This window comes from Akebia trifoliata, chromosome 16 (genome assembly GCF_017979445.1).
Source record: "Akebia trifoliata isolate Shusen 1 chromosome 16, ASM1797944v1, whole genome shotgun sequence".
In the NCBI taxonomy this organism is placed as follows: Eukaryota; Viridiplantae; Streptophyta; class Magnoliopsida; order Ranunculales; family Lardizabalaceae; genus Akebia; species Akebia trifoliata.
This window is the reverse complement of record NC_141390.1, coordinates 1,689,455-1,761,543: the sequence shown is the minus strand read 5'-3', so window position 1 is coordinate 1,761,543 and position 72,089 is coordinate 1,689,455. Positions and strand designations below refer to the sequence as shown.

General features: G+C 33.7%; 5 protein-coding genes and 2 pseudogenes across 19 annotated transcripts in view; 1 reads left to right on the top strand and 6 right to left on the bottom strand.

Moving 5' to 3' along the window:
- The window catches only part of LOC147382196 (salutaridine reductase-like), a 2,365-nt gene extending 2,273 nt beyond the window's left edge, over positions 1-92 (bottom strand). Inside the window, exon 1 of the mRNA XM_086428075.1 lies at positions 1-92. This exon is cut by the window's left edge and continues 478 nt beyond it. The gene's annotated coding sequence lies outside the window, so the exon portion shown is untranslated.
- Positions 93-18,448: 18,356 nt separating this feature from the next.
- On the bottom strand, positions 18,449-22,911 carry LOC147382195 (salutaridine reductase-like). Its single transcript, XM_086427054.1, has 4 exons — positions 22,803-22,911; positions 22,431-22,689; positions 19,703-19,885; positions 18,449-19,611 (listed from the first exon to the last, which is right to left on the bottom strand). The coding sequence occupies exons 1-4, from the start codon at positions 22,841-22,843 to the stop codon at positions 19,216-19,218; spliced, it is 879 nt and encodes a 292-aa protein (XP_086283180.1). The 5' UTR covers positions 22,844-22,911; the 3' UTR covers positions 18,449-19,215.
- Positions 22,912-34,566: 11,655 nt separating this feature from the next.
- LOC147382194 (uncharacterized) lies at positions 34,567-35,472 on the bottom strand. The gene has a single exon (XM_086428435.1). The coding sequence runs from the start codon at positions 35,470-35,472 to the stop codon at positions 34,567-34,569; it is 906 nt and encodes a 301-aa protein (XP_086284561.1).
- Positions 35,473-39,191: 3,719 nt separating this feature from the next.
- On the bottom strand, positions 39,192-39,845 carry LOC147382193 (G-type lectin S-receptor-like serine/threonine-protein kinase SRK pseudogene; annotated as a pseudogene).
- A 1,535-nt stretch (positions 39,846-41,380) lies between these two features.
- On the top strand, positions 41,381-42,364 carry LOC147382192 (eukaryotic translation initiation factor 3 subunit A-like). Of its 2 annotated transcripts, none has more exons than XM_086429003.1 (3): positions 41,381-41,487; positions 41,823-41,959; positions 42,067-42,364. In XM_086429003.1, the coding sequence occupies exons 1-3, from the start codon at positions 41,457-41,459 to the stop codon at positions 42,310-42,312; spliced, it is 414 nt and encodes a 137-aa protein (XP_086285129.1). In that variant the 5' UTR covers positions 41,381-41,456; the 3' UTR covers positions 42,313-42,364. The 2 variants fall into 2 exon arrangements, with proteins under 2 accessions (XP_086285129.1, XP_086285128.1); XM_086429002.1 differs by having other exon boundaries at positions 41,387-41,517.
- An 8,408-nt stretch (positions 42,365-50,772) lies between these two features.
- On the bottom strand, positions 50,773-52,981 carry LOC147382191 (syntaxin-43-like; annotated as a pseudogene).
- An 8,221-nt stretch (positions 52,982-61,202) lies between these two features.
- LOC147382190 (uncharacterized) lies at positions 61,203-67,684 on the bottom strand. Of its 14 annotated transcripts, none has more exons than XR_015173422.1 (8): positions 67,230-67,684; positions 66,774-66,841; positions 66,593-66,686; positions 65,805-66,476; positions 65,583-65,689; positions 62,711-62,869; positions 62,258-62,480; positions 61,203-61,706 (listed from the first exon to the last, which is right to left on the bottom strand). XR_015173422.1 is itself a non-coding variant. In XM_086427838.1 (5 exons), exons 2-5 carry the CDS (start codon positions 65,823-65,825, stop codon positions 61,703-61,705), a joined length of 291 nt encoding a protein of 96 aa, XP_086283964.1. In that variant the 5' UTR covers positions 65,826-66,476; positions 66,593-66,767; the 3' UTR covers positions 61,203-61,702. The 14 variants fall into 14 exon arrangements, 1 of the variants encoding a protein (XP_086283964.1); XR_015173426.1 differs by having other exon boundaries at positions 66,593-66,666; XR_015173420.1 differs by lacking the exon at positions 66,774-66,841.
- Positions 67,685-72,089: the final 4,405 nt, after the last annotated feature.

Sequence of the window (72,089 nt, the reverse complement as noted above, 5' to 3'; positions counted from 1 at the left end):
GATGCTTGGATAAATAGCTTCTAGAGAGAACTACTTTACTTTGAAATCATTTTGGTGCTTTTTCACAAAGTACCGATGATGATAATTTTCTGAACTACTCTTGCGCAGAGCCACAAAACACCGTCAAAATGACGGAATTGAGATAAGTATGCCCCTCATAAATTTTAACAACTATAAACATACCCTTAAAAAAATAATTTGAATAGTATTATATAACTATCCATTGATGTGGGGGCAGCTTTTTGGTGTAGCATTGGGGAAAATATATCTCTTATAAAATTTGAAAATTATATACATACCCTAAAAAATGTAATTGCAATAATATTATATTACTATCCATTGATGTGGCAATAACATTTTGGTGTAGCATTTGAGACAATTATGCCTCTCATAAATTTTGAAAATTACAAACATATCCTAAAAAATGCAATTGAATAATATTATATTACTATCCATTGATGTGGTGGTAGTTTTATAGTATAGCATTTGGATTTGGATTTCTAGTTCCTTTAAGTATTTACTCAATGATTTATCCATGAAGATTCCAACCATTGTTGAAAGTTTCTTCTTGCAAGATTGATGTGAACAATTACATACAACTTTACTATCCATTGATGTGGTGAAAGCTTCTACATACAACTTTATTCACAATATCTTCCATTTGTTTATAATTATTAGGTGTTTATATAAGTTTTTATGGATAAAAACAGTAACTACTTTTATTTCTTTTGGAATATAACTTGTGTTAAAATGTTAAAAATAGTAATTGATACTTATAAAGGTATTCTGATCATTGTAACAGAATCAGAATAGTTCTTAAATACTAAAATCCATCGAAAGTACTTCTAAAAATACTTCTCAAAACTTGCATCTAAACACACAACAATTATCTATCTACTCTAGACAGTACTTTAAAAAGTACTTCTAGGATTACTTATGTTTTAAGTAGTTGTGGCTCTTGTATCCACACAGGCCCTAAGAAGCATACCCATTTATATTTAAGTTTTAAAAAAACTAAGCCAAGTGTTGTGGTAGCTTTCAATGTATTAAAACTACGGAAAAAAAAACAAAAAACTGACTTTATGAGTTAGTTGATGTCTTTTGAGTCAACTCAATGACTCTTGAGTCGATTCAATATGTATGGAAAATGCTTACAGAACTCTTAAATTTAAATTTATTGTTTTGAGAATGACATTTGATTCATATAAACTTTTCATGTGATTAGCAATGCTGTGATAGACTCATTTGCGAAATGTTGATCATCTTGGGACGAAATTCATATCAGTCATATAGACATAGTATGAATATGTACAGTAAATATAAATTTAATTTAATTTTAATTTTTTAAAATATGAATCATATCTATTTGTTTCCCTTTGATTGGCGGATCAAAGTGTGTCAGATTGTCATTGTAACTGGCTAAGCCATATTTTGTTGCCCTCGTTTGCTAGACCAATTTCTCCAACATACAAACATGGTTCAATAGAAGCAACGTTCGTCACTTTCCCATACATGACAGATGACAGAGCTGTTGCGGTTTTGGGACCGATTCAAGAAAACAAAACAGCAAGCATACTACAATTAGGTCGACGGAGTCTATGATACAATTGTTGAATTACCAATCCATGAACTCACTGAGTTTCCAACTTGATTGGGTGAATCAATCCTTTTTGAGTTGTTACTGAGCCACCTCAAAATTTCAGAAAGTTGAGTCAAACATGCTTAGAGGTGAGGGTGAAGTTCAATTCTCATTAAAATACATGAGAAGGTAGTGGTAGGGTTTCCTCATTAAACATATAAACTTAGACCATGTGGTTTTAATACCAATGACCACCTTAATTTATAGCTATAGGAAGGTATAGATCCATTCTCATATAAAACTTGAGCATGGAGAATCACATTGTATTATTGTATACAATAATGCATAGGCCCATTAAGTTATTATTAAAAACTATAATTTGTTTTTTTTTTTTTGCAAGAGTGAAGATATATTAAGAACAAGCAAGATGCAATGTGGGGGTCAGTTTTAGAGTCAACCCATCTAGGGTTGTCAATATATGGGTTGGAGCAGATACAAAATTTGATCCATCATGGTCCAATAAATTTAGATTTAGATCATGGAATCAGATTTCAACAAGGATACAATCCAATGACCTTTTGGATTGGTTTTGAATCAACCATGTGCCGATTTGATAGAGTCTCTATTTAATAAAATGTGAGAAATTATCCCCCAACAAGGAAGAGGTCTTGAGTTCAAATCCCCTCGTAGGGATTTATCGTTGTTTACTTGGTATGTGTAGTATTGTGTGTACTCGGGGATTTGGACGAGATATGATGCTCTAAGAGGTCAGTTGCCTTGTCCCTACTGGTTTGGAACCTTCCTAATGCATATGCCTTCACCATTCTTGGACTTCACTCTCAGTCGAATCCTTTCACACTTGGAATATGAACATGAGACTTATAGTAGGATATGCAATAGATAAACTCTACCCTTTTCATTCAGGTCTTCTAGGACAAACTCCAGTTAATGGATAACCCCTAATTCACGCTTTCCGACAACCTAGGATTAGGAGACCTATACTAGGCTTTAATCTCACCAGCGTAGCTCATCCACTCTCATTGTTCGCACCTCAACCTAGACTTTCAGATATCCACGACACCTCTCATGATGAAGTTCTTTTATTAATCCCTTATTACAAGTCACCTAACCAATCCACATCCCCCACATCCCTTGATTCAAATTCGATTCTAAAACAAAACCCCCCAATGTCTTCTCGTTAAGAAGGAAGAAAGAGAAATTATGTAAATTATATTATGTATTTAAAAAAAAAAATATATATTATTTAAGTAATAATCAAATCGATTTGATTTTATCTAGACCCGATCCGAATACTATCCAATTAGTTTGGATCCTAATATTGAGATCTGATAAAAAAAAAAAAAATTCTCCATCCAAAATTTCAATCCAATTCTTATTGAATTGGTTTCAGGTACAATGTAATCCTTATAATATTGATCTTCGATCAGCCCAATCAAATGACACTGATCCTAACTTTGGATTAGTTGACCATAAATGAAGGGTAAGAATCAAGAGAAAGGTACATTTATTTATCAAATTATTAAAATGGTATGGGCAACCTGAATTGTTGATCAAAAATACTATCTAAATGAGGTCAAAAGTCAAAGTTGATAACAATATTTTCTAACAGAGTTTAGGGAATTGGCATGTTGCTTACAGGTTATGAAAATTTAAAATATTGGTTATAATTGTGCAATGGTGCCCACCAAAGTTTCAAAACTAGAGTCGGATATCCATCAGGTGAGTTATGAGTCGAGTGCGATTTTGTTGACGCACCATTCGGTGACCAAGTACAACCTCTAACTCCTATTGGACGATTTTGTGAACGCACTTTTTACTATTTTTCATTAAAGGATTCTATTTATTAACTAATTACACATACCTCCAAGAGGACTCTATACATGATGATTTTAAATTTAAAATATCAAGATTTCAATTTGATATTGAAAACACTTCCCCTTACAAACATAGTAAGATTTAATTCTTACTAAGAGTCGTTTGACTAAAACGGATCACCACATCAGCAGTCCAACACCATAACCCTCTAAACTTCATCTAAAAACTTATAATAATAATAATGATAATAATTTATTTTGAATTGAAATAATAATATTTGATCGCTTAATTCTATTGGAGAATCTTGTGGGATTCTTTATTGAGCACACCATTTTTTTATTTTTATTTTTAAGTACTTCAAATATTAACTTATTATACAAACTCCAATAAAAAGTATTTTAAATTGAAATAACAATATTTTAATAGGAATTCCAAATGATTCGTTTTCTAACCATAAGATGAGGCAAGGTTTTTCTATGCTTCTAAGCAAGATTTCAATAATAAGATTTTTGTATGCTTCTAAGCACTTCTCTTGCTTTCAAGCCTTAGATATTATCATCTCCTAATGTAAGTAAGTAATTTTATTTTATTTTATTTATATATATTTTTAAAATTTATTTTTAGAAATTTCAATTTATTGAATTTTTTTAAATATTTTCTCATTAATATTTTCTATGCGTTTAAGCACTTCTCTTGCTTTCAAACCTTAAATACTATCATCTCCCTATGTAAGTGTGTGATTTTTTTTTTTTTTCATGTATATGTTTTTTTTTAAATTTATTTTTAGCAATTTCAATTTATTAAATTTTTTAAAATATATTTTCAATTTATTTTGTTGGAGTTTTAGATTCTATATAAGTTTAATCATAAATAGTTACTTCAGACTTGTTCAATAAATTTTATGTTTAGAATATATATTTGTCACTAATAAGCTTTTGATGGTATATTATCTTACAGAAAATAGAAGGAAAAAAGTTTAATAGGATACTCTAGAAGAATTTGTTAAAGGAAAAAGTTTTAATTATGTCTTAGGATTTGATATTGGTGATGATGATTCTTCCAATGATTCTAAGGATATACGTTTCAATTCTCATAATGAAGCTTAGAGGGTTGTGGTGTTGGACTGCTGATGTCGTAATCCCTTTTAGCCTAACGACTCTTAGTAAGCATTGTAAAGGACAAAATTCTATGAATTTTAAAAGAAGAAATTCTAAAATAAAAAATCAATTTTCACCTTTGAATTTCAATTTTAAATTTGGGAGTTATGAGGAATTTTGATATACACAATGATTTTCAAAATCTTAGATAAAGCTCATAATAAATTATTATTATTATTATTATTATTATTATTATAAGTTTTTGGACGAAGTTTAGAGGGTTGTGGTGTTGGACTGTTGATGTGGTGATCCATTTTAGCCAAATGACCCTTAATAAGAATTAAATCTTACTATATTTGTAAGGGAACTGTTTCCAATATCAAATTGAAATCTTGATATTTTAAATTTAAAATCACTGTATATAGAACCCTGTTGGAGGTATGTGTAATTAGTTAATAAATAGAGTCCTTTAATAAAAAATAGTAAAAGGTGCGTTCAATAAAAAATGGCACAAAATCCTCCAATAGTATTTAGAGGTTATACTTGGTCACCGAAGAGTGCGTCAACAAAATCACACTCGTTATGAGTCTATTAAACCAAGTCAAGAATGTAGGGCTGTCGTATTACCTCACCTTTATAATATGAATATTGCCCAAACTTATAATATAATGATCACACATCATCCTATTATAATATATAACCACCAAAACAGAAATTATTACTTTATAAAAGCTATAACCACAAGACTTAATTAGGTAATTTTGAAGAACCCCTCCTAATTTTGGTGAAACTTAGGATACCCGTATTTTTCAAAGACTAGCACTCGTTGGTCCCCACATGTTCTTAAAACGCATCCCAATTAAAAAATACCTAATGGATCCATTTATTTGTTTCTTATTGAACCCAAGTTGTCAAGTGAGTTCATTTTTTCTCCGTAACCTGTTATCAATTGGGGTGTATTTGAGAAGAATAATGATCTTTTGACACCCCTCTCAGACATATGCTGCCTAACGTGGCATGTGCTAGAATCATAGTTTTTTTTTTTCTCAGGATAGACAACGACATGTATTTATGGAGATGTACAATTGTGTATCTTGTCGAAAAATCTATGGTTCTAGCCCATGACACGTCAGAGAGCATGTTAGAGCGGGAATAAAAAATCATGACTCATTTAAGAAATGAGAGGACAACTGAGTGTGGGTCTTTTTCATATTGATGACACACCCTTTGAAGTTGTCTTCTACAAAATACTAATATAAAATGACTAAAATATCCCTATCTTCTACCTTTGCCAAAGACATTGATTTTTTCAATAAATAAATAAATAAATAATCATCTTAAACTTCTAAGTGTGAGAGATAGTCCCACATCGCCTGAGTATTCTGACCTTAGGCTATATATTAACCTGGGGCAATCCACACCTTACAAGCTGCTTTTGTGAGAAAGAGTTAGGCCGATGGGCTTCTACATAGTATCAGAGCGAGAAACCATATGCATATAGGAGATACGTTACACACGAGGGGGAGTGTGGGCGATAGTCCCACATTGCCTGGGTATCATGATCTTGGACTATATATTAACCTGGGGCAATCCTCATCTTACAAATGTATTTGTGAGGATGAGTTAGGCCTATGGGCTTCTACACTAAGGTAATTTTCCCCCTCTCTTTGACCTAAAGATTCTATGGTCTTCAACTTTCAAAGTTCAAACCACTAGAGCAACATACGGTTTTGGGGGAAGTTGAAGATGATAAATTTTTGGGAAGAAAAATTAGGGGTTTTTACCAAGAGGTTGAGATGATGGATTGAAAACAAGCTTGAAGAGGATCAATAAGTTAACATTTATCTTAGAGATTGATGATAATGGTTTTGGGAAAAAAAGTCAAGGGTTTTTGTCGCGAGGAAGAAAAAGAGGGCCTTTTTGGCTATTTTATGTTAATCTCTCATGAAAACTGAACTTAATGGGGGTATGTCACCAGTATGAAAACACAAGAAGGTATATCAAATTTTCATCCTTTGAGGCTTTGGTGGTGGTTGTTCTTAAAATACTTTTTAAAATTTTCAAAAAGTGAAAAAGGGGGTATATAGCCATATTATATTGATGCAGGGGTATAACTATCTCGGAAAATATTAAATTGATATATAAATAATTCTTATGGGAACACACTAAACAATACATTTTGTTTTTTAGCTGAGAATAATTTAATTGTTGTGGGGGATTTCAACACTGTCTTATTTCCAGATGAAAAGAAAGGTGGGAGGTATCCAAACCGTGTTTCAATGAAGGACCTGGGAGATATGATTGGGGCATTGAATTTAATTGGTGTTGGCTTCTCTGGGAATAAATTCACTTCATGTAATAATTAGCAAGGGAGTAATCGAATTTTGGGTAGATTGGACAGAGCTTTAGTGTCATCAGCCTGGGTTTCAGATATGGGCTCGCCAATTGTTTCTCATCTTCCTAGATTGTCGTCTGATCACTTCCTACTTCATGTTCAACTCTTTAAATCTATATTGGGGCCTAGACAATCTTAGATTCTTGGATTTTTGATTGATAGAGATGACTTCTTACAAATTGTGAAGAACTCTTGGTCTCTTAGAGCGGAAGGGTCTCCTTTGTATTGGTTCTTTTCAAAACTCAAAAAACTGAAAATTGTTCTAAAAGTTTGGAATAAGGAGGTCGTGGGTAATGTCCAATTGAAGTTGAAGGAAGTAGAAAAAAAAAGTCCAAGAATATGAAAATTTACTAGCTACTCAAGGTTGGGATCAAAACCTTTATATGGAGTGTCAAAAATCCAAGATATAATATGTTACTTGGGCAAGCAATGAGGAGTCTTTTTGGAAAAGGGGATAGGAATACAAAATTCTTTCATTTGTTTGTCAAGATTCGAACAATGAGAAACTCGATTAGAAGCATCAGAAAATCCGACGGTACAGTTATTGAAGATCTAGAAGAAAATGGTAGCGAGGTGGCCCATGCATTTGAAGCTCTTCTTAATTTTACTCAAAGGTTCCTACAACAATTTGTTGGAGGGGTTAAACTACAAATTACTACTTCTTAGAACAAAAGTCTGTGTGTTTTCCCTACTAAGATTGAGGTGTTGCAGGTCATTCAAGGCATGAATGCCCATGGAGTAGTAGGTTCGGATAAACTCTGGGGGGTTTTCTATATCAAGTGTCAGGACATCATCAAGAAAGATCTGTTAGTGGCAGTTACAAATTTTTTTCAAGAAGGTAATATTCCAAAAGCTGTTAATGTCACTTCCATAGCCTTGATTCCAAAGGTTGAGGTACCCTTTTCCTTTTTAGTTTTTAGACCTTTTAGTTTATGTAATTTTTTGTATAAAATTTTGTCTAAAATATTAGCTTCTAGACTAGGAGAGATTCTTCCTTATCTAATTTCCCTTAAACAAGGTGCTTTTATTAAGGGAAGAAATATTTACGATAACATTGTGTTGGCTCATGAAGTGTTAGATGAACTTAATCTGAAAGTAAGAAGAAGCAACTTGGCGATGAAAATTGACATGAAAAAAGCATATGACAGACTTGAGTGGCTATTCTTGATGGCACTCCTCTTTCAAAGCTAGGGTTCTCGGGCAAATTTTTGAAATTGTTAAAAGGCTGTTTGCAAAGTGTTTTTTACTTAGTGCTAGTTAATGGATGCTCTCATGGTTTTTTCGGAGGTAGTCATGGTCTTAAACAAGGAGACCCCATATCGCCTAGCCTTTTCATCCTTGCAGAGGAGGCCTTAAGTGTGGGGCTGAACAACCTTGCACATCTAGAATATTGGAGAGATTTTCAGTTTCAAAAAGAGGGTAGCTCCGAGCCACCTTTTATTTGCGGATGACTTAATCCTTTTCACCAAAGCCACTTCTAAGTCTTTAAAGCTATCAAAGATTTTTTGGAATCTTACGAAAAGGTTTCGGGTTAGCAAATCAGCTTAGAGAATAATTATTTTTTTTATTGCAGAACACGTGGAAGAAAGGAGAATTGATCTTGTTAAGACAATCCTGGGTTTTCCTAAGGGCTCTCTCCCTACCAATTACTTGGGTGTCCCGTTGTTCTTTGGAAAAGTTACGAGAGAAATGAGTAGAGGCTTGGTCTCCAAGATTCAGAGGAAGATGATGGGTTGGAAATCCAAACTCCTATCCGAGGGAGGCCGTTTAACCCTACTTTCACATGTACTCACCTCTATCCCAGTCTACCTTATATCAATTCTGCCCATTCCAAAGGCAATTTCAGATTCTTTGGAATCATGCTTTGCTTATTTCTTTTGGGGAAGTATTGAGTGTAAGAGGAAAAATCATCTGGTGGCCTGCCACAAAGTATGCAAACCTAAGATAGAAGGCAGTCTGGGTATTAAAACTATTTCTGAGATACGTAAAATGGGCTTAATGAAAATTTGCTTGAGAATAACAAATGAGAAAGGGCTTTGGATAGACTACCTCAAGAAGAAGTATGTAAAAGATGGAAATTGGTGGAATCTTTCAAAATCGAGAGGTTTGAAACTTTGGAGAATTATTTGGAGTTTTCTTAAACCAACAATCCGCCTTTCTAAAAGGTTGATTGGAGATGGAGCAACATCTTCTATTTTTTTACATAACTGGAGAGGGTCTTCCCCATTAATCGACCACTACCCGGATGAAAATAAAAAAATTATGGTGAAGGATGTTTGGGGTCAAGATGGTTGGGATGTCTTTAAGCTTAGAGACCTTGTTCAGGATAGTAATACTATGGCAGAGATTCTTGCATCTAACGTTCAACAATGTAGTTTTGATAAGACAATTTGGATTATTGTGCCTTATAAATTGGTTCAACCCATAAGATTTAATTGTCTAAATAATACTTTCCTACTTGTAGTCTATGTGTCAGAGCAATCATTGTGTGAGTGAATGAACTTAGCTTGATGAAGAAAGCAAGTTCATGCTCAAAAACATAATTAAAAGTGTGTGGGAATAAGATAATAAAAAAATGTAATATAATAATGATTTAATCAAATTGAAGGGATATATATATAAAGAAATATCTAATTGTGATAATAGAACAATAAGGTTTTTACAATCATAGATCAATACTTATGAAATTTCAAACTCCTAACATGAGTATGATAAATATCTAGGGGAATATGTTTACTTAGAGGATCTGCTACCATCTGACCTAGAGAAACATGTGATATGACTACCTCCTTCTGTGCAACCATGTTTCAAATGTAGTGATAGCTAATGTCGATGTGCTTCGATTTTTCATGGTATTTAGAACTTTTTGCTTATGCTAGTGCTGCCATACTATCACAATACAATATGTGTGACACTGTGCACTATACTAAGTCGAATAATGAACCTTTTAAACTACACAACTTCTTGAACTACGGTACTACATGTAATATATTTTGACTCTATTGTGGATAATACAACACAAAATTATTTCTAAATAGACCAAGAAACAATACCACCTCCTAGCAAGAATGTATAACCTGATGTGGATCTACGCTCATCTAGATTACTAGTCCAATCTGCATCACTATATCCTTATAATCACAAATTTACTCCTTGGTAACATAGTGTATAATTTGCAGTCCCATGCAAGTATCAAAAAATTCTCTTTACTACCTTCCAATGAGCAATTCCTTTATTACTTTGAAAATGACTGACTAATCCTACAGAAAAACAAATATTTGGTCGAGTACACATTATAACATACATCAGACTTCTAATTGCATTTTCATAAGGCACTTGTGCCATCTTTTTCTTTTAGGCATTTATCATAGGGCAAAGTATAAGATGTAAAGAATGTCTCTTCTGGACTGGAGTGTCATGGGTTTATAATTTTGTATATGAAAATGTTCGAGTACTTTTTTAATGTAAGTCTCTTAAGACAAACAAATAAGTCTCTTAGAGCAACCATGGATGATCTTAATTTTAAGTACAAAATTTACTTCACCTATATCCTTTATTTCAAAATTTGAGGATAATTACTTTTGAGTGATGATAATCAACTCCATATCATTTTTAACCAACAGAATGTCATCAACATATAAAGACAATATTAAGAAACTTTTTTCACTTCGTTTAACATACACACAATGATCATCTTTCATCATCGTAAACTCATTTGTAGTAATGACTTGATGAAATTGAAAGTACCATTACTTGGATGATTGCTTCAAATCATAGATGAACTTTTTAAGCTTGCAAACTTTGCGCTAATGTCCTTCTACTTTGAAACCTATAGGTTGATCCATATAGATCTCATCATTCAAATCTCCATTGAGAAATATTATCTTAACATCCATATGGAAGAGTTCTAAGTCTAAATGTGCGATAATGGTTAAAATGAGACGAACGGATATGAGTTTCACTACTGATGAGAAAGTTTCATCATAGTCAATACCTTCTATTTGGGTATGTTCTTTTGCAACCAGACATGCTTTATATTTATCAATAGTTTCATCACTTTTGCTTGATTTTTAGAATCCATTTGTTTCCAACAGTCTTGCGTCTAGACAGAATATCAACAAGTTCCCAAACTTGGTTATTCATCATAGAACTAATTTTTCTTACATAGCAGTCATCCATTCTTTAGAAGCAAATGATGATAATGCCTCAAAGTAATTCCTAAGTTCATCATCATCAAGTGGGGTAGACATGAATGATTCTTTTTCAATCTCAAATCGACGACGGGGTATTATTCCACGTTTACTCCTATGTAGTTTAAGATCATAATCAGTAATGTTTAGTGGTACACTATCACTATCTTCGACGATCATTGGATCATCAGAAGGTTTAATTACCCCATCCTCGTCAAGAGTAGGTGTATGTTCCTCTTTTGATTCTGAATTTTGTTACATCAACTCATAAAACTCGTGTGATATCTAAGTTTTCTTTCTGTTTAGAAAATCATTCTCAATGAAATCCACATCCCGTGACTCAATCTCTACCCTTCCACCATTGTCTAGTTCATAAATAAAAACAAAACCCTTAGAATGCTTAGAATATCTTATAAACATGCATTTCTTAGCTCTAATGTCTAACTGCCCAGATGGGAAGGAATATGTACTAAACCAGATGATCCTCATGAACATAAATGACCCAAATCAGGTATTCTACTTATCCACAACTCATAAGGGGTGGATGTAACAGATTTGGAGGGTATCCTATTGAGGATGTAGGCTGTAGTCAAAAGAACATCTCCCTAAAAAGAAATATATGAAAGTTTACTTGTGCCATCATTGATCTCACCATGTTTAAAATGATTCTATTCCTTCTTTTTGCTACGTTATTTTGTTGCGGAGTAGAATGAATTGTTAATTATTTACGGATACCTTTTTCTTCACAGAACCTCTTCATAGTCTTTGATAAATATTCGCATCCTTAGTCAGTTCTGAGAGTCTTAGGGCCCGTGTGGATACAGGAGCCAAAAGTACTTAGAATATAAGTACTTTCATAAGTACTTTTTGAAGTACTGTCTGGAGTAGGTGGATAACTATTGTGTGTTTGGATGCAGGTTCTGAAAAGTACTGTCAGAAGTACTTTTGATAGAGTTTTGTGTTTGGAAACTATTTTGGATTTTGTTAAAATAATCAAAATGCCCTTATAAGTATCAGTTACTATTTTTAACATTATAACTCTACAAATTATTCTTCAAAAGAAATAAAAGTTATGATTTTTATTCATAAAAACTAATATAAACACCCAACAATTATAAACAAATATAAGATATTGTGAGCAAATATATACAACCACTAAAAATATGAAGAAGCTTTCACCAAATCAATGGATAGTAAATTTATGTGTAATTATTCACATCAATCTTGCAATAAGAAAATTTCAACTATGGTTGGAATGCTCATGGATAAATCATTGAGTGAGCAATTGGGAGAGTAAGAAATCAAAATTCAAATGCTACACTATAAGGCTACCACCACATCAATGGATAATAATAAAATATTACTTAATTACATTTTTAAGGGTATACTTGTAATTTTTAAAATTTATGAGGGGCATACTTGTCCCAAATACTACACCAAAAAACTACCACCACATCAATGGATAGTAATATAGTATTACTGCAATTGCATTTTTTAGGGTATGCTTGTAATTTTCAAAATTTATGAGGGATATATTTGTCCCAAATGTTACACTAAAAGGCTACCACCATATCAATGAATAGTAATATAATATTATTCTAATTTCCTTTTTGATGGTAGGTTTATAATTTTCAAAATTTATGAGGGACATACTTATCTTAATCTCGTCATTTTGACAATATTTTGTGGCTCCGCGCAAGAGTAGTTTAGAGAAGTAGCATCATTGGTACTCCGTGAAAAAGTACTAAAATGACTCCACAGTAAAGTAGTTTTTTCCAGGAGTTATTTATCCAAACACCTTTAAAGTGCTTCTGACTCCCCGCAAAAGTCAGAAGTACTTAGAGAAGTCAATCCACACAGGCCCTTAATTTTTCTCTCAAATTGATTTTCAACTTCCAACATAAATTTCTTAAAGCAATTTGATGCTTTAGATTTATTTGAAATCAAATAAATATTTAAATCACAAATAATCATCAATAAATGTGATGAAATAAGTTGTTCCATGACGTGCCCTTACATTAAGTGGTTCACAAATGTCAGAATGGATTAACTCTAAGGGAATTGACTCAACGTACCACTTTTCCAAATGGTTTCCTACTCGATTTTTCGATCAGACAATGTTAACAGATCAGAAAATCGACTTTTGAAAGTAGACCTAATAATCCATCTTTCGCTAATTTTTTCATCATATCTTGCCCAATATGACCTAATCTAGTATGTCATTTCACAGAATCAGAAACAACACTATTGGAAATTGAATAAGCATTAGGGTTTAAATTACTAAGAGTAACATCTAATTTAAACAAACCATTTGAAGTAAAAACGTATCTATAAACAACTGAATCTAAAGAAATGCTAACTGTTTTTAACAAAAAATAAAAATCAAAACTTATATCTAATATCAATGTAACTAAAAATAAATTACGTCGAGCTCTTGGTGCATAAAGAACATTCTGGAGTAACAATGTGCTTCCTATGCGCATCCATAATTGGTATGTTCCCACTCCCATTGTGGAGTAGTAATGTGCTTCACTAGAATTGTTTCCCATTAATATCTTAATACTACCATACGGGACTCGATGAAACTCTACAAACCTATTATATATTCCTTGCTATATATTTGGTTGCTCTAGAATATATAATCATATAAGGATCATAAGAATCAGCAACAAGCACCTTTGTGCAAACAAAACAATGAAAAGGGGTATTAGAGTTGGTTTTTACTTTCCTCGACTTAGTACATTCACGAGCGAAATGACACAGTTTCTTATAGTTGTGGCATGTCATTTTAGATTTGTCTTTCTTTCTACCATATTTTCTTCTACGACATTTGAAATTCTAGATCTTCTTTAATGCAATATCATTAGTCTGAGTTTTTTTCATTGGCTTGTACTTGGATCTTTAGTTTCCACGCTTACTAGATTCAGCAATGAAAGCAACATTGTTAGTCTTTGTAGACTAACGTTCAACTTCTAATTCAAGATGTGAGACGATTGAGAGAAGTTGATAATACTCTCACTGTGCGTCATATTGAGTTTCATTTGCTCCCAATAATCGGATAAAGATCTTAAGACAACAAGGATTTGTTGCTCATCTGCCAGAATATTTCCAATAGCTTTCAGATCGCGTATCATTTCAGACATTTTCTTAAGATGCTCGATTATGGTGTTATTAGGAACCTTCTTATATGAGTCAAACTTCAGCGTCAATGTGCGCAATCTAGTTGTTGAGGTACTCGTAAAAGACAGCTTCAAAGCATCCCACATTTTTTTGACTGTCTAATAATCATTGATTTTGTCAATAAGATTATTATACATGTTACTCAATATTGTAAAAGGAGCGCACTAATCTTATTTTTGCCAATTTAGGTATTTGTTAATGCTACAACGATGTTGTGTAGAAGTCCATTTTTTTGGTCTATCAATAATTATGGTCAAAACATCCAGAACCCCTTGCTCATCTAGGAGATATTAGATCTTACGGTGTCAAATGTCATAATTATTACCATCCATTTTTTTTCTCTTATTTAAATTAACTATTACGTTTTTAGATGCCATTGCAATTTACTGTATAAACGTAAAAAAACGTGCACAAATTAAAAATATATATATTTTTATATTTATTATTTATGCCATACACAAAAAAATTTGCTCAATCCCTCAGATTAGCCAGTCAAGATCAATGTTATGACATTAGATCGAAAAACTAAATATTGACGATTGTCAAAATTAGCAATCATCTCTTTTGATTATAATTTTGATCTAAATTACTAAATCCGTGGCGTGCAAATTTTAAAGTGGAACCCAAAAGGTTACCACTCTTAATAGTAATAAACTAATAAATAGTCAAATTACTTTATTACAAATTGAGATAAACATTATCATTTGATCACATAATTTAATTATTGATATCATGTAATACCAACAACTACTATCAATCAATTAATCATCGCCATAAAGTATGAAACATTTATTAATACAGTAGAGCCACCTAATTATAGACCTTATTATTAGGTTCATCCATTGATATGCTAATAAAAATTGACTATTTAAAAAATGTGATTTATCATAAAGAAAAATGTATTCTAAAAAAAAAAAATGTAACTGTGTTAAATAAATGTATGGTCTACTTCAATATCCATATAAAGTAAGGTAGACTAAAATAATAGATTAACAATAGTGATTATGCCAATATTTATATTTAGGTTTACAAAAGCCATTAACATAAAGACAACAAATAATAACTTTGGTCAATACTTATCCTATTACTTAGGATTGTGTGTTGTTATTTTATTTTATATCAAACAAAAAAGTGCATAAAAAGACTCCACTCACTGTTGCATAACAGTGACAAGTCTTGGGGAAAATAATTCCAGCCACACATAATAGTGACATGTTACATGGTGTCTCAAAATAAAAAAAAATTGGTGCTTGGTTAAATTCCAGCCACACAATTAAATATGCAAATTATGTGTTAACGTGTCAAAAGAATTACATCAAAACATGGTGTATATGAATGTAGTAAACTAAATCCTTTTATTTCAGAAACTTTCAACAAAAACTTTTCATTATTACTGAACTTAAACAGAGAAGGATGTTTGAGATATATTTATGCATTTAAACAGAGAAGAAATATGTTGTTCTTCTTTGTTTTATTTTTGATCCATGAAGTCCAAGAGGAAAGGGGGACCAATGGAGGGAAAAAAATGAGGAGAGATTCACGGCATGGATGAGTGCATCACGGCAATGCAGCAGCCATAGCTGTGCCATGCTCCAATTCTTTGATCTGTTTTGATTCGTCTTTAGTAAATAAGGGTTTTGAGATCTTCAATCTTATCGTCACTTCCTCTCTCCCTAGATGAAGCCACAGTCGTTCAAATCTTGAATGTAGGAGAGCTTGACAGTGAACTAGCAATCATGGCTGCGCCTTAGCTTCGATCGGAGAGACAGATTGGGTGAGTTCCTTTAGATCTCATCTACTATTATTTTTTAGTTTTATATTTTGTTATTTTGATTCTACCTCCTTGATTTTTATTATTATTATGAACTTTAACAAGAAGTAATAGAAATCGAAAAAACTAGGATATTCTAAGTGTCCGACGAGGGTGAGAAGAAAACTCTCAAATTTCTGTCTTAAAAATCGATTTAGAAAAAATCCCAAATTTCTGTTAAAAGAAATTTTAGGTTTTTGATCAATTTAGTAAAAGTCGATTTATGTTTTTATTCGAACAATGGAGCAGGAAACAAATTTGGTTTTGATACCAATGATATGTTTTTGAGGAGCGTACTTTTTAGTCGCAGCAGATATCTAAACCTAAATTCGTGTCACGTTGAGTCGATCGTCAGAGATCGAAAATCCAAATGCCCGTCACGTCGATATTTCTAGAACAGTCACTGTTTCTACTCCTTAAGCCCTAGGGTCTTTGATAGAAACCCATAAAACTGGCTACTTAGAGAGACGACACAATATTGAGTGAATCTGATATTCTATGTTGTGTATTTGTAGACATCCCATTTTTGCAATCACATGACTAATCAACTCGTCAACCTGATCACGACGATTCCCAATGATGAATGATTATTTCAATGCTTTATTTGTTATTAGATATGTTTCAGAAATTTATATAAGGTATCTCAAACTAACAAAACTGTAGAAACCATGCTACGCTATAAAAATATAACCCAAAAAACATATAAATCATCATCTTGCAGACAAAAAGAAGCTTCACGGTAAAAATCATTAAAAAATGACCAAATTACCAAAATACCCATAATCTCAAAACATCCCTAGAGCCTACATTACGCTTAGAAAATCCTTTCAAACACATAAAACAATAAATCGAAATCAAATAAACCATTTTGCCAATTTTCATAAAATTTGACAAAATTACGAAAATGCCCCTCATAAAGTTCACGATCATTTTGCACAAAAAATTTCATAAATAACACAAATCAATATTCCCAATGAATTCCTTACGAAAAATTTAAAACACAAAAAGTCCTCTCTGAGGGTAAAATGGTAATTTTACAATTTTAATAATTAAAAATTTTGAAATTAATATTAAAACATTAATTAATGTAAAGTGAAATAATAATTAAAATTAAAGTTAATCAAGTAAGACTTAAGTCAAAATCTTAGATTAAAGTCAATCAAATGAGACTTAAGTCAAAATCCTAAAATCTAGTCAATTAAGTAAAATTTAAGTCAAAATCCTAAATTCTAGTCAATCAAGTGAGACTTAAGTCAAAACCTTAATCAATTTAATAAGACCAAAGTCAAATCCTAACCCTAATAGAATTCTAATTAAATTCTAAAACTATCTAAAAGAAATATAATCTAACTCTAACTCTATTTAAAAAGTTTTTAAAAAAATCTATAAATAAGGGTTTCTACAACTTATTTTAGTATCCAAGAGAAAATCCTAGAAAAAATAGGTCAAGAAGCTTCCTCAACCTTCCCAAAACCCTAATTTTGAAGCCTTAACCCCTTACCTAATATCCATACCCCAACTTTAACTCAAAAAACACCCAAAATCAAAACACCTAAAAATTCATAAAAAATCAGAAAACTCATAGATCTAAGAAGGAGATACCTCCACTTGGAGATCAGAAATCAGATCCGGTGATGGACGAATAACAAGGAAATACATACGAGAATACTCTCCGTTGGTGCTGAGGGAATCGTTGTAATCGGTAAGGTAACTTTCTTTTATTATTATTTGCTGTTTTTGGTCTATTTTGCAATGTAATCATTTTTGGGAAGTAGTAGAGACCAGCACTTGCCAAGCGGGATTGGTGCCTAACACCTTCCAACCCCGTAACATGATCTTCAGACCTAGTTTCTTTTGTAGATTAATTTTTCTTATCTGTTTAGAGTCGATGTTCGGTTCCTAGACTGTAATAACTAGGTGGCGACTCTCAAACCTCGAAAGTCAAAAGCAGATCCGCGCACCCCGCGGATCGAGGGCGCTTTTAGTATTTCATGTCTCATTTTCTTAACTATTTATAGAGATAAATATAATAAATAAGATTACAGTATCTTATTACAATATGAACTCAATCTTATTAGGACTTTGACTCCAAGTGGAGTCCTAACACGTGACAATCATGGGTTGGATCCACATGGTGTCCAAAACAACCAACAACTTGTGATATAATTACTGTGGAAAGTGTGGAAAGAATGCACATAGTGGCACAATATGTGATATCGAAGAGTATCGTTTGAGGGTTGTACTTATAACTAGATACAAATAAATGACTTCAATCGATCTATCATACTCTCACTCTTTTTATTTTGAAGGTCATCATTTTTAAGTCGATTTCTAATTTCATCAAGGTGAGTCTCCAAATCTTCAATACTCCCTATTACGTACCACATCACCCCGAGCAATAACATCATGCAGAACAAGACAATGACGTGTTTACAAAGAAAGAGAATATCACACTAGTGGATATTTGTATACAAATATTGACAACGACAATTACTACGAATATGCTCAAAGAGATCATATTCGAGATACGTTTTGATTCACCCTGAGCTCCAAGTGAAGGAAAGAAAAAACTCATAGATAGGCATATCAAGATAGTGTTCGTAAGTTTAGACAATTGGTCTTGGGCACAAGGCATTGAAGTGATGAGATGTACTGTAGCAATTGTAAGAAGAGTGAGTGAGTGGTGAGATCCACTCAACGAACCTTATAGCACACGATTGACTGACATTACTCTTAACTAAAACTTTATCGTTGCTGGTTATATTCAAAATTGGACCAATTCTTTTTGTGTTGTGTAGCTAATTAGAGGCGTAAACTATGAAACAAAGACAATATTTGATGACAACTGGAGCATAAAATAGGTGTTCAAATTCACTAAGTAGGAATTCCGAATTAAGGGTTGGGATCCCACATTCAAGAATGTCACATATTCCTAAGATAATTAAACCAAGATTTTTGGATTTTAAGGGTATCAAGGCCTCTTATAGCACCCAACCAATCCCGGGGTGCTTACAATCTCCTGGCTCCTAAGGGGGATTTAAATGGATCGTGTGTGTGTTTCTCCGTTCCATTTAGTCGAAAGCCAAATCTTAATATTATATTAATTGTCAATCTTAAGGATTATAATTCTACAATTTAGAATATAAGAAAGGATTAGAGCCAATGTAGAATCTTCCAGTAGGGAGCTTATCAGGTGGAAGCAGGACTATCATGGCTCCGATATCAGCTGCAGTATCGGCTGTGTGATTGCCTTTGCCACGAGTCATTGAGGTTTGAGTGAATCCAGGGCAAAAACAATTCACACTTAAACCATTTCCCTCGTAACGCTTTGCAAGAAGTCTTGAATACGCATTGAGTGCAAGTTTTGATACTGAGTAATCGGTCCAGACCATCGGCCACCCTTCCTCTTTCCATACACCGATCTTCACATCTTCAAGGAACCGACTCACTACAAACTCAATACGCTCCTCCGATAGCTTTTCTTCATCTTCCAATATCCCTTTTACTATTGGGTTGCTCACCTTCTACATTCAAGAAACCAATGTTTCTACAAGTCAACCAAAATTTATCATCAAAATTACCCATCTATATAGAAGAAAATGTTGTTAAACTTACATTTAATAAGCCCAACCGTGAGCTGATGTTAAGTATTCGACTTATGGAGTTGGATCGACGAAACAATGGTAGAAGGGATTGTGTTAGGAGCTTCGATCCATAGAAGTTAGTTTTGACAACGGTTTCTGCGTGCTCCACCGAATTCTCGTTTATCTCATTAAATGAGACTGCAGCATTGTTCACCTAAGGAAAATTTTCAATTAAAAAGGAAAAATCGTTTAGATTCGACATTGATCTTAAAACTCAACCGGATATGGGAAATGCACCTAGAAGTTACAAAAGTAATACCAAACACAACCTATAATAAATCTAGAGAGCTTCTATTGCCACACCAACTTTTACTAATGGCATCCAAGATATACTTTGGTGATTTACATATGAATTGGGGTGTCATTAGCAAAAGTTGGTGTGGTAAAGAATCACTCTAACTATATTTTATACTGATAAAGCCATGTCCCTCTACGTTTTCTTGAACATTTGAGAGAGTTAGGCTAATGTGACTTACTTAATTGCACTCCCACCCTTCTAAGGGTTGTTGGATTCTTACATAGATTGTCACATTAGCAAAATAACATCTTAGTCTTCTAAATTTCATGGCCTGCATTAGATTTTTTAAATTAAAAATAAAAGAACAAAATTATTTGGATTTGATCCAATGGTTTGAAAATGGATGGCCTCAGAACTCCTCAATTTAAAATTAGAATCCAACGCGAAAAATAGTCTTTTTTTCCTAAGTTGTTCAAGTTTTGTGCTCAGGAAACTTTGGCAAAGTATTTTTCCTTTTTAGATGCTACTGGGTTTTCAAACTCATGTCATATCTCCCTTGACCTAGGTCTACTTTGAATGATGAACAAAAAATAACTTAAATGTCCTCACTTTCAACACTCTTGCCGCAAATCCTTTATTTTTCTCTCAAAAGCTGTCATCTTTGATATCTACAGTAGATCAGATTTTGTTCTTGAGGTTTGAAGGTTGAACGAGAGAAAGGATGTTGAGGACTAAGGTTTTTTTACTAGAGCTGGAGATGACGCCATTTTGGTCATTTTTCATGAGTATTGTGTAGAATACCCCAGTCAAGGGTGGTATGTCATCATTTTGAAACACCAAGGGAGAATCAGAAATATTCATCAAAACGTGGCCTTTATTTTAGGATAAAATAAAGTTGGAGATCCTTTGACTTCAGAAGAATGACTCATGAGAAATCACATGATCCCTACCGTATGTATGTAAAAACAAAGAATCTCCCTTTATCAAGTTTGTTACTCACCAAACCTCTACTTAAAGAGTCATGCTAGTTTGGTAAGATTTCAAATCTTATCAAGGATTGTTGGGCCGACATGGATTATCAAATTAGTAATCCAACAAGAGTTCTTCTACATTTCATGGAAAAAATCATATTAAAAAGAAAAAGAATTCAAAGAAAAACCCTTTTTAAAACATGATCCAAGGTGTTGAAAATGGATGACTACCAAATGCCCAAATTTAAGTCTAAAATTCAATTGTGAAAATTTTCTTTTCGATTTTTTTTTTCAAAGTTCTTAGAATTTTATGCTTTATAACCATGTGACATCGATTTTAATTGTATGATGTGGATCCCCACTTCAAAGTTTGTTGAGTAATAAACTGGATAAAATAAGGTTCCCTTGGAGTTGTTAGAACTCCAAGAGAGTTTTTATAATAAAAATGCAACAATTAAGTCTGTCAGGTAAATATCTCAATAAAAACTTCAATGGTCAAGATTTATACTTATCTCCAAAACGCATATCTCAGAGATACATGTCTTGAGGGAAAATCTTAACTGATGGATTTTGTATTTAAACGATTGAGATCATGTGTTTTTTTGACGAATCATCGAATCCTGACTCATTAGTAAATCCCCTGTGAAATTGTGTAATAAGGTTTACCCCTAACAAAATGCAAGTTTAGGTTTACCACCTTGACCCAAAATCAAGGTCCCTTTTTATGTTTGATTACACATGGAAAATAAAGTGGAAAATCAATTTTCATGGAAAATTGTCCATTGATTGTATATGTCCATGGAAATTCATTTTCACTTCAATAAAAAAATTCACCAAAATATGGATTTCCCTTTTCAACCCATATTTTATTCCTAAAATATCTTCTTCTTCTTTACCATCACACTCAACCTTACCATCGTCATCGTAACTATCACCACCTTTGTCATTGCCACCACCATCGCTATCACCGTCGTCACCATCGCCGTCATTATTGTCGGTTACCTTCTCTCTCTCTCTCTTCTTCCCTCACCTCCGCTGCAGCAACCATATCCTCCCCTCTTCTTCTTCACTTACCTCTGTCGACGTCGCCACCACCATCGTCACATCCTCATCTTCTTCTTCTTTTCTCTCTTATTTCTTCTAAAGAAGCATCAAACAATAGATTTAACATTTTCATCATTTCCATTTTTTCATGGATTTTAAAATTTATGGATTTTGAAATCAATGAATTTTGATTTTCCATGCAATCAAACATAAATGGTGAAAATTTTAATTCTATTCAAATTTTGATTAATAATTCAAGGAAGAGTGTTTATAAATTAAAAAGAAAAATTTCACTTAGAGTTCATAAAATAAATAAAAAAACGGCGTTGACTTTAGGTGAAGGGGGTAAATCTAATCTTGCACTTTCTAAGGGTATCGTCAATTTGGAGAGGGGGTGATTTACTGTCAGTACGAGTTAGTGAGTCACATGGGGTCAAAATCCTTACGAGAACATCCAACGCTCCATATGCTTCGCGGAACCACGACACAAAGGCGTGGATAGAAGATGAGTCCATCAGATCAAGACGAAAAAATTCCACGTGGAGACCTCGAGATCTGAGTGAGTCAACAGCGTTGTGGCCCCTCGACACATCTCTACAAGTAAGGATGACGGTCAACCCTAGCTCTGCCAACCTCTTAACCAAAGCAAACCCAATGCCTTTGTTTCCTCCAGTAACCACGGCAACTGTCTCCTTTGACCACCATCTACACAACACCACCCCACCCATCATGTTAGAGAGGGAGAGAGAGAGAGAGAGAGAGAGAGAGAGAGAGAGAGAGAGAGAGAGAGAGAGAGAGAGAGAGAGATGGCACTTCACCTGGTTGAGGAGGAAGAAAGGTCAAGTTCCTTTGAACCCATTGAAGAAATGCTAAACAAGTTGGTGAGAGAAGCTGAGAAACAGATCCCATTTATATACAAGTTTTGAAAACACCAAGCCAAGTGTTGTGGTAGCTTTCAACGTTTTAAAACTACTCAACAAAAAAAAAAAAACTGACTTTATGAGTTAATTGATTTCTTTTGAGTCAACTCGACGACTCTTGAGTCGACTCAATAGATATGGAAAAAGCTTATATAACTCTTAAATTTAAATTTACTGTTTTGATAATGACAGTTGATTCATATCAACTTTTCATGTGGTTAGCAATGGACTCATTTGAGTAATGTTGATCAACTTGGGACGAAATTCATGTGAGCCAGTAAATATAAATTAAATTAAATTTTAATTTTTTAAAATATAGAATCATATCTATTTGTTGCCCTTTGATTGGTGGATCAATTATTGATGGATCAAAGTGTGTCAGATTGTCATTGTAACTAGCTGAGCCATATTTTGTCGCCCTTGTTCGTTAATCCAATTTCTCCAACGTACAAACACGGTTCAATAGAAGCAATGTTCGTCACTTTCCCATAAACGTTGGATGACAGAGCTGTTGGGGGTTCGACTGATTCAAGAAAACAAAACAGCAAGCATACTACATTTATAGCTGGACGGAGTCTACGATACAATTGTTGAATTACCAATTCATGAACTCACTGAGTTTCCAACTTGATTGGGTGAATCAATCCTTTTTGAGTTGTTACTAAGCCACCTCAAAATTCCATCAAGTTGAGTCGACTTAAACATGTTTAGAGGTGAGGGTGAAGTTCAATTCTCATTAAAATACATGAGAAGGTAGAAGGTTTCCTCATTAAACATATAAACTTAGACCATGTGGTTTTAAGACCATTGACCACCTTAATTTAATAGCTATAGGAAGGTATGGATCCATTCTCATATAAAACTTGAGCATGGAGGATCACATTGTATTATTGTATACAATAATGCACAGGCCCATTTAAGTTATTATTAAAAAATATAACTCTTTTTTGCAAGAGTAAAGATACATTAAGAACAAGCAGGGTGTAATGTGGGGTCCTATTTTAGAGTCAACCCATCTAGGTTTGTCAATATATGGGTCGGAACAGATACTAAATTTGATCCATCTTGATCTAATGAATTTTGATCAAGGAATCAGATTTCAATGAGGATACAATCCAATGATCTTTTGGATTAGTTCTGGATCAATCATGTACCAATCTGATAGAGTCTCTGTTCAATAAAATACGAGAAATTATCCCTCCAACAAGGGAAAGGTCTTGAGTACAAACCCTCTCGTTGGCCACCTATAGGGATTTATCATTGTTTATTTGGTATATGTGGCTTGTGATCTAATGATCTTTTGGATTAGTTTTGGATCAATCATGTACCAATCTGATAGAGTCTCTGTTCAATAAAATGCGAGAAATTATCCCTCCAACAAGGGAAAGGTCTTGAGTACAAACCCCCTCGTTGGCCACTTATAGGGATTTATCATTGCTTATTTGGTATATGTGGCTTGTGGGGTATTACTTGTACTCGAAGATTTTGGCGAGATATGGTGTTTTAAGATGCCAGTTGCCTCGCCCCTACTAGTTGAGCCTACAAGTCTAGAACCTTCCTAATACAGATACATTCACCATTTTTGGGCTTCACTCTTAGTCGACTCCTTTCACACTTGGAATATGAACATGAGACTCATGGTAGGATATGTAATAGATAAACTCTACCTTTTTCATTTAGGTCTTCTGGGACAAACCCCACTCTATGGATAACTCTTAATTCGCGCTTTCCAATAACCTAGGAATAGGAGACCTATGCTAGGCTTTAATCTCACCCGCATAGCTCATTCACTCTCATTGTTTGCACCTCAACCTAGACTTTCAGATATCCACGACACCTCCCATGATCAAGTCCTTTTATTGATTGCTTATTACAAGTCACTTGATCAATCCACATCCCTCACATCCCTTGATTCAAATTCGATTCAAGAACAAAACCCTCCAACGTCTTCTTGTTGGGAAGAAAGAAGGAGAAATTATATAAATTATATTATGTATTTTGTTTAAATATATTATTTAAGTAATAATCAAATCGATTTGATTGATCTAAACCTGACCTGAATACTATCCAATTAGTTTGGATCCTAATATTGAGATCCGATAAAAAAAAAAAAAAAAAACTTCTCCATCCAAGGTTCAATCCAATTCTTATGTACAATCTAATCCTTAACATATTGATCCCGGATCAGCCCAATCAAATGACTGCGATCCTAACTTTGGATTAGATGGCCGTAAATGAAGGGTAAGAATCTAGAGAAAGGTACATTTATTTATCAAATTATTAAAATGGTATGGGCAATCTGAATCGTTGTTCAAAAATACTATCTAAATGAGGTCAAAAGTCAAAGTTGATAACAATATTTTCTAACAGAGTTTTGGGAATGGCCTTGGTGCTTATAGGTTATCAATTTTTAAAATATTGGTTATAATTGTGCACTAATAGTGCCCACCAAAGTTTTAAAACTAGAGTCGAATATCCATCAGGTTAGTCAACTCGGTGAGTTATGAGTCTATTAGACCAAGTCAAGAATATAGGGCTGTCATGTTACCTCACCTTTATAATATGAATGTAGCCCAAACTTATGATATAATGACCACACATCATCCGATTATAATATACAACCATCAAAACAGAAATTATTACTTTATAAAAGCTATAACCACAAGACTTAATTAGGTAATTTTGAAGAACCCCTCCTGATTTTGGTGAAACTTAGGGATACCCGTATTTTTCAAAGAGTTGCTCTCGTTGGCCCCCACATGTTCTTAAAACGCATCCCAATTAAAAAATACCTAATGGATCCATTTATTTGTTTCTCATAGAACCCAAGTTGTCGAGTGGGGTCATTTTTTTCTCTATAACCTGTTACTGATTGGGGTGTATTTGAGAAAAATAATGATCTTTTGCCACCCACCTCAGACATACGCTCCCTGATGTGGCATGTACTAGAACCATAGTTTTTTTTCCTTAGGATAGACAACGATACATATTTATGGGGATGTACAATTGTGTATCCTGAGGAAAAATATATGATTCAAGCCCTTGCCACGTCAGTCAAAGATCTTGTTAGAGGGGGCATTAGAAAATCACGACTCATTTAAGAAATGAGGGGACAACTAAGTGTGGGTCTTTTTCACATTGATGACACACCCTTTGAAGTTGTCTTCTACAAAGTACTAACATAAAATGACTAAAATACCCCTACCTTCTACCTTTGCCAAAGACGTAGATTTTTTCAATAAATAAATAATCATTTTAAACTTCTTAAGTGTGAGAGATAGTCCTACATCGCCTGAGTATTATGATTTTGAGCTATATATTAACTTAGGGCAATCCTCACCTTACAAGTTGATTTTGTGAGAATGAGTTAGGTCGATGGGCTTCTACATATATGGTATCAGAGCGGGTAACCACGTGCATGTAGGAGATACGTTACACACGAGGGGGAGTGTGGGCAATAGTCCCACATCGCTTAGGTATCATGACCTTGGGTTATATATTAACGTGGGTCAATTCTCATCTTACAAATGTTTTTGTGAGGATGAGTTAGGCGTATGGACTTCTACACTAAGGTAATTTTTTTCCCACTCTTCAACCTAAAGATTCTATGATCTTCAACTTTCGAAGTTCAAACCACTAGAATAAGATATGATTTTGGGGAAAGTTGAAGATGATAAATTTTTGGGAAGAAAAATCAAGGGTTTTTACCAAGAGGTTGAAGATGATGGATTGAAAACAAGCTTAAAGAGGATCAATAAGTTAACATTTATCTTAGAGATTGATGTTAATGGTTTTGGGAAAAAAATCAAGGGTTTTTGTCACGAGGATGAAAAAGAGGGCCTTTTTGGCTATTTTATGTTATTCTCTCATGAAAACTGAACTCAATGGGGGTATGTCACCACTATGAAAACACAAGAAGGTATATCCAATTTTCATCCTTCGAGGCTTTGGTGGTGGTTGTTCTTAAAATACTTTCTAAAATGTGAAAAATGTGAAAAAGGGTGTATATAACCATATTATATTGGTGCAGGGCTATAACTGTCCAGGAAAATATTAAATTGATATATACATATATAATTCTTATGGGAACACACTAAACCCCCTTTTTTTTTTCCTTATTTTTTAAAAAGTTAATTAAGTGAATTAATAATTTATGTTTATGCTTGCATGCTTGGCATCCACATGACTAAATAATTCCCAAGGCATGCCCCAAAAGGTGGAAAAGGGCTTCTACCTTAGACTAACCCAATTACTTTACCTTCATCAATTTTGTTTTCAGATAGTTCTTGCTGCTTCTTTTATCTTTTCTTGTCTTGTTTATGTACATGTTTGTTAGGGTTAAGACATAGGGGATTAAGTAGAAAAAACTAGAATAAAACATTGATCGACTTCATTGCTGCTTTTTTTTTTGCAAATCACAACGAATAGTTGATCTCTATCCATCTTGACAATTTCCCTCCCCTTTGATATTCTTTCTAGTCTCGAAATGAGAATCCAGCTAGCATGATTTAATTTTATTAAAGGCTATCAAGTATTAGGTATAAGGAAGCTGTACCTTTGTAGCACATGTTTCACGTAGTATCTTGTATCATTCTCTCCAAGGATGAGAGAGAGACATAATTTGAAAAAATAACATCGCAGCACTCTCATGTTAATGGTTTAGATTTAAATTTTTTTAAAGATTTTTTTGGCCAGATCCACGTCTTTAAAAATGAACGATTACTGAGCTCTCAATTTTTTAAGGGTGGGATTTTACTCTAGTGCTGACGTGGTATTCAAACATTGTTACAAGGTGCTACATGAATCTAGCGTTACATAGGATCCACTTCCCATGAATAACTCCTTTGAATTTTCAAATATGAATTGGCAAATGTTAGTTTCTAAGTTAATATGTTAAATCCTTCTTTTTTTCAAGTTAATTTGAAGATCAATCACCGGGAAATTCCATCTTGTTGATAAGTTCCATTGATCCATCAAACTCTTATTGATATAAAGGAACAAAGCAAAGTATAATATTTATTTTATTGTCTTTATGGGGTAAAATCTATTCACCATGGTCGGTCATGATACCTATAAACTATTTAATGGGAAGACTAAATAAAACATATTTTTGCTTTTATAAAACTTTTTAGTTAATTTAAGTGGATTAATTAGTGTTTATCCTAGCATGCTTAGCATTCACTGGATTAAATAGTTCTAAACTCTACAAGCATGCCTAAAAAGTTCGAAAAAGGGCTTCTAACATAAACTAACCAACTCCCTACTTTAACACTAATTCACCAATTATGTTCATATTGCTCTTACTTCTTCTTCTTTTCTTGTTTTTTTTATAAACAATATGCTTTTTGGGGTTAGGAGAGTAGGGTCGGGATTAGGTGGAAAAATCCGAAAAAAATATGAAACTTCCACGTTGCTACCCTCATAACTATAAATGACAATCATCATGTTAATTAAAGCATCAAATCACAAGCGATTTAACAGTGTTATTTTGATTAATGGTTAGTAATTAGTAGGTGAACGGCGGATTCCAATTCCTCGTAATTTAACCAACTAGCAAGCTTGCAGCTTTAAGTGAAAGAATTTAAGATGCTACAATTATTTGAAATGAGAAATAATAATCCCTACTTAGTCGTTATCTTAAGTACACTAAAAATTATTGAGATCGACAGCTACAATTGTAATTATCGATCTTGAGAATTGAACAAAAAAAAAAAAAAGAACGTACGTTCTACAATTGTAATTAACATGAATCGTCAATATCAACGATTGTAATCATCAGGATTAAAGATTAAAGCATTGACCTTGACAATAAAAACGTTGATCTCAATGATTTGAAATATCAGTCTCGACTATCTTACATATTTACTTTTCTTAATTTTGTAGTATGTGTCTCGTTTTTTTTTTTTTTTTCCAAATATAAGTTAAGCAATTTTTATATAAAAATGAGATGATGCGTATGTTATTGTTTTTAGAGCTCTTCTATTGTCACACCAACTTTTACTAACCCCACCCCAAGATGTGTGTTAACTCTTGGGAAAATATTTTAAAAAATAATAATTATTATGAAATTATCAAAAAAGTAATAAATTGGCGGTTGGACTGTCGATTTTCAGTGATAAATACTTAAATGGACCAAAATAACCTTTTGACCACGAAAACATGCGGTTTGATCAGCGGATTTTCATAAAACTAATAGAACAACATTTTTTGTACCATTGAAAGATGGAAATTGATTTTGGCGTAGATCATTGGGATATCCTCGTTAAGGGATGGTGACCCTTCTCCTTGAAATTACATTTTTTTTTTTAACAAAGAGATAGACTTTTAGATAAGAGGGGATAAATAGAAAGGGGAAATAGATGGGATAAGAAGAGAAAATATTTACATTCCTAATCTAAAATTTTATGAGGGCTTGAGGATTGGATTTAGTAGTGAGTTTGGGATTAGAATTATGGTTGGATTGAGCTTAAGAGTGGGTTTGAGCTTCAGAGTCGGAATTGAGCTTCCTGACTAGGCCCATAGGCCTTGATCTTTAGTGGTGGGCTCTTGAGTCTTGTTTGTTTTCCCTTTTGGCCGAAGCCTTTCTCCATATGTTTCTTTGATCTCTCGGGCTTGATCAAGGCAAAAAATGGGGTGTCTACAATAATGTTTCACATGCCTTGCTATATCTCGATCCATTCAAGACCAATACAAGTTTTCTCAAACAAGAGCAAGTGCCTTATCCCTGTCAAAATGTCCAGTCAATCCTCCTTTATGAGCTTTTTTTATGATTGCGAACCTTCTGAATTGCACAACTTTTTGAGAATTTGATCCGCTTTACCAAACATGAAAAGTAATTAGGAGTATTGGCCAAATATGATTCAACAAAAAAAGGATGCAGACTCCTTAAGATCCACATCCTATCTATATCTCTCATTTTTTAAAACCAAAAAAAATATAATTCTTTCATAAATCCAAAGAATCCATCATAAAGTGGTAAGCAAGGTTTGTTGTCCTGTTAAGATGTGTTTTTTTTTTAAACTTTTTGAGATCTAAAGTGAATGGTAAGAAGGCATTGCTTGTTATCAGACCCAAAGAAAGGCAAACGGTGAACAATTCATGCTTGAATTCAACATCTGATGACACATTGCAAGGAGGAGGAAAAATGGTTACTATGTGAAAAAAGAGGTAAATTTGACACTATGGTCCGTCAAATTTAGTTAAATCCAAGCAAATTCTTAACCATTATCTATACTCATGGTCCTTTGATCTACACCATTGATTGGTAATTGGTATGAGCAACATTAACTATCAAGACTTGGGAATGATGGCAACAAATTGTGGTAAAGGAATGATACTTGCACTTCTCTTTGAAAAAGGTTGGTTGCTTTACTTCTTTCTGCTTTTTCTTTGGGACTAAATTTCTTGTTGGATGATCTTAGAGATGCATATAATGTGATCTCAAGAGTCATTTATAAGTTAAAGATATGTTTCAAACTTCAGAGTTGCTCTATCATAAAGAAGTATCTATCCAAAAATTTAAAAAGACACCCAATAAAATAGAATGTCTCACCATCTTTCCTTCTAACTTGCCTTATGATGCTTAGACTTAAGGATGAAAAAATTCAATGGTGAGAAATTGTTGGAAAACCGATAATTGTCATTAAGAAAAAGTGAGTGAAAAAAATAGCGAGAACTCTTGGATTTTGAGAAGAATGTATCAAATGATAGTGTACCTGGTAAGAGTTATGTAATAACGGATGCAAAAGTTCGAAGAATGATATATAAATCATCAATTTAGTGTCAAATTAGGCTGTTGTTTACAAATCTCACATTTTTTTTTTCTTCCAATATAACCAAAATTCCCCTGTAGTACCAGGCACCTATGTCCTAACCAAAATCTTTCAAAACTCATGAAATAATCGTTTTGAAAAATAATGGAAATTCAGTCTTAACCTCTATAAAATTGGTGAAATTAGGGATACCTCCCATGAAATGCAAGATGAGGTATGCCCCCTTGACTTTTGTTGACTTGGTCAAACCATTAACAAAAATAGTTCTATGTTAACTAAGACCGACAAATGTCTCCAATACCCTTAGGTATGTGCAATTACCAAACTACTCTAGATTCACATGTGTTTTAAGTGAAATGATTAAAATTTTAAAGCATTTACAACCGTTAGATCAATGAATGTAATCCATCGATTTGGACTTTATCTTCTTTAGAGATGAACCTAAGGTTTCCTTTATACTCAAATTAGGCACTCATCCTTAATTTTTCTGGTAAGATCTTGCATTATCAGATAAAAGGAGGACCCCACAAACCATTTTGAAGTCAGGTATGCGTTTTTGAAGTATATTGGCTATCCCTTTGTAGACATCAATGAAAGTCTCTCTCTCTCTCTCTCTCTCTCTCTTTCTCTCTTCTTCTTTTTCTTTTTCTTGTTCTTGTTCTTCTTTCTTTTTATTGCTTCATTCGAGTGGGTTTGTTGTGGATATTATATGGAATCTCTACAGTTTATTAATTTAAGATTGACCTATTTGATTTTTTCGTAACAAGATTTTGATTTTTTTTTTTTGGTTGGAGGTGATAATGTCATTAAGGATGACTTCAAGGTTGGGAGGAGAAAATTCTTAGATCTGAAACTTTAATTGGAGATTGACCTGTTTGATTTCTTCGTAACAAGGTTTCGATTTTCAGTTCGAGGTGATACCGCCATTAACTCAGACTTCAAGGTTGGGAGGAGAAAACCCTTAGATTTGAAACTTCAATAAGAAAAAGAGATGTGATTTAGTACAATGTTCCTTTACTATCGCAACAAACGTGGCACATTTTGTTTTGATTTAAAGCACATAGGGCTGTGTGCAAGACTGGTTCAAGATCCCAATGTGTTTTAAAAACTAACAAATTTTGCCACGTAGATGGATCTGGACTCTTGGGAAATAAGCCAAGTTGATATTACATGTTTCTATGAGGTTGTATTAATTAAATGAGAGTGTTACAGTAACTTTATGTTCGTTTTAAATAGAACACTATTTTATTTAATGGTTTGACTAAGTCAATGAAAGTCAAGGGAAGCAGACCTCATTTTTCATTTTGCACAGGTGGGGATATCCCTAATTTTGCCAATTTTATAAGGGGGTAAAGTTAAATTTCCCAAAAAATAATTTTAGAAAGTCAGAAACCTTAAGAAATCTTCTCAGATTACTATCCACTGGGGGATAGCTTCCCGAATGAATCTGATTCTAAGCAACTTTTTGATTTACTTATTAACTGCAGGAGCTACGGTTGTTTGCACATACCACTTCGGTGAGTATTTGAGTTATTCTCTCAGGTTGAGTTACAAAATTAGCACTCATAGTTTTGAATTGAAATAATAACTACTTATATCTTGCTATTCATAATGAATATCTCATTCTCATTTTTTTGAGGGGATGGAATCACATTTACCAAATTTAAACGTCAGTAAATATATATAACAGAGAAAACGAGAAATATAGACAATCAAAGAAGTTCCATGTCAAAACCCCAAATTTTTGTACCTTGATTCCTTATTTGAATGATTCTAGATACATTGTTTAGTAGTGATTCACAATCAAATAAGCTTTTCATTCATTACAATAGAAAATTACAAGATCTTTAAACAATGACAGATCCTCTATTACAAACACAAAATATTGAAATATAACTAGGGTCTTTTGTCACATCATTTGCATCTTCTACTCCAAATCCATGAATTCCACCTCTTCCTCATCTGTTGATGTAAAATGTCAGTAAGTAGTGAACCCTTAACAAGAGATAATCCACAATTCCAAATTACAAGTTATAATATAATGATTTCGTTATATTACCTATACATTCCAGTGCATATGCGTTAAAAAAAAAAAAAATCTTACAGAAGGAGACAGAGGTCAAGAGACATATCATCAATTTGAAACTTAGGGGCCTTTTCCAATATTTAACAAAACATGAATGGGGTTGTCTAAATAGGTTGCCTTCAAGAAGAGACCGAGCTCCAGGGCATGTCAAATGGAGAAGATCCTCTATAGCTTTTTTTAAACCATTGAGGGGTGCGCAACATTATCAAGTTGGTTACGTCTAGCTGTTTAAATTTAGAAGTTTATTGACTGTCAATTTTTAAATACTTGATTAGAGAGTGAAAAAAGTTTTATTTATTTATTTTTGTTTTAAATACGATGGTCTATGGGCTGTAGAACAAGAGCTACAGAGGACCCACTCCCCACTCTGGTTAAATATGATGTTCTAGGGGTATCTCTATTCTGAAAATAAAATAAAATGGAGGAAGAGTAGACACAGACTAAAGCTAAAATGAATGTATCAAAATGTTGAAAAATCAATATGTATTGGCCCATACATTCTAATGCGATTCAATATTTTGAAACATGACTAAAACTATATTTACATAATAAAACAATGAGGAAAATCTTTTTTTTTTTTTTTTTTACTTTAATAAATAAAAGGAAAAAAAGATATACCTTTATTGTCTTTAGAATCCCATGAAGTTCAAGCATGCTCTTGAATTTCACAATCTTCCGCTACCTGAAGAGCAATATGTGTGGCTGCATTGCTTTCCAATTGTTCAATACGGTGAGCATCTCTGGAATGACCATGAGCGTTTATCAAGCTAGTGATACCAGTTTCGCTAGGAAATGACCAATGAACTTTGTCCTCAAATGGTGCAACCTTGCTTAGTAATTTCAAGGCGAAACTTGCTCTTTCTTTGCTTTGTTCATTGGGGCTCTCAACAATATGCTTGAGTATAGCATGTGAGAGTTGAGAGAAGAAAAACTGTAACATGTCCACAAATAGTTGTTCGATGTGACCGTATAACTCATTTATTGATGCGCACGGTCGGCACTTGATGATAAATTCATTGATGGCATGTACATCATCACGTACAACAAAATTTATCTCTTCCGGTTCCAACACTGATATTCCTTCAATAGTCCCAAGTGTATCATCTAATACTTTCAATTGAGATTGAGATTGAAACCCTCCACCCATAGATCTCATAACAACTTCAGAACAATGATTCTTTACCGACGATTTAATGCATTTATTATACTTGAACAAAATTTTTGCCATCATCCATTTAACTTTGTTATGGAGATTTGCGGCATTCATTTTCTTGTCAATGAAATAAATGATTTCGAAGGCTTCATCTAAAGTGTGAACTAGAGAAGAATTGAGGGAATCTGGAAGTGAAACAATGGCCAGTCTTACAAGGAGCACAACTGAAAGACAAGATATTCGATTCTCTGATGAAACTCGAAGCTTGTTAGAAAGTGATTCTTGAGATGTAGTAGTTTTGCAAAAGAGTTGAAACATATGAGTTGGAAAATCGACTTTATATTTCTCCATCAACCTCTTCATATCTTCTTCACTTTTCTTCTGTATCCACCTAATCAATGTTGTCTCATGCAAATATAGTTGTTCCCTCACTAAATCTGTGGTCTCACCAATTTTTCGTTTAATAAAGCATTTTTTAGTGCCTCTCATCAAATATGCTGCCCACTTAGTCAAGTAAAAAGGTAAAGCAGTTACAAACATGGTCTCAAAAAACCAAACAATAATGCAAAATTCGATACTTGAAGTAAATCTTAAGCCTTTTAGCCTAGATATAATATAGATATACCGTTCATTTGGTCCTCTAACTTTATATTATTCTTCAAGGTCAGTGTTACTCACCACAGTATGCCATCTAAAGCCAATTGCTATACAACCTACTGTGATGGTAAGAAACTGAGTGACAACCACCATCCATATTGACCATTTATAATCCGAAACTCCATAACCAAACTCCATCTTATTGTTAAGAACAAGGGATCTAATTGCAGCTTGTAACAGAACCACTGTGCAAATTATGGATATTATGCACATAGTCCTACCAGGTGGGGAATCAGTGAGATACAATTGAGGGTTGTTTCCATAACTAGACACATAAAAATACTTAATTCGATGAATCATACACTGGTTCTCGGAACTTTGAGGGTCAGTACCCTTTTCAAGTTGTTCTTTAATATCATCAAGGTAAATATCAGAACCAACACGAAGTCTAAAAGTAGAATCCCATAATGCAATTAGCAAAAGCGCCATAAAAGACAAGATAATCACATGTTCTACAATGAACGCGAAGATCACCCTAGTGGCCATTTGAATACTAATATTGACAATAACGGCTATTACAAAGATGGTCAGGGAGGCCATATTGGAAAAGCGTTCATAAGGACTCTGAGCTCCAAGTGAAGGAAAGAAAAAACCCATGGAGATACATATTAAGACAGTGCCAGTAAGTTTAGATATTTGATCATGAGCAGAAGGCATTGATGTAGTGATATCTACTGGGAGTTTGGTAGCTATTGAAAGAAGGGTGAGCGCAAGGGAATTAAGTGAGAAAAATCGACAAGGTATCCATGGCTTCCTACAACGTAGTCCATGCAACAGGTCAAAATTCATAAATAGAAAACATACCAAGGTGGCAGCAGCTGTATATAAGCCAATCAAAGGAATTGGAGAAGAATAGTTGTGATCATTGGATGTTACATTCAAAGATGAATGATTCTCCATTTGCCTTTCTTTTGGTCGAACAAGCAAGTCGTCTTCTTCTGTTAACACATATAACAAGGACTATCCTATGAACCTTCCTACTCACTCAACGAACATAGCATTTTATGATATATTTTATTTAGAATCAATATTAAAGATTAATCCCTAAGTTTTCAAAGTGATGCCATTTCCCTTGACCTAGGTCTTGTATCACAGACAAAATGAAGATGACGTAAATGGCCTTGTCTACAACCTCAAACCAACGAGATCTAGCTATATATCGAATGTATCTTATTCTAAGCAACTTTCTGATTTGCTTAGTAACTGCTGGAGCTATTCTGTTAGGTTGAGTTACAAAATGAGCACTCATAGCTTTGAATTGAAATAATAACAACTTATATCTTGCTATTCATTATCAATATCTCGTTCTCATTTTTTTGAGGGGATGGAATCACGTTTACCAAATTTAATCGTCAATAAATATTATATAGCAGAATTAACCGTCAAGACTTGGGAATGATGACAACGCATCGTGGTAAAGGAATGATACTTGCACTTCTCATTGAAAAAAGTTAGTAGCTTTACTTTTTCTGCTTTTTCTTTGGGACTAAATTTCTTGTTGGATGATCTTAGAGATGCATATAATGTGATCTCAAGAGTCATTTCTAAGTTAAAGATATGTTCCAAACTTCAGAGTTGCTCTATCCTAAAGAAGTATCTATCCAAAAATTTAAAAAGACGCCCGATAAAATAGAATGTCTCACCATCTTTCAATTCCTTCTAACTTGCCTTATGATGCTTAGACTTAAGGATGAAAAAAATTCAATGGTGAGAAATTGTTGGAAAATTGGTAATTGTCATTAAGAAAAAGTGAGTGAAAAAAAATAGAGACAACTCTTGGATTTGGAGTAGAATGTATCACAATGAACCACAGGGGTACTCCTATTGGTAAGTCGCACCAAACTTTGCAAGAAGTATAGTAACTATAATAAAAATAGTTAAAATCATAAGAATACTGTATAAATCATCAGTTTAGTGTCTAACTAGACATTTTTTTTACAAATCTTCCATTTTTTTCAAATATACCGAAATTTCCCTATAAAACTACTAGGCTCCTATGTCCTTACCAAAATCTTTTAAAATACATGAAACAATCGTTTTGATAAGAATCTTGTGAAAAATACGGGAAATATAGTATTACTCCCTATAAAATTGGAGAAATTAGGGATACCCTCCGTGAATTGCAAGATGAGGTCTACCTCCCTTGGCTTCTGTTTACTTGGTCAAACCGTTAACAAAAAATAGTTCTATGTTAACTAAGATCGATAAATCTCTCAAATACCCTCAGGTATGTGCAATGACCAAACTACCCTCGATTCAGATGTGTTTTAAGTGAAAGAATTAAAAATTTAAAACATTTACAACTATTAGATCAAATGAATGTAATCCATCTATCACTACCTCAAAAAAGGTAAAATTCGCTACTTTTACGGCATTAAACTCGGCAGTCCAAGTTTCACGTTTATTTGGGCCAGCCCAATACTTGTAGTACTTAAGCCCAAGAAAATAATTTGATGGGCTAAGCCCAACGAACCACCAGATTTTTTTTTTTTAACAAAATAAAAATTCGTGAATTTTCATCGAAGAATAGTACCGGACGAAAACTTATTCGATCTCTTGACTTGGAAGAACATCGAATGAAAATTCACAGAGCCATTAGGGAACACCGAATGAAAACTCACATTCGATCTCCTGTTTCGATTGAAAACTCACATTCTATCTCCTGTTTCGATTGAAAACTCACAAATCCCTGTTTCATCGAAAACTCACAGATACCTGTTTCGATCGAAAACTCACAAATCCCCCAATCTCCCATTCGATTTTCTTTCTCAAGGAAAATGAGAATTTCTTCTCAATCCCCCGTTTCAATCTAAAACTCACAAATCCATCAATATTGAAGCACGATCGATGAATTTTTGATCTCTCAGAGCTCAAATCGAAGAGTAAATCAAAGTTCAAGTCGAAACACTAAGAACTGAAGCTCACTCATCAGTGCCACTGAACAAACCTTAAAAAAATACTCCAGATCTCTCTTCTTTGTCTGAGGTATTGCTTAATTTCTTCTGATTTTATTTCTTTGTTGTTAATCTGTTGATACATTGCTTTCTGATTTTATTTCTTTGTTGTTAATCTGTTAATTTCTTCTGATTTTGTTTCTCTGTTGTTAATTTGTTGATACATTGCCTTCTAGTTTTCAATGAAAAATGGTAGCTATTTCAAAAAAGTAAAATAAAATTTCCACAATTTGTGATACTAGGATTAAGTGAGGGTTAGGCAGACCTCTACAAAAGGAACAAAGACCATTACATTCTATTATAGGATTCTGTCCTCTACAACTTTGAAGCATCGGATCATGTTTTTGGGATGCCACAAAGTGAGTGTAAGGCCACTTAATGAGGATGAAATCCTTAATAACTTAGTAAGGCTAGTCGCACTCTTACTAATATTGTTCTGGTGTCATTGTACACACTCTTTGGGGTTACTGACCTTCAGTACAAACAGTTGGTTCTCGCATTTAAGCCGTCCGATTTCGTGTTTTTTGGTTACTCAAAGGATATTAAATTAGATGCATACATTATGTTTGATATGATGCATTAACACTTAACATAAAATCTTTATTGTTTCACCATAGAGGTTGCCGCTTTCAATGAATGCAAAGGAATTTTCCATCATGATCTTGTTTTTGAACATGACATAGTAGTAAGCATTGATTTTAGTTAAGTTTTTCTCATTTTGTAGATTTGGTTGGTCTTCTCGACATCTAAGGCCTACTTACATTTGTTTGCCTTTACTAGTATCCTTTTCCTTCTATCTAAAAAATTTGAAGACACTTAGATATGACTTTGGACAGAACTGATGATAAACATCATGATTTGCTTAGACATGTTTTATCTTCTTCAGCCATTATAATGATCACATTATTTGTCGTTGAATCTATAGCCCAATTGTTGCTCGAATTGTACTTGCAACCACGAAGCAGATGTCACAACGAAACCCATGACACTTATAGTTATTCTAAAAATAAATAAATAAAAAGGGTAAAGCTTAGTAGTAATTAAAATCAGACTAGAGAGAGAGAGAGAGAGAGAGAGAGAGAGAGAGAGAGAGAGAGAGACTAATTGAGTATTAGAGATAAGATTATAAGTACTACTTTTTTGGCAATTAATCGATACCCAACACTCTAGTTTTAGTTCTTTCTCTTTATGCACACAAGGGGTACAACTTGGACAGGTCCAATTGAACCTTAAGCATGGCACGTGGTGGAGTTTTCCTATCATGGGTGAGCTCGGGTTAGATTTGATCTCGTCGTCATAAACTAATAAGTTTTAGTTACTTTAAAATTTAAATGGATGGCTGAGTAATTACTTATTTATGAAGTTAGGTTCTAGACTCTCTTTTCATGTAAACAGTTGTTATTGAAGTAATGGAGGGGGAGAGTTTTTTAATTATTGAATGAGAATCGACTATAGAATTTCTTAAATTCCACTGAGATCTATTGGATTTTCCTGGATTAGCGACCTACAAAAGGCTTTTCCTTCATTTCTCTCTTAAGAAATCTTGACTTTGATACTTAATGTCCTTTCAGCTGCCTACACGATGACTCACAAAATTTCGAAGAGAAATAATAATTTTTTTTTTATATAGTTTTTGAAGTTATCAACGTAAGTACTAAGAATCCATTATCTAGCTTCCAATGATGTAATAGTTAACACATTTTCGATGCGATGTTCTTCTGTACCTGAATCAATAGGACTTGTTTCTCCAAAGAAACCAGGCTGTTTGGGTTGAGGCAATGCGGAGTTTTCAGTACCGAGCATAAAAACCACAGATGACATGTTAGGCCTGTCATCTCGGAGTTTTTGTACACACAGTAGGCCCACTTGGATACATTGTAACACTTCGGATACAACACATGAATCCTCCAAACATGAATCTATTAGTTTCAAGGCGTTGATTTCTTCGCATAGTATCCATGCCTGAAACAATTTCAATCCATAACCTTGGTCATTAAATGACAGAATGGTGATATTTCAACCAAACAGTGCTTGTTTCAATCACACCCATTTTTTGTTTGAAAGAAGATATAATTTTTCATAAGAGCTTTCAAACTATTCTTCCTGGTGCAGAAATGGCAATCCAAACAGGCACTTTAAGTTCAACATACTTACATGTCCGAGAAGGTTGTGATGGTGATTTGGATGATAAAATCCTCTGTTCAATATGCCACTTACTATCTCCAATACTAAGACACCGAAGCTGAAAACATCGGATTTCACAGAAAAGTAACCCTCTATCGTGTACTCAGGAGACATATAACCACTGCAAAATATCATTTAAGTATAAATATCTGTGAATGATGATGATATATTTCTAATTTCTGATATATGTGATGTCACTTACTATGTTCCAACTACTCTGTTTTTGCTTTGGTTTGATCCCCTCCGAAAAGTTTTGCCATGCCAAAGTCTGAAATTTTTGGGTTAAGGTTGCTATCTAGTAGAATATTACTGGCTTTGAGATCCCTATTAATGATTCTCAATCTAGAGTCTTGATGAAGATAAAGAAGTCCACGAGCGATCCCCAAAACAATTTCAAACCGTGTCTTCCAATCCACTAGTTTGCTTCTAGTTTTATTTGGACAGTACATCCAAACCAACAAAAGCTTTTTGTTTAGTATGTAAATTTACATAAATAAATCCAATTATTTAAAAAATATCGAAGAGTTGAGAATAGAAGACCGAAAATGAAATAGTCCAAGCTTTTGTTGGGCATATATTCATAGATCAACATCTTTTCTTCTCCTTGAATGCAACAACCCAAAAGCTTAACGAGATTCCGGTGTTGAAGTTTAGCAATCAATATCAACTCATTCGTGAACTCGGTGAGGCCTTGTTCGGAATCCTTGGAGAGCCACTTCACTGCTATTTCTCGTCCCCCCACTAGATTACCCCAGAGATTACATTTAGAATGATGTTTCCAATACAATAGAAGAAAGAGAAGTTAATTACCTATATATTATTGTCATTTTAGTCCATAAATAGAAATTACCTTGTACACTGAACTAAAACCACCTTCTCCAATTTTATTTGTGTAAGAGAAGTTGTCCGTGGTGGTTACTATGGTTGTCCAGTCAAACAAAGGTAGTTCTTGCTCTTCCTTCCCACTTTTGTTATTAACTGCTAGTTAGGAATATTGTTGGAAAAATGAATTAGTATAAAAAAACAATGGGTAATGTCCCCGGGGCTACACTATAATAATTGCAGAGTTTCCCATCTTTATATATCATCATCATTATAACTACTCAATGCAAATCATCTCTGTCCTGTCCATGAAATGGCAAAAAAATTATAGAATAATAACTTGGGCGTTTTGGTTCCAAGAATGTTGGTACTACCTATCAGATATCTGTGGCAATCATCCAGAAGGATTTTTCTTTTGCATTAGTGTATGTTTTCTTGTTTCTCATATCAAAAGTAAACAGAGGAATCTGACATGACATATTTTAGGCCCCAATAGATATATTTAGTTATTTGAATCATGTTTCAGTAAAAGCTAATGATCAGGATGACGGTAAGGAGATTTTTTTAGTCATTCATCGAAAATACAATGAGACTCCTTTTTAATAAGATCCAACAAAGTTCTCCTTTCTAGCTGGTACATCTCCAGCCTTATGTAGATCATGCCTACAACTTCTTCGTTAATTTTAGCTTTAACATGTCCATATTTTATTGAAATAATTTGATAGATGGTGTGGTTCACCTAATTTAGTATATTTTTTCAGCAAATAAGTCTCACTTGGTTTGGGAATCTAGACGACACTTCACCTTACATCGAAGGACATGATCTATTTTTGAATGAAACATTTCAATGCAGGGCTGGATGTTGACATTCATATCAAAACCAGGCTAACACCTTAATTTCTTCTTTGGGAAGTGCAGGTGATAATGTCAAACCACCATCAAAGCAGAGAACAAGGTCAGTTTGGATCAGCCCATGACATGAAAAGTAACTTCTTACAAGCATGCTTAATGTAATATAATAGCACTGGAGACAATCAGACAATCACATATTTTATATTAGAAGATTTTGTAAGTGTTGAGAATGATTTTACCTTATTTCTTTCTTCTTATTTTCCAAATAATGCACCCGATCACCAAACCGAAGAGAAACATAGATGAAGCTATTGATACGATGGCGATTATCACCACTGGTCTTTTCTTCTTAGTGATTTCTGAACAGAGTGATGATTCCTTTGATTTGCAGATGATTTATCCTTTTTTTTTTTTTCTTTCTGAAAACTAAGGAAGTAGAACAGAAGAGACTTGCCTACGAGTATTCACGAAGGGAAGAACAAAGGATACGAAGAGAACTTGAAGAAGCACAAGTTTTACTCCAGGAAGCCGAGAAACGCAGTAAAAAGAAAGGAAAGAAGCCCATCATAGAGGGAGTAAGCATAATTTCAGTGTCATCCATTTGTTTTGAAAATTGTATTTTTCTTCAAAGGTGCAATTGTTATGACTTTTTTCGATAATTTTAGGAAAATTGTCTTTGCAGGATAAAGTCACCAAGCAGAAATTAATTGAGCTGGCTTTGAGTGAGCAACTAAGAGAGCGTCAAGAAATGGAGAAGAAATTGCAGAAACTTGCTAAAACAATGGATTATATGGAAAGAGCAAAAAGGGAAGAAGAGGCACCTTTTATTGAGGCAGTGTTTCAGCAACGTCTGGTTAAAGAAAAAGTGCTTCATGAACGTGAGCAGCATGTATGTTTTGTGCCTTTTCCGATTGGTCTCATTGCTTAATTTACCCCATACACTTCATAAATGAAGAAGAATGATCTTTTTGTCCATAAAATTTTCACAGTTTGGCTGAAATTTTGCCTGAGTTCTTGTTTTGTCAAAATCACCCCTTTGTATTATATTCTTAATCAATTTAGACACCTTTCCTTTGCTTGTCCTGAATTTATTCTCATGTGTTACACTATCTTTACGCATGTACCATCTTTCATAGCTATGATATTTACCTATGATGTCCTAAAAACACGTACATTGAACTTTTTGTTGAAATGGCAATCTGTTGAAAATCATTGCTAAGTCCATTGTTTTTGTTGCTGTTTGAATTCAAGTCAAGGCATGTCAAATATTTGGTATTGTAGTTGATTTTTTAACTACGAGCAAAATCTTGGGTTTAGCAATATTTAGATTAGGTCTTAAGTCTTATCGGCTGTGACATGATCAATTATCTCGCTTCAAATGGTCTTTAGTGTTGACCTAGGGAGGACCATGTTTAATACTTGGAATTAGATTGAACCATAGACTACGAATGCGATCAACTAATTTAAATAAATTTTATTTTGATTGCTTTGAGTGATCATGTTTTTTGTTATTACAGATATTATTCCAGAATAAAATTGTTAGCCATTGTGAAGCTGAATTCAGTATATTGAAGTCGGAGAGAGAGGAAAGGATTGGTTAGCTTCTCCTGCTGCAGCTCAGCCAACAACAAAACCTATAGGTGTTGCTCCGCCTACCTCTGGGAAATATGTGCCAAAGTTCTGGCGTGAGAAGACTGAGGGACCTTGAGGAATGGCGCCAACCCCTGAACCTGAACGATGGGGCAGACAGGGAGATTATGGTGACAAGTAGCGCAACGATGAGCTCAAGAGCATCCACTTGGTCATCCAAACTTTGACACACCTATTTTATATATTATTATTATGTTCTCCTCGAGCTACTACTAGTCACTGGAGGCAAATCAAACTGCCATATGTAGGATTGAGGCCTAAATGTGTTTTGCGGTTGGTTGAAATTAGAGGTGTTACTTTTTGGACTTCCAAATTGGGCGAGTTCTAGTTGAGGATCTAATATTTTTTTGAAAAAAGAATACCCTATAGCGACGGTCAGCGGCCGTAGCTAAAGGCTTAATATATATATATATATATATGGAAATGTTCAGCACCAAACATTTTAGCAAATTTTTTTTCAAAACATAGGTTAGAAGTTTTGGAATGGGCGGATTTTTGGTGAGGATGATCTCCTCACCGTAGAGATCATCCTCACCAAAAATCAGCCCATTCTAAAACTTCTAACCTATGTAGGACAAAAATGATTGGCTAAAATGTTGGCCAAAATGTTTGGTGCTGAACGGAACCCATATATATATATTTTAATAAAATACCTTATAGTGACGCCAATAGCGGCTGTCGCTGTAAGTCCATATACTGCCTGTTGCTATATGTATTTGCGACGGGTTTTTCCTCTATAGCGACGGTCGCTATATCCCTAAATTTTATGATTTTTAACCGTTGAATATTTTTTTCGACAAGGCCCAATTCGATGAACCAATTCGACGGTCGAGACTATCGAATGGTCCCATAATTCAACGGTTTTGGACTGTCGAATTTTGAAAATTTTCACGTAGTGGATTTGGATTTCATCTTCTTTAGAGATGAATCTAAGATTTCCTTCATACACAAATTAGATTGTCATCCTTAATTATTCTTGTAAAATCTTGCATTATCAGATGAAATAGAGGATTCCTCAAACCATTTTGAAATCAGGTATGTGTTCTTGAAGCATATCGGCTATCCCTTTGTAGAGATCAATGGAAGTTTCTCTCTCTCTCTTCTTCTTCTTCTTCTCCACCTTCTTTCTTCTTTTGCTTCATTTGAGTGGGTTTGCTGCGGATACTAGATCGAATCTCCACAGTTTGTTAATTGGAGATTGACCTGTTTGATCTCTTCATAACAAGGCTTTGATTTTTTCAATTGGAGGTGATGCCATCTTTAATGAAGACTTCAAGGTTGGGAGGAGAAAACCCTTAGATTTGAAACTTTAATTGGAGATCGACTCGTTTCATTCTTCGTAACAAGGTTTTGATTTTCAGTCAGAGGTGATGCCGCCATTAACTCAGATTTCAAGGTTGGGAGAAGAAAACCCTTAGATCTAAAACTTTAATAGGGAAAAGAGATGTGATCCATTACAATGTTCTTTTTCTATCACAACAAATGTAGTCTACGTGGAACATTTTATTTTTATTTAAATACATAGGACTGCGTGCAGGGCTGGTTCAGGAGCCCAATGTGTTTTAAAAACTAACCAATCTTGCCACGTAGACACTATGCTGAATCTGGACTTTTGGAAAGTAAGCCAAGGTGAGATTACATGTTTCTATGAGGTTGTACTAATTAAATGAGGGTATTACAGTACTTTCACTCTTTTTAAATAGAACACTGTTTTATATAGTGATTTAATTAAGTCAATGAAAGTCAAGGGCGGCAGACCTCATATTTCATTTCGTGAGAGAGGAGAGGGGTATCCCTAATTTCACCAATTTTATAAAAGGGTAAGGCTAAATTTCTCAAAAAATAATTTTAGAAAGTCAGAAATCTACTCAAATTAAAATAATTTCATCCCGTGGGCATTCCCCCCTCCCCAAAGCAATCTATCTTTTCAAAAAATCGATACCCCTTTCAAGTATTCACGTTACAACCTACCCTTCAACTTCTTGCTGTTAACTAACATATTGTAGACATAGACCTCCATTGTGTCCCAAGCATATCTTAAAAAAATTTGGTCATCATCCGATGTTAAGTTGTTAATGCATTCTTCAATTTGAACGACATTACTCAAAGTAGAACATTCCTTCCTCTTTGGTAAATGCAGACTTCTCTTGATCTTATAATGCCAATGAGATCTAGTTATATATGAAATGCTCATTCATTTACAACAACCTTTACTTGTCGATTGATTTTTGTTAGTGGAAAATTGTCTTTCAAATATACTTTGTTTGAATTATTCTGTCAGGTTGAATTACAAAATCAACACTCATAGATTTGAATTGAAATAATAAAAACTTATATCTTGCGATACATTATTAGTATCTCCTTCTCATTTTTTTGAGGGGATGGAATCATGTTTACCAAATTTAATATATAACAGAGAAAATTGGAATGGAGAAAATCAGAGAAGATCCGTGTCAAAACCCCAAATTTTTGTACCTTGATTCCTTACTTGAGTGATTCTAGATACATGATTTATTAGGTGTGATACGCAATTCTTGAGCATTAAATACCAAGCCTTTCATTCATTACAATAGAGAATTACATGATCTCTAAACAGCAACAGATCCTCTATTACAGATACAAAATATTCAAATATAACTAGGTTCTTTGTCACATCATTGCATCTTCTACTCCTAATCCATGACTTCCACCTCTTCCTCGTCTGTTGATGTGTAAAATGTTAGTAAGTAGTGAACCCTAAACTAGAGATAATCCACAATTCCAAATTACAAGTTACAAGTTATAATATAACGATTTCGTTATATTACCTATACATTCCAGTACATATGACACATTAATTTGAAACTTAGGGTTTTTTCCAATATTTACCAAAACATGAATTGGATTGCCTAAATGGTTGGCCTTCAAGAAGGGATCGAGCTCAAGGGCATTAAGCTTAAATTTACAAGTTTATTGACCATCAATTTTAAACAGTTGACTAGAGAGAATTTTTTTTGTTTTTTTTTATTTTTCAAATCTGATCTAAACCATGATTACTAGATTACTGAGTTGTTTTGTTTTGTTAAATATGATGTTCTATGGGCTATAAAACAAGAGCTACATTGATTGCGGGTTACAGAGGATCCACTCCCCAACTCAACTCTGGTAAAATATGATGTTCTATGGGTTATCTCTGTTCTGACAAAAAAAAAAAGGATGGACGAGGATGAAGACGAGATACAGGCTAAAGCTAAAATGAATGTATCGAAATGTTGAAAAACTGATACGTTTTGGTCGATACATTTTGATGTGATACAATGAGAAAAATATATTTTTTTTACTTAATAAAAAAAAAAAAAAAACCTTTATAATCCCATGAAGTTCAAGCATGGTCTTGAATTTCACAATCTTCAGCTACCTGAAGAGCAACATGAGTGGCTGCATTGCTTTCCAATTGTTCAATACGGTGAGCATTTCTGGCATGACCATGAGGGGTTATCAAGCTAGTGAAACCAGTTTTGTTAAGCAATGACCAATGAACTTTGTCCTCAAATGGTGCAACCTTGCTTAGTAATTTCAAGGCAAAACTTGCTCTTTCTTCGCATTGTTCATTGGGGCTCTCAACAATATGCTTGAGTATAGCATGTGAGAGTTGAGAGTATAAAAAGTGTAACTTCTCCACAAATAGTTGTTTGAGGTGACTGTATAACTCATTGATGGATGCGCACGGTCAGCTTCAACTAACTCCAATTGAGATTTAGATTGAAACCCTCCATCCATAGATCTCATAACAACTTCAGAACAATGTTTCTTTACTGAAGATTTAATGCATTTGTTACCCTTCCATATATATTTTGCCATCATCCATTTAACTTTGTTAGGGAGATTTCTGGCACTCATTTTCTTGTCGATGAAATAAATGATTTCGAAGGCTTCATCTAGGGTGTGAACTAGAGAAGTACTGAGGGAATCCGGAAGTGAAACAATGGCCATTCTTAGAAGGAGCACAACTGAAAGACACGATACTCGGTTATTTGATGAAAGTTGAAGCTCGTTAGATGGAGTAGTTTTGCAAAAGAGTTGTAACATATGAGTTGGAGAATTAATTTTATATTTCTCGATCAACCTCTTCACATCCTCTCACTTTTCTTCTGTATGTAACTGATCAATCCACTCCTAGACAAATAGGGTTCTTCTTCTCTCACTAAATCTGTAGCTTCACCATTTCTTTGTTTACTAAAGTATTTTTTAGTGCCTCTCATCACATATGTTGCCAACACAGTCACGCAAAAAGGTAGTAGAGTTACAAATATATTCTCTAATAACCAAACAATAACGCCAAAATTCATATTCACAATCAGCCTTAAGGCTTTAACCTCGCTATAATAGCGATATAATTTCCATTCGGCCTTCTTACGTAATGTTCTTCTTCAAGGTCAGTGTTGCTCGCCACAGTAAGCCATCTAAAGCGAATTGCTATACAACCTATCGTAATGGTAAGACCCTGAGTAACAACCACCATCCATATTGACCATTTATAACCTGAAACTCCATAACCAAACTCCATCATATTGTTAAGAATGAGGGATTTAATTGCAGCTTGTGAAAGAACCACCGTTCAAAGTATGGGAATCACTCCCATAGTCATACCAGGTGCAATATCACTGATAAACAATTGAGGGTTGTGTCCATCACTAGACAGATAAAACAATTTCATTCAATTAATCATACATTTGTTCTCCAAACTTCGTGGGTCACCATTTTCAAGTTGTTCTTTAACATCATCAAGGTAAATATCAGAACCAAAATGAACTCTAAAAGTAGAATCCCATAATGCAAGTAGCAAAAGCACCATACAAGACATGATTATTATGACATGTTCTACAATGAACGCAAAGATGACCCTAGTCGTCATTTGTATAGCAACATTGACAACAACGGCTATTACAAAGATGGTCAGGAAGGCCATGTTGGAAAGATGTTCATAGTGATTCTGGGATCCGACTGAAGGGAAGAAAAACCCCATGGAGATGCATAAGTTTAGATAGTTGATCGTGAGCAGAAGGCATTGAAGTGGTGAGATCTACAGGGAGTTTTGTAACTATTGTAAGAAGTGTGAGCATTAAAGGAATTGAGTGAGAAGAATCTACATAGCATCCATGGCTTCCTAGAACGCAGTCCATACAACAGATCAAAAATCATAAATAGAAAACATATCGAGGTGGCTGCCGTTGTATATAAGCCAATCAAAGGACTTGCAGAAGAATAATTGTGATCATCAGGTGTTGCATTCAAACCTGAATGATTCTCCATTTGCCTTTCTTTTGGTGGAACAAGCAAGTCGTCTTCTTCTTGTTCATGTATATAACAAGGACTATGCATTTTATATTATTTTTTGGATGTATTTTGGTCTATATGAATTGTATATTATATAAATTTCTATTTAATAAATGTCATTAACGCTATCTATCTATCTATCTATATATATATATATATATATATATATATATATATATATATATATATATATATATATATATATATATATATATATATATATATATATATATATATATATATATATTTTGTCGATTAAAGGTGGGTTAGGCAGACCCCCAGCTAGAAAGAACAGGATTACAACCTATCATAGGCATGCTCAGAAGCATCCTTACATATAATGTCTACCAACCACTGAGGGAGGTCCATATGCTCAAGAATAACTCTGCCTAAAGAAGGAAGGAGTGAAGCAAGAAAGTCGATAGCTTTGTTGCATTCTCTATAGCAGAAGGTGAACTCGATTCCTAATGCTTTGTTGCATGCCCCTGCTTTTTTGCCAATATTAGATATTAATCCCTATGTTTTCAAACTAATGTCATTCCCCTTGACCTTGGTCCGTATCACTGACAAAAAGAAGATGACATAAATGACCTTGTCTTCAACCTAAAGCCAAAATCTTCTTATTTTTTACCTAGAAAATATGCCATTTTCAAGCTTAACACCAAGAAGGTACACTACGTGAAAACTGGAAAATTCGATGGAAAAATTGACGGGCCAAGGCTTACGAATTTTAGAAATTGAATTTTGACAGTCTAGGACTATCGAAATTCTAGATATTCCCAGATTTGACGGCTTAGAGCTGTCAAATTTCTCCCATCCTTCATTAATTTGATAGTTTCGGCCCGTCGAAAAAAAAAATTTGACAATGAAAATTTCGACGCCAATTCGACCCCCTTTGTCTATCTAATATTATGAAATTTGACAGTTCAGGCCCGTCAAATTTGGGCTTTTTTCACATTGTGGTACGTCATTTTTAACTTATACCCTCTTCTTCAATCCATTACCTGTTAACGCATTGTAAAACATCGTTTACTTTTCTACGGAAATCTATTCTCCACTAGAAATCATATCTTGTTCTAGATGTTTGAAGGTTGAAGGGGATAGAATCTTCAATTTTCTTACCTTCATTGTCTTGTAGAAATCCTTGATTTTTCTACCCAAAAGTCCATGGAACTTCCACTTCACCGTCGTGGTTCGAAGATTGAAGAAGATGGGTTCTTAAGCTTCAACCTAAAGTTGAAGAAAAGAATGAAAAACTTAACCCTGAGGTTGATGATTACTGGTTTGGGGGAGAAAATCAGCTAGAGATTTAAAATAATGGCATTTAGGTAATTTATGGTAGTCTTTCGTAGAAGACATAAGTCAAGGGGGGCATGTTATCAATTTCAAAATACAAGAGGGTATTTTTTTATATTGAGAAAAATATTAGAGAAAACCTTCAACGTCGATAAAATCATAGATCTTAGGGGTAACTTAAGTAAGCTTGAGTCGCAACACACTAAACTGATGCGGTTGATAAAATCAAAGATCCTTGATACATGTTCCATGTGCCTAGGGGTAACTTAAGTAAGTTAGTTTGAGATGTATAGGATCATTGAGCCAACCCCTCAAAGTTCTCTCAACTTCTCTCAATCCAAACATAGCAGTAGTGAACACTTTGTATTTATTCTTTAATTTGGAAACATGTTTGTTTGGATGTGATTTGATTGTTCTTGTTGGTTTTACATAAATAAAATATCAGTTTCCTTGAATTTGAAATTAAAAAAGAAATTATGGTTTTTATTTTTTCGGAGATGAAATGATGCTTTTGAGGCCCCCCTCATACCATTACAAGGGGTACCAAGCTTGAACCCTTTGGTAACTTACCCCATATTCCCCTAAATCTTTTTATTTTTATTTTTTTGGTTAAAGTGATTTAGTTTGACACTTTGGCATTTATGGTTGTAAAGTTGAAATCACCATTTATCAAATGGGATGCAAATATCTTCTTCGGCTACTTCGCATTGGCAAAAGACAAGATGCTGAGAAAGGTTGCAAAGGTTGACAATGGCCCAAACAACTATCGATAACCAAAAAATAGTAACTCACTACTCAGGCATAAAGGACACAATTGTTTCTTTACCCAAACTACTATTCTGCAAACTTGTTCAATATTTGCAATTTTCAAACAATATTCTTTCACTGGTTGATCTGATGAGACTCCGTACTGATACGAGGTACATTTCATTTTTTAGGAAAACATTCTATGCATAAAAGAATTGATATAAGAAGAGAAGCCATCTCTTCACATAGCTCATTTGAGAAAATCAAAACCCTGTCCCCTACTACTACCTACAACACCCTTCCCTATATCCCCCTCCACAACTTTCCCAATAGAAGTATTCAACTCCTTTATTAATAATTCTAACTGGAGGTAGTCACCAAAAAGTTCCCTCATTACCGAAGTGCCCCAAGAACAAGTCGTTAAAAGTGGCAAGGAAAATTGTCCATGGAAAGATACTCAAGATCTCATTCATGATCACGGCATGCACAAGTCACAATAATATCTCCTTGAGGACAAGTAGGACTAGCATTATGAAGCACATAATAACAAGCATCGTAGCACACTTCACCACTCCTCTTTTCCTTTGCGTTCTCTCATCCAACAAAAGTCCAACACACCTTGAATGACAATGACCCAAGCGGGAGCAATACATACTAAATAGATAGATGAACAAGACAGAAAGAGGACCTTCGCCAATTGTTTAAAGCCTTGCTCTACTGTGGCTATAACATTTTGAATGTCATAGTCTATCCGATCAACAATGGTCCCCTGTTGGAAGAAACAAATTCAGTTAGCCACCCTTGGAGGAAACCTATGGAGCTAGTAAATTTGGGAATCTGCTAACTGGTTCTATCACAAGTACCGAGAGAACCTTCATGATTATAGCAAGCTCGTTTACCGATTCCACCACCTACAAAAACAAACGTACATAATTGTAAATAGTATAAAGGCTTATCATGGATCTACAAATGTTCTGATTTTGTTACCATGGTATTGTAAGGTTACCAATTCATAACCTTATTCATAGGATTTGTTGTAAAGAGGAGTGCATGATCTCAAATCGGAAACAACATTAGGCAGCGAAATGTTTGCATTTACTTGACTGATATCTCTCTCCCTTTCTGTAGTGAATGCCTCATTTTTCTTTAGCTTTGACATTTGGTAATCTTTAAAACCTTGAAAAGACAAAAACAATCCAATAAGCTTGAGTTCAAAAAACTATATGTCATGAACACGAGGCTAGTATTTATAGATGAATCATGATTTAGACCACCATTTAGAATACTTATACTACATGTGTTATGGAAATTAATTACTTAAATTTGACAAGGAAAACAACTTACTATATCCTTGAAATCATCGTCCACTTTACATTTATTTCCATTCAAATTGATCTCCAAATCAACCTCGTCTTGACCCTATACCATAGAGCAAAGATTAATAAAATCTGATAAGCACACCACTACTGTCTGAGCTATCAAGATTTTGATGTTTGGATGCAGCATCAAGCAAGGTCTATTACTAAGGAACTAAGAAGGAGAAAAGAAGGGAACGAGACAAGTCCATGCATATTCGAATAAAATAAAAGTTCAAGCACCCAAAGAGGGGGAGAAAATTTGTTAGTAAATTTTGGATTGGAAAATCAAGAGGTGATGGTGTCGAACCACTTTCCACAAATCTCTAATCTTCAATGGGTCCCCTGTAAGTTTGGCTAACCCTATGTTTTCTTTAGCTGATAAAAGTTATCACTTACACAATATAAAATAAAATATGCAACCATACCTCTTTATGCTATTTGAGATGCTTCAAATAACTAGATTGCTTCTTTCGAAACTCCATTGAAAGGTTCTGAAGGTCAGTGGCAAGAAACTACAGAACATAGATTCATTGCTATATTAGAGCTTTGAAAACCTCACAAAATTGGGGAAAAAGATACCCCTTTTTGGTTATAAACGTAACATCCTTAATTTAATATGTTAATAGATCTTCTTGGTGAAGGAAAGGAGATTAAGCTTATAAGCAACTCATAGGGTTTGAGTCATTGAAGAGAAGACGATTGGGAAGAGAGAAATTTGATTTGAATATGATTTTTTTTATTTTGATTTGGGTTATAGATGCGGGGAGGTGTTTTTAAATAATGAAAGATTTAAGTAATTAAAATAGCACGTGCTATTTAAATGTGTTCTATCGTCAGATTTCGTTAAATCTATATTTATCTAATGTTTGAAAACATTTGTGTAGATGTTGGTTTGAGAGTTTGGTAAGGGAACGTGACCCTATATATATAATTTTTTTTTCTTTGAAAGCAAAAGAAAAATTAATATTACAGAGTTGACAATGGATATCCAGTTTCCTACCATGCAACAATGGCCCACCGACCTAACATAAATGACAATACGAAAATTAAATCGGCACCTTGTACTAATAGAAAATAAATAAACATGCACATGAAAGTAAATTATTTCTGGGTATTCATTCATCAACCCCTACATAACATCACAATGTAAGATGCAAATATCACTCCTTGGGTGTGATTCTGACATTTTATCATTCTATCCATTTTTCTGGTATTTACACTTTTCGCCATTTTCGAACTCAAACTATTTTTTTCAACGTTTATCAAAACAATGTAATTTCTTTAATAATAACCTTTTTAAAATTTTGCAATTCATTTTTAACAATTTAATTGAAAACTATTGTAAATTTAGTCGAAACGGGATTTTGGAAATGCACGGAATTCAAAATGTCAAAAAAAGTATTGTCGGTAGCTAGTGATGGCACCGTCAATCCTACCACCAAAACTAGTAATATGTGCAAAAAATTGGATTTTCATCCAATTTTTTTGGTTCCTTTATTGATTCTTCGATCCATTTTCCCATTGACGATTCAATTGTTAAAAATACAATAAAAACACATCAACCATGAAACTTTCATGTGAATTTGAAATAAATGAAAAGAAATCTACGATTTAAAATAACATTGCAATTTCAATAAAAGCCCTAATGCAATTTTCGCTATCTATTGTTACTAATAGGAATTGAGAGTCCCCTACTGAAGTTCGTGGTTGTCGAAAATTATGAGCTAGCACGAAAATCAAGGTAGGACAATACTGAAGTCAAGGTTGGATGGATTTGAGTGCAAAATGAATGGATTGGTTACAAAACTCTCGATGACGGTGTTCCCTTCTTTCTACGATGAAGAACAACTCTTTCTCTAAATAGATGAAACCTCAAGTAAAGTCTGTCGAAACCCCCTTGCTGGTTTTTTTATGAGAGACAAGAGAAAGGAAGAGAAACTAAGATCAAAGATAGTGAGAACGAAGAGCTTCTCGATACCGACAACTTTTTGTTCTTCGTCGAGGCTAAACGGTGTCTTGTTCACGATGGATCTAAGTGAGAAGAGGGTTGAAACCCTTAGGTTGAAAGTCAGTTGGAGTTCGGGGTGTTGGAAAGAAAAGAATGAAATAAAAAGAACTTTGAGTTCTTTTATTTACAAGGGCTTAAGGGCAAAATGGGTATTTTCCTAACTTGTTTCTATTGTTGGCAGTATCTTGACTTTCCGAATACGAAAATTGGAAAATGAGTACTCCGTTCTTTATAATTTTTTGTTGCAGACCTAATGGTCAGATTTTACTAATTCTCTCTATATTGAAAATTCACCTTTTTAGATTCCATCAAACATAGAAATCGAGGATTTTATAACTTTTCCGTTCGTACTCAAATTTAAGCGTGCTTACAAGCTAAAGTATGTTTTTCAACTAATTTAAGTCCAATGGAAAGGTTAGTTTATATCAAAAGTTAACATATCAAAAGTCAAGAATTCATACCCTAAATCTCACTTTCAGAATTTTTTCAAAATTTTACTATTTGATTTTTCTCGAGATACGAGTTAAAAACCTGGGGTATTACATTTTGAACCTATTAGAACTCAATTTAGACACTTCTAATCACTTCTAATAATAATCTAACACTATTACAAAAATCACTTTAGACAACATCTTGATTTTTTAAACAAACATTTGCTCTCATAAAAAATAGATATCTAAGGTCTAATTTTTTAACGGGATGGAAATGCACCAAATTTTTGGGGTTTATGGATATCAGTTTGCATGAAAATTTTGGCTTTCACTATTAAAAGTTGGGGTGCTAATAGTATAAATAAAAATTAGATAAAAAATAAATCGATTTAATTTGTATTGAAAAATTAGTCTATTCTTTACAGAAGCCAGCTCCAGCTTCAGAAGCTGGCTTCTGGAAGAAACAGAAACTCAGAGCCTGAAAAGCTACATCTAGTAGAAATTAATTCGTTACAAAAGCACATAAGCCAGAAATTGATGTTTGTTTGACAGTTTTTCATTGCTAGATTCTGATAAAATGACCAGAATACCCATAATGTTGATAATGCACCTAGAATGCATAAAAAATGAGCAGAATATCTTAATAAATATTTAATTATACTAAATATATATAAATCTAATAAATTTATATTAAAAAATTATAAAAATAGTTATTTTCAATTTAAATAAATTTATAATTCTATCGAAATTTCGACAGCATCTCTTCTTAAAAATGAATATATGATAAAAAAAATACCTACATAATACACAATCCAACATCCACATAAAAATGAAGGGTGTTTTGGTAATAAAGTAGTGATGATGAATTACTTTTGATCTTGGTAGTAAAGATGAAGGATATTTTTATAATTCTCTTTTATTTTTTGAGGTTAAATTTTGTTGAAAATTTAATTAAAGATGAATGGTATTTTAGTAAAGATGAAAGATATTTTGGAAAATGAAGGGTATTTTGGTAAAGATGAAGGGTATTTTAGTATTTCTCTTTTATTTTTTAAAGTTAAGTTTAGTTGAAAATTTGATTAAAGATGAAGGGTATTTTGGAAGATGAAGGGTATATTGATAATTTTTTTTTGTTTTTAAGGTTAAGTTTGGTTGGAAATTTGATAAAAGATGAAGGGTATTTTGGTAAAAATGAAAGGTGTTTTTGTAGATGAAGGGTATTTTAGTAATCTCATTGTAATTTTTAATGTTAAATTTTGTTGAAAATTTAATTAAAGATGAAGGGTATTACTTGATCTATTTTTATGTTTTTGACTTCCCGCAAAAGCCATTTGAAGAGGTCCCTCTTGGGCAACTTCTTTTAAGAGCCACTTTTGGACTTCAATTGAAATCTGCGGAAGCCAAAAAAGCGCAAATAAACATCATTTATCTGACTTTTCTACCTTAAAAGCAGAAAAAACAAAAAAAACTGGCTTATGAAGCCCAAAAGAACAGGGCTCGATTTTCAAAATTTTATTATTTCTAATCCTTTGGGCATAACACATAAAATAGAATACCATCACTTTTCTTTGCTTAGTCAAGGGTTTTCATCTTCTCAACTCTCACTCTTAAACTCTATGGATTGAATTTATGCCCCCTTCTCTATCTGAGTCCTACAGTCATAAAAAAATTCATCCATCCTAAAATTTATTAGAAACTAGAAAAAGTAGAAACTTCATAAAGTGACTATGAAATAGAAATCCTATTAGAAGTTAGAAAATAGAAACACATCCTACTAGAATTAGAAACTACTAAAAATTGTAGATGTTTTACATCAAATCCCTGTTCTTGAAGAAAACTCGTACTGGGGTTGTTCTTGGAGGCCATTTTTCTTGTTTTCCATTCATCTTTCCCTTTAATCCCTTTCTAATGATATCTGTTCTTTAGACTTAATTTAGAGAATATCAAGCTAGTGCCACTAAGCCACAAAAAAAAAAAAGGAAAAAAAAACAAGTCATCATGTTCTTGTTACACGTACAACAATGACTATTCATTTTATATAAATTTCTATTTAATAAAAGTCAATAACATGTCTTCTGAACCTTCCTGCTCCCTCAACGAAACCTAATGTTTCATTTTATATTTGATTTAGAAGAAAAATAAAAATAAAGTGGGGGGTGAGGTTAGTTTCAGACATGCCCCCACGATTTTATATATATGAAAGATTAATCCCTATTTTTTAAAATCGATGTCATTCCCCTTGACCTAGGTCCTGTCACGAATAAAAAGATGACGTAAATGACCTTGTCCTTTTCAAACTTAACACCAAGAAGTTACCTCATTTTTTACTTATATATTCAACCACTTCTTCAATCAATTATCTTTTAACGCATTGTAAACCATCGATTATTTTTCTACGAAAATCTTTTCTTCTCCACGAAAAATCATATTTTATTCTTGATGTTTGAATGTTGAAGGAGATCGAATCTTCAATTTTCTATGGTTATGTGCACATGCCACGTTAAGAACGTCTTAGCGAGTCAATTTATCATTAATCTAAATATTTACTAACAAAAATATTTAGAGGCATAGGGTTAATTTCGTGGCACGCGTCAATCAAAGACAAGGATTTCACCAAAATTTGAAGTAGGTTGGCTACCTCAAAGTTACTTGAGTGAGTTGGCTCTAAAGAGTTTAAAGCAATGTAAAAAACTGGACGCACTGGAACAAACCAATGGTTCAACCGTACGAACCATTGGTCCTCATGAACCAGTTATTAAATTACAAAATAATATTTTTATTCGGATTTCTTCATGAAATGAAATTTAAGACTTTGTTGATTGAAAGAAAATAGAAAATGTCACCAAAGTCTTTGATGTTTCTGCATTTTTTCATTGATTCATGAAAGAGTCAAGAAATTCTATATATATATATAGGGTCAAGTTCAAGGGACATATGAGAAAACATATGTAAAAACAATGTAACATTAATAAATTTTCAAAATATGGGTTAGAAATTTCGGATTGAGCTGATTTTTTGTGAGGATGATCTCTATGATGGGAAGATCATCAAAAAAAAAAAAAAAAAAAAAAAGAAAAATCAGTCAAATCTGAAACTTCTAACCCCATTAAAAGTGATTAAGAATGAGGACCGTCGATTTTTTATCAATTTTTTGTCAATAATTTGTAAATCACTTTTGATGGATTTAGAAGTTTCTGATTGAGCTGATTTTTTGCGAGGATGATCTTCTCATCATAGTGGCCATCCCTGCAAAAAATCAGCTCAATCCAAAACCTCTAACCCATATTTTGAAAACCATTGTTTTTTCCTATGTTTTTACATATGGCCCTTGAACCGCCCCCATATATATATATATATATATATATATATATATATTTTTTTTTTTTCTATTTCTAATTTTTATGTATTAATAACTATTTATTATTTCAAATCGATCCGACTGTATTAAACCTCGGTTGAACCCTAGTTTGACCATTTGAAAAAAATTTAGGTTTGATTATCCCTAGGATTTTAAAAACATTGTTTTACAGAATTCGGTCCACTTTACCACACAAAAGAAATAATTAAGTGTTTTGGCCAAGGATGTTGTGACAAAAAAGGATGCAGAGTCCTTGAGAACCACGTCCTCTCTCTCTCAAATTCTAAAATAAAAAAAATATGGTTCTTTTATAAATCCAAAGCATCTACAGCATGGTTTTTAAACTCGTCCGAGACCAAGACGTATCGCCCGAGTTAACTCGGTATCAAAGCTGAACGAGACCAACTCACAAAGTCATTTTTTTGACCGAGTTTTATGTCTCACGTTCAAATTTTTGAGTTATCTCACGAGACGTCTCAAATGTATTGGAAAATTCATCCGAGACGACTCCTTATCGGAGCTGAACGAGACGAGATGCGATACCGAGTTTAAAAACCATGATCTACAGTTCTCGAACTTGTCACATTAGAGCAGTTGATTAAGTGTGCCACATGGGGTAGTCAGATTATCTACATTTTTGTTTTATTTAAAAAAAGAAGTTTCATTAACGAATGTTGCACAAAGCCCTGTTCAAGCCATCCTTACTTGTTGCCATGACCACCTTCATGGGAGATAAAAATACCGGAGTTATTACCGGTGACCGGAGATCACGTGGGTCACGATTCTGACCCACAAAAATGTGTGAAAATTACATTTTTACCCCTCTATTTTTAAGTAGAAAAACAGTAAGAAAAATGGTAAATCAAGTAAAATATCGAATGCCGACTTCTCTTGATTTTATAATGCCAAAGAGATCTAGTATATATCAAACGCTCATTCATTAACAACAACCTTTACTTTTCAATCGATTCTTGGTAGGGGAAAATTGTCTTTCAGATATACGATTGTTTGCACATGCCACGCCAGTGAGTATTTTAGTTATTCTGTTAGGTTGAGTTACAAAATCAGCACTCATAGCTTTGAATTGAAATAATAACAACTTATATCTTGCTATGCATTATCAATATCTCATTCTCATTTTTTTGAGGGGATGGATTCGCCTTTACCAAATTTAATCGTGATTGAATATTATATTACAGAGAAAACTAGAAATATTGACAGTCAAAGAAGTTCCATGTCAAAACCCCAAATTTGTGTACCTTGATTCCTTACTTGAATGATTCTAGATACATCATTTATTAGGCATGATACGTAATTCTTGAGCATTAAACATCAAGCCTTTCATTCATTACAATAGAGAATTACAATTAGAACCATTATGAGATCTTTAAATCATTGCATCTTCAACTCCAAATCCATGAATTCCACCTCTTCCTCTTCTGTTGATGTAAAATGTCAGTAAGTAGTGAACCGTAAACAAGAGATAACCAACAATTCCAAATAAATCTTAGAGAAGGAGACAGAGGTAAAGAGACATATCATCAATTTGAAACTTAGGTCCTTTTCCAATATTTACCAAAACATGAATATAGTAAAAAAGAGACATACCTTTATTGCCTTTGGAATCCCATGAAGTTCAAGCATGCTCTTGAATTTCACAATCTTCAGCTACCTGAAAAGCAACATGTGTGGCTGCATTGCTTTCCAATTGTTCAATACGGCGAGCATCTCTGGAATGACCATGAGGGGTTATCAAGCTAGTGACACCAGTTCCTTTAGGAAATGACCAATGAACTATGTCCTCAAATGGTGCAACCTTGCCTAGTAATTTCAAGGCAAAACTTGCTCTTTCTTCGCTTTGTTCATTGGGGCTCTCAACAATATGCTTGAGTATGGCATGTGAGAGTTGAGAGAAAAAGAAGTGTAACATGTCCACAAATAGTTGTTCGATGTGACCATATAACTCATTGATTGATGTGCACGGTCGGCACTTGATGATAAATTCATTGATGGCATGTACATCATCACGTACAACCAAATTTTTCATAACTGGTTCCAATGGTATTTCTTCAATAGTCGTTAGAGTATCAACTAATACTTTCAATTGAGATTGAGATTGAAACCCTCCATCCATAGATCTCATAACAACTTCAGAACAATGTTTCTTTACTGATGATTTAATGTGCTTGTTATACTTGAACATATATTTTGCCAACATCCAGTTAACTTTGTTACGGAGATTTGCGGCATTCATTTTCTTGTCGATGAAATAAATGATTTCGAAGGCTTCATCTAAGGTGTGAACTAGAGAAGAACTAAGGGAATCCGGAAGTGAAACAATGGCCATTATTACAAGGAGCACAACTGAAAGACAAGATATTCGATTCTCTGATGAAACTCGGAGCTTGCTAGAAAGTGACTCTTGAGATGGAGTAGATTTGCAAAAGAGTTGAAACATATGAGTTGGAAAATCGACTTTATATTTCTCCATCAACCTCTTCATATCCTCTTCACTTTTCTTCTGTATCCACCTAATCAATGTTGTCTCTTGCAAATATAGTTGTTCTCTCACTAAATCTGTGGTCTCATCAATATTTTTTTTAATAAAGCATTTTTTAGTGCCTCTCATCACATACGCTGCCCATATAGTCAAGTAATAAGGCATTAGACCTACAAATATGACCGCTAAATAATAAACAATAATGCCAAATTTGATACTTGAAGTAAATTTTAAGCCTTTTAACCTAGATATAATATAGATATACTGTCTATTTGGTCCTCTAAATTCCTGTTCTTCTTCAAGGTCAGTGTAGCTCACCAGAGTAAGCCATCTAAAGCCAAATGCTATACAACCTACTGTGATGGTAAGAAACTGAGTGACAACTATCATCCAAATTGACCATTTATAATCAGAAACTCCGTAACCAAACTCCATCTTATTGTTAAGAACAAGGGATCTAATTGCAGCGTGTAACAGAACCACTGTGCAAATTGGTGGAATTATGCACATAGTAAAACCAGGTGGGGACTCGGTGAGAAACAATTGAGGGTTGTTTCCATAACTAGACATGTAAAACAACTTAATTCGATGAATCATACACTGGTTCTCTGAACTTTGAGGGACAGTACCCTTTTCAAGTTGCTCTTTTATATCATCAAGGAAAACATCAGAACCAAAATGAAGTCTTGAATTAGAATCCCATAATGCAATTAGCAAAAGCACCATAAAAGCCAAGATAATCACATGTTCTACAATGAACGTGAAGATCACCCTAGTGGCCATTTGTATACTAATATTGACAATAATGGCTATTACAAAGATGGTCAGGGAGGCCATATTGGAAAGGCGTTCATAAGGACTCTGACACTATGTGAAAAAGGCCCATATTTGACGGTCTTAGCCCGTCAAATTTCTCAAAATTTGACGGACCCTACCATCAAATATGCCCGTCAAATATTCTCTTGTAGAATTTTTTTTTTTGACGGCCCTGGACTATCAAATTATTGGATAATGGATTTAAAAAAACAGAACCTGATTGCAAGTGTTCATATCCAACATTACTATCTCAATTTGCTTTCTTTTTAGCTTTTCTCTCATTCTTTATAAAACATTCACAACTTATACACTCCTTTAATTTGGGACAATATTCAACCTTTGTTGGTGAACAAACCATCTCAATTGATTTTTTCTTAATGTACAGCATATTGGTACTAGAAAAATAAAATCTTCGTAACATTTCAAATATGAAAGAAAAATCACTCGATAAACTACACAACATAATAAGAAATCTATGTATCCTTCTCAACATAACAAAAATTGTTCCTAGTAGTAGCCATCTCTCTCTCTCTCTCTCTCTAGATGGGGCAGGGTGGGACATCAAGGGTAGTTCCTGCTTGAAGTTGGCCCCATCCTATAAGTCGCCAATGCTTCTCAACCCATCGGCTGAGGGCAACCTTCTCCCCTTTGCTAGTGCACACGGGTGACGTGAGTTGCAGCTTAGCAAGATCATTTGTTACAGCAATAACTCGAGCACCTGTTGACACAGACCTAATGTTCAACATCAGGATCTCACCTTTAGCCAGCTTTGAGACGTTTCCTTGCCTCTCTGTACCCTTGGTTCTAACTCCAAGAAGCCGTCAAAGAAGGAAAAAGTTCACCTAAAAAAGTTGGAGAGCAAGAACAAAGTCATTCATCATTATTCATATTTTACAAGGCACACACAGAATAACATAATGATCTCAGTGAAATAGATGGAACAACAATCTTTTGCTTCTTGGTTTCACTGGTTTCGACATTTTGTCCAACCTGCCCTAATTGATAACGAGCAACATGGATAAAATAATTTATTTGAAGAAATAACTGCTTAGACGACGAACCCTGATATATTTACAACTACACACAAAGTCAAGGTGCAGAATCAAGGAGTCAGGACAAAACTCCATCTACTTGGATGTTGACCAAACCATTTATTTCAGCCTTTGTGCAGTAAAAGAAAACTAGATTCATGTACAAACCAAATGGTCTAGCAAAGAATATACAAGTTGTTTATGCCTTCAATCTATCAAGTTGCTTTTGGACAAAAACAGTAGTTTTGATGGGGACCTAACTGTTAGCACGTCAACAAATTCATCACATTCCGTCATGTCCCACACATGAGAAGATACAGATGCAGAATAGTAAAAGTAATTTTGCAGGTTCAGCTTCTTACCTTGAGTTCAACAAAAACTTCCGGGAGTGACCCAACCTCCCCAAGAACTTGACCCACCAGCCTATCATGTGTTAAAGTGGGGTTCATGGTGGTGCCAATCTCAATGAGACCTATCAGCACGTGTTAACGTGGGGTTCATGTTTAATTGTGTATTGCTTTCCAGCCCCACCATTGTCTAAAATACTTCGCGAATTGTTTCGTTATATATTTCCAACATAGATGCCTACAAATTTTTAAAAGAAAAAAAGGTTAACCTGCATTAATATATCTACACCACAGGCATGCATTTATTTAATCAAATGTACAGAAAAAGATTCAACTATAAAAATTAAATGGGTAACCTGCATCTTGTATTTCCAGCCCTGGGATGCCGATATTTCTATTTTCATAATCGAAAGAAAGAGAGAAAGATAATAGCAACTTAAACATAGTGACTAGGATCTATTGTCATACCTGCTAATCGAGAAAAGTTGCAATGTCTGTTGGGTGGATATTTTCAACATTAAATGAACAAAGAACAGCACAGCGGACAGTTTGTGAAGGAACAGGGCCATATACGTGGATATTGGGAAGAGCACGCAGGTTTTCATAGAGATAACTAGCCAGTTTAGTCTGTAAAACAAAGATAACATAAGGCCAGAAACCAGTTTAAGAACATAGACTGACATCCAACCCGGCGGATTTTTACCTTGTAAAAGGAATTATTTACTAGGTGTTGAGTTGCATTCATCGCACACAAAGATAATAAAACCTAATCCCAAAGAATATCTAAAGTTGAGATGGGATGAGGATGAAACTCAAACATAAGCCAAAATCGCATCGATCAGCCCATGGTTAACTCAATGAGCTACATCAAAAAGCCGAATGGAGTATTCTTTCGGTGTTGTCCAAGTCTCTTGGTCCATTTTGAATCACATGCCCCCCTGGTAATAAGAAACACAGGTGTATATTGTTGTTGCATGAATGGCAATTTACAATTTCATCTGACAAGTAACAAGAATGCATAGTTGATGAAGATTATAATGAAAAGGATTGCTTTGAAGGATAGTCCAAACAATCTAATGACGTACCTGATCTGGATATAATTGGGAAGTCGCAATGTCTAAAAGAGATGGAATCAAAATGGGATACAATAGCAGATGTTATATTGGCTGGGCCATCAACATGGTGGCAATGCTCAAAACAGATTGATTTTTATTTATAGTTATCACCCTTGAGTGATTTGAAGTGTTCTAAGGTGATTGTCATCCTGTTCATTTTTATTCTTTTATCTGTTGTCATTGCCCTCAAATACTAAGAAATCATTGTTACTTCATGGGTAACCCTTTCGAAGGAAGTAGTTTTTAGAGGGAGTCAATTTTACCCAAAAGAGCCAAATCTTGGTTGTGGTCCATTTTAATTTCAAGGACCCGATTGACAATCAGCACAGGTATGAACCTATTTGTACCTGGTTTTTGGCACATTGATCACTTACAAAATAGAACAATGCCGCGATTTTGGATCCAATTTATAATGGAGGGATCAATAAGAAACATTGTTTTGAAAATCCTTCAAAACAGGGGAAACTCTTAAATGTCCTTCAACATTTAAATGCTGTCATGTTTAGGTCTTCCTAAGTTATGAAAATCTGCATAACCAAAATAATACTTCAGATAAGCAAAGGTGGAAGATGTATTTAGCTTGACCAAGTAGATAATTCAATCCACAACTGAAAAAGTAAACAGTGATTTCTTGATATACAAATTATGTGACATAGTAAATGTATTGTCCAAGGAAAATATGTACATTCTTACAACTGATGGCAGTCACAGACCTGTGTGAGGCATTATAGATCGTCCAAAATATCTTAATGAAATATGACCATTACCCAATACGAACCGTAATTGACCCCCGACACCTATGTGAATCCCAAATCAAAGCGCACAATGCCACAAAGTTATTAAAAATTATTCCACTAGAATGTTGGAATTGTGACTACAATAAATATTTTTTTCATAGTGTACTGCTCCCAAAAGAACAAAAATTAATGTTCAAATTCAACCCTATTGTAGTTGTCAAGTAGCTTACTCCAAGACTACAAAAAATACTTGTATGATCCATAAAAGGCATAGACAAACGTCCAACATTCAAAAACTTGCTTACAAAGAAAACCAATTCCATAATCACTTTAAAATAAATTATGTAGATCTCTTTGGATGGAACCAAAAGGAGTTAGATTTCGGTCACTGTCGTTTCAAATTTATTTTTCAATACCACAACTTTGGTGACACTGACAAAAGGTGTAATAAATTTGATAACATGCATATCATTGCTTGAGAATATTTTTTAGGTCCATTTCTTCATTAACCAACACTAACAGCGTGTGGATACACTTTTCAAAACAAAAATGGAAAATGAGAGCAGTCGGCAGCACAATGTCAAGGAAAACATTTCTAATATTACAATGACTATATCTTGGTGTACTTTTTATAGTGCAATCTATACCTTAATGGATGGATCCCTTTTCCCCCAAATTAGATTGCCAATTTTGGGAATCCTCTTGTCAAGCATAATCCATATTAGGCTTAGACCACCACCTACAATTCAATCCCTTGAAAATCAACCATCCAAACCGTGATAGTGCTACATGAAAAAAAAAGGGGTTGATTCGACTCCAAGGACTGTCAAATTTGTTTGGATTTAGCCAAATTCAAAGGACATTGGCATGGAGTTTACCCCTTTTTCACGTAGTGTAGTTAGGATTTTTGGACTTCTAGGTAAAGAGTGACGATTTATTGGAACTGGTGTAGAATTCATGGAAGAAGAGGCATTAAGCTCCCCTCTTTACTATTAGAGTTTGGTAGAATATTCAAGTATATGCACCTATTAGACTCCAATGTTTACAAGTTGGGTCATGTTGAAAAAGTTGAAATCATTTGTTTTTTGAGCGGTATTATATTATTATTGATTATTTTCAGGAAGAGAGAACTAAGAGTCACAAGATAGATCAACCAGAAAGTGATAGAAGGTGTTTTTCTTTGCAAGTTCAAATGTTATCATCTTATTTAAATGTCTAAAAGAAACAGAGTTATTGGAAATTGAAATCAGAAACATCTCCATGCACCAAATAATTTATAGAAACACATAATTGGGTTTAAATTGGTATGCTAGGAATTATTTTAAAATCGTATAAAAGACTGCGAAACTCTAAAACAGAAGTCACGAGCTGGAGCCAATGTTGTAGGGGTGTAAAGCTAGATTAAGAAGGAAGAGTTTAAAAATTCAATAAGAATGCAAAGTTTAGCATGTGGGCATTTATGGCATTCATATGGCGATTAGTACCTACCTGCATGTAAAGCAGCTCGATGGTTCCACCATTTCAAGTGAGTAGCATGTTAAGCACATCAACAACTTGGCAGTTGCGGAACCACGAAGACCAATCTTTGAGGATTTCTACGATGTAAAAGAATCTTAGCTAATTAAACTTCCTTACCAAATCAATTATCAAAATCAGAAGACCAAGCAAAATAGAGTCAAAGACAGGACACTAAAAACAAAAAGAACTTACCCATGTAGGTTCAAGACCCATCAGGCTGCAGGCTCGTGCTGCCACTCCAAGGCAACCATGAGAAATTGCAACGATTCCAATGGAATCCGGAACAAGTTATGCAAATCAAAACAGAATTAAAAATTAAAATAGTGTAGGAAAAATTACAAATAATACAAACATAAACTCTCATCAGCAACATACAAAAAGATCATCATAAAGCACAAGAAAAATAAAACAACGCAACATGCATTCCCACTAACCCTGCAGGGCTAGCATCCCTTGGTGGATGTTGAGGTGTCAAATGGTATTCACTACTAGTCACCAACGAGTCACAACCTAAAATTGCTTGTTACATGCTTAATCTTCCAAATCTTTAAATTGATTTGTAGCACTCTTTCGTATTGAAAAAAAAAATTGTTCATAGAAATCTAGGATCCATCAATCATAGAAATTTGTTCCAAATAACAGCCCATTGACAGCCCAAATAACAGCCTTGCATACTCCTTTAATCAAATTGTAGAACTTGTAAAGAAATGCCACACAACAAGGTCATTTTTAACTATGGATATTTTGCTTACAAAAAATAACAATAAGAACACAAACAGCCCAATAAAAAATAAAAAAATTGCATTCCACCTTCATTACACAGCTTGTCAATCTCCAATTTTCTAGGCTTAGTTAATATATTTCCTACACATAAGGTTCACAAATTTCATCATTATTCTGGTAGTAAATTAACATAAATATCTTCAAGAAGTTATTATAAATAAAACTAATTAAGCCACTGATTATTTCGATCCACATACCTCAGATTTGTCATCATGAAAGGCTCCGATCTTGAATCTTCTTTTCCACCTCAAAATACATTTCAAAAGAGTAGCTGCCAAAGAAACTCCAGTACTAATGCTCAAGTCAAGAAGTGGAATTATGATTTCTAAATTGGAAATTGAACAAATAATTAAGTACCTAAAACATGCTTAAACAAACCTATTTATATTTTATAGACTTTCGGCCCTCATCCTTAATGAGACCAAACATTCAAGTGGTTTTTTCACCTATTACTTCATTATATTAGTAGCTAGCAGCAGACCATTCTAATCATAAGGTTGCGATCACAGATTTTACAGAAGGAAATTTTAATTTAAATGGTTGAAACTCAAATCAAATGAGTTTAACTCAAACTACTTCAATCTTTAGTGGATTAATGGAAGAACTAAAGTCCTAACAATATCAAAACACTCAGATCTATAAAATCTTTGGGATCTATAATCAAATGTTTATCTATTCTTAAATTTTTCTTCATGAAGCAAAATAAACGCATTTGGAAAATAAAAAATCAAAACTAATATATTTTGTGAAATTAGGAACCCTAGATTTCATCTTCAACAATTTGAACAGGGTTATGGATCTACCAACAAGAGAGAGAGAGAGAGATAAACTCACCTTAAAATTCAACAGAGAAATTTCAAGAGGTTAATGGCTTCTTCTTCACTCCATCGTTCCAATGTTGAGAGATCGAGAGATAACTTCGACAAATCAGAGAGAGAGAGAGAGAGAGAGAGAGAGTGAGTGATCAAATACAGAGAGAGATCGAGGGTGAGATGAGATCAAGGGAGACGGAGAGATGAGATCGAGAAAGATCGATCGAGAGTGACACACAAAGTGAGAGAGAGAGAGAGAGAGAGAGGGAGGGAGTGAGACTTGCAATCGCAGCAGTGAGAGAGAGAGAGAGAGACTTGCAATGGCAGCAGAACGGGTTTAATGGGAGAAAAACCATGAAATTCGTGGTCCAATGACCGCGGAATTTGAGTCGTAAAATTCGTCGGGCCTTGCCTAACAAATTTTTTTGTCAAATTTTGTAGTTTTCACGTAGTGTGAGCTCCAAGAGAAGGAAAGAAAAAACCCATGGAGATACATATTAAGACAGTGCTAGTAAGTTTAGATATCTGATCATGAGCAGAAGGCATTGATGTGGTGAGATCTACCTGGCGTTTGGTTGCTATTGCAAGAAGTGTGAGCGTAAGGGAATTGAGTGAGAAGAATCGACAAGGTATCCATGGCTTCAAAGAACGTAGTCCATGCAAGAGATCAAAAATCATAAATAGAAAACATACCGAGGTGGCTGCAGCTGTATATAAGCCAATCAAAGGAATTGGAGAAGAATAGTATTGATCATTGGATGTTACATTCAAACATGAATGATTCTCCATTTGCCTTTCTTTTGGTCGAACAAGCAAGTCGTCTTCTTCTTTTTACACATATAACAAGGCCTATCCATTTTATATTATTTTTTGGGTGTATTTTGGTTCATGCATGTGCATTGTATATTATCTAAATTTCCATTTAATAGAAGTTAATAACGCGTCCTATGAACCTTCCTACCCACTCAACGACCTAACATTTCATTTTATATTTGATTTAGAATCAATATTAAAGATTAATCACTAAGTTTTCAAATTGATCTCATTTCCCTTGACCCAGGTCTTGTATCACGGACAAAATGAAGATGACATAATTGACCTTGTCTTCAACCTCAAGCCAAAATCTTCTTATTTTTTACGTTGAAAATATGCCATTTTCAAGCTTAACACCATCGTTAAGGCATCTCTGTTGAACAATAGGAGCTTAAGCAGGCCTATTGCATTTGAGCAGGATAGGCAGAAACAGAAGATCTGACGTTCTTGATTGGTTAAGAGTTATATTTGAATTTCATGTAGTTCCTGATTGATGTGCAAAGGCAGCTCACATGTAGAGTATAATGATCAGATTTGAGATTGCCTTCTGATGGGTCTGATCTTTATCTTTTTAACTCTACATGGGCCCTGTAGTGTGTGAACAGGGCCTGCTGGACGCAAGTTGAGGCCTAAGACCAAATCTCTAAACGAGGCCTTCCTATATTTAGTATATCAATATAAATATTAATAACTAACTAATAGTAAAACATTTGAAAATTTATTTTCTAATTTTTGATATAAAATTACAAATTAAGCTTATATATATAAGATTAATATTCAGAAGTATAATAATTAATTAAATAAAAAGTCTATGTTCAAAATTCAGAAAAAAAAAAAAAAAAAATTCAATATTTTCTTATGAATGAAATAATGGGTAGTTTCTATTTTATTAAGATTGTTATTTTATTTTCATAGATAAGAAATTCTGCTAAAAATTGCTTATCCCCTACTATCTTATAAAACTCTAACTAGAGTATGTCTTATAAATAGTATTACCACGCATTTTGAATATTAAGGATAAAAAGAAAAAAAAAAAGATGATGAAAAAATGAAATATTAAAAAATAATGTTAATATTAAATTTTCTTCTATAGAATATCTTTCAATTGTTTTGAGAGAAAAGAGATAATGTAGAATCAGTAGAAATTATTGACATAAAAATTAAAAAGGGGCATTCAAAAAAAAATTCTTAGATGTTCAACATGTGGTGGGAGTGGATGAGGACTTAAAAGAGTTTGTGGTTTTTGGAAACTAGTATTTTGAGAATCCATTAGAGATCTAATCATATATATCTTTACTTTTTTTAAGAAATTTCCATCTTATAGAATAGGAATTATGTCTATGTGACTGATTTTGATTAGAGTTTAAAGCACATGGGACTCTTAACCAAGCCGTTTTCTAAGAGTGATTTTTTGCTAACAGCACTGTGAGCAAACTTTCTCACAGCCCCAACATGAGTTTGACATATAGGGCAGATGACATAAGCAACAACAGAGAAAATTCTCTCATACCCACAATGAAAAAACAAAATTTCTTGATCAGATGACCATTTTGGAATTCAAAAACACGATCCAATACCACAATGTTGTAGAGGACGAAATACTATGAATTTTAAAACAAAAATTAAAAAAAAAGTTAATTTTTACCATTAAATATTAATTTTAAACTTGAATGTTCAATAGCTGTACATTTTCAACACCTTAGATCAAACTTGGAAAACTTTGTTTTCTAATTTATTTTTTATTCATGAGTTTCATTAATGAAATCTAGAAGGCTGTGTTGTTCGATTTCCACTATGATAATATATGTGAGCCCTACGACCTTTTTAAAATTTTGAAATCTTAAAATTAAAAGTCATCGGCAAGGATGTGTGGGTGGGAGAGAGAAATTTTCTCTCTATTATTTATGTCATATACGCTATATGTCAATCCAGTGTTGGGCTCTGAGGAAAAAAAAAAAAAAAAAACACATTTTTTAACTAGCAAGCATCCTGATTTATTTTATCTCCAATTAAAACAAGCCAAGTAAAACCATTTGTTGCTTTAGAAACGGGACACCCTCTAGACTGCAACTTCGAAGCTAGAACATGGAGTGTTTATTTATTTTATTTTTAAATGCAGGTTATTAAGAGAAAAATTGGGGGCCTTAAACAATCGCCTAAGTGGCCTTATGCTCAAGCTGGCCCTATGTGTGAATTAATATATCCGAAAGAAATTTCGTTTTGAAACTCCTTATATAGATAACTTCATCCTAACAACTTAGAAACCTTATAAAATACTAAAAAATCATTTTATAATATATATCAACTTTCTGAATCTATTATAACTCAATTTAGACACTTCTAATCACTTCTAATAATAATCTAATACTACTACAAAAAACAAAAAAAAAAAAGCTTTAGATAACACCTTGATTTTTTAAAAAGATATATGTTTTTATAAAAATAGATATCTGAAGTCTAATTTTTTTCAAGGGACAAAAATACGCCAAATTTTTAGGGTTTATAGACATCGTTTTGAATGAAAATTATGGCTTTCATAATTAAAATTTGGGGTGCCAATAGTATAAATAAAAATTATTTGGATTTTTGTAAGTTCGTAGTATGTACTGATGAGAATTGTCTCCACAATCAATCTTGTAGTTCCATCTTCCATGTTAACATGTTTAAGAAGAATTAGTTTGAATCCTCAATCAATCAAAACTTCAAAGCTAGAACGTGGAGTGTTTATTTTTATTTTTAGTTTTTTTTTAAATGTAAGGAATTTCGACAATGCAAGTTAGTAAAAGAAAATTTGGGGGGAGGTCTTTTGGGGGCCTTAAACAATCGCCTAAGTGGCCTTATGCTTGAGCTAGCCCTGTATGTGAATCAATAGATTCGAAACATTTTAAAGCTCCTTACATAGATTGACTTCATCGTAACAACTTAAAAACCTTTTAAAATACTTAAAAATAATTTTATAATCTATATATAATATTATACCAACATTTTGAACCTATTATAACTCAATTTAGACACTTCTAATAATAATTTAACACTACTACAAAAAACGCTTTAGACAACACCTTGATTTTTTAAAATAGACATCTGTTTAAAAAAAAATAGATATCTAAAGTCTAATTTTTTAGCAGGACGAAAATAGAACAAAATTTTGGAGTTTATAGATATCGGTTTGAATGAAAATTTTGACTTTCATAATTAAAAGTTGGAGTGCCAATATTATAAATAAAAATTAGATAAAAAATAAATCGATTTAATTTGTGTTAGAAAACTAGGTTTTCAGAATTTTACTATTTCTAATCCTTCGGAAATAACACATAAAATAGAATAACTTCACTTTTTTTTACTCAATCAAGGGTTTTCATCTTCTCAACTCTCACTCTTAATCTCTGTGGATTGAATTTATGCCCTTTATCTATCTGATAGTCCTACAGCCATCAAACAATTCATCCATCCTAAAAGAAATTAGAAACTAGAAAAAGTAGAAACTTCCTAAAGTGACTATGAAATAGAAATCCTATTAGAAATTAGAAAATAGAAACACATCCTACTAGAATTAGAAACTACTTAAAATTGTTGATGTTCTACATCAAATCCCTGTTCTTGAAGAAAACTCGTCTTGGGACTGTTCTTGGAGGCCATTTTTTCTTGTTTTCCATTCATCTCTTCCTTTAATCCCCTTTTAATGATATCTATTCTTTAGACTTGATTTAGAGAATATAAAGACAATGCCACTAAACCACAAAAAGAAAAAGAAAAAGAAAAAAAAGTTAGTCATCTTGTTCTTGGTACGCATATAACAATGACTACTCATTTTATATAAATTTCTATTTAATAAAAGTCAATAACGCGTCTTCTTGACCTTCTTGCTCACTCAACCTAGTGGTTTCATTTTTTTCATTTGATTTAGAAGAAAAAAATAAATAAAGAGAGAGGGGGGGGGGGGGGGTGGGTTAGTTTTAGATATGCCCCCACAATTTTATCAATATTAAAGATTAATCTTTATTTTTAAAACTGATGTCATTCCCCTTGACCTAGGTAAAGAAGATGACGTAAATGGCCTTGTCTTCAA

Coding starts and splice junctions, on each gene's coding strand:
- LOC147382195 (XM_086427054.1), bottom strand. CDS start 22,843: ATGGGTTCAAAGGAACTTGACCTTTCTTCCTCCTCAACCAG. Junction 19,886..22,430: donor ATGGAGCGTTGGATGTTCTC/GTAAGGATTTTG, acceptor AATTTTCCTTAG/GTGAACAATGCTGCAGTCTC. Junction 19,612..19,702: donor CACGGTTGGGCTTATTAAAT/GTAAGTTTAACA, acceptor TCTTGAATGTAG/AAGGTGAGCAACCCAATAGT.
- LOC147382194 (XM_086428435.1), bottom strand. CDS start 35,472: ATGGAGAATCATTCATCTTTGAATGTAACATCCAATGATCACAACTAT.
- LOC147382192 (XM_086429002.1), top strand. CDS start 41,457: ATGTCAAACCACCATCAAAGCAGAGAACAAGGTCAGTTTGGATCAGCC. Junction 41,518..41,822: donor ATCAGCCCATGACATGAAAA/GTAACTTCTTAC, acceptor CTAAGGAAGTAG/AACAGAAGAGACTTGCCTAC. Junction 41,960..42,066: donor AGAAGCCCATCATAGAGGGA/GTAAGCATAATT, acceptor TTGTCTTTGCAG/GATAAAGTCACCAAGCAGAA.
- LOC147382190 (XM_086427838.1), bottom strand. CDS start 65,825: ATGGGTCTTGAACCTACATGG. Junction 65,690..65,804: donor TGGGTCTTGAACCTACATGG/GTAAGTTCTTTT, acceptor TTTACATCGTAG/AAATCCTCAAAGATTGGTCT. Junction 62,870..65,582: donor TCGAGCTGCTTTACATGCAG/GTAGGTACTAAT, acceptor TTTGTTTTACAG/ACTAAACTGGCTAGTTATCT.